This window comes from Papio anubis, chromosome 1 (genome assembly GCF_008728515.1).
Source record: "Papio anubis isolate 15944 chromosome 1, Panubis1.0, whole genome shotgun sequence".
NCBI lineage: Eukaryota > Metazoa > Chordata > Mammalia > Primates > Cercopithecidae > Papio > Papio anubis.
In genome coordinates, this window is record NC_044976.1 from 152,581,753 (window position 1) to 152,653,841 (window position 72,089).

Genomic DNA, 72,089 nt, shown 5'->3' on the forward strand with positions numbered 1-72,089 from the left:
GTTTTATTTTATTTTGTTTTTTAACTTTTATTTTAGGTGTAGGGGTACATGTGCAGATTTGTTCTATAGGTAAACTCATGTCATAGGGGTTTGTTGTACAGATTGTTTCATCACCTAGGTACTAAGCCTAGTACCCAAGTTATTTTTTCTTCTCCTCTCCCCCTTCCCTCCCTCCACCCTCAAGTAGGCCCCAGTGTCTGTTGTTCCCTTCTCTGTGTCCATGAGTTCTCACCATTTAGCTCCCACTTAGAAGTGAGAACACGCAGTATTTGATTTTCCATTCCTGCATTCGTTTGCTAATGATAACGACCTCTAGCTCCATCCATGTTCCCATGAAAGACATGATCGTGTTCTTTTATATGGCTGCATAGTATTCCATGGTGTACATGTACCACATTTTCTTTATCCAATCTGCCATTGACAGGCATTTGGGTTGATTTGCCTTTGCTGTTGTGAATAGTGCTACAATGAACATACTCGTGCATGTGTCAAACATTTTGAATAAAAAATTGCAACTTCTTTCAAACAAAATTCAACATCAATTTGGAGGACTCTTTTACAATAAGGTTCAATACCATTGTAAGATGCTTAGGTTGATCTACAAATTAGTTCTTTAAAAATGAAAACATTTTACATATCTGATGATGAGTGTCTTAGTCTGTTGGGGCTGCCATAACAAAATGCAATAGACTGGGTGGCTTATAAACAATGGAAATTTATTTCTCACAGTTCTGGAGGCTGAGAAGTCCTAAATCAAAGTGCCAGCAGATTTGGCATCTGGTGGAGGACTGTATTCTGGTTCCTAGATGAATGGCCACTTTTTTGCTATGTCCTCACTTGGCAGAAGAGGTGAAGGACCTCTCTCTGGAATCTCTTATAAAGAAATTAATCCAATTTATAAGGGTTCTACTACCATAGCCTAATCACCCTCCAAAGGTCCTGCCTTCTAATATCATCACTTTGGGGTTAGAATTTCAACATATAAATTTTAGTGGGACATAAACATTCAGTCCTTTGTAGTAAAAAGAGAAAACATGCACTGCCATATTGAAACTTAAAAAAAATTAAACATGAATGTTGTCACAAAGATTTATAATTTAGCTGCTTTAAATACTGCTTCTATTTTGACAGGTAGATTATCAAAGCATGTTGTGGCACACTTTATGAATAACAGGTTACTACAACCAATTTTAACTAGAGTTCTGCTCCAGAACTCTAATTTTCTTAATTTTATTAGAACATTGATCCAAATGAAAAGCCATGCTTCTCAGAGTTGATTATGAAACTTCTGCAGCTGTATATACTTGTTAAATTAACATCTTTGGAAATAGTCTTCTTAAAATAATTACTAACTTTTGAATCAAATGCTAGTGCTTCTTCAGAATATGTGTGTCTTTTGGTAGATTTCAGGTAGATGGTAAATGTACACCAATAATTTGTACAATTTGCACTTCAGCATCAACTTTTTTAAGACATGAAAATTCAATATTTAATATTTCATTAAACGTTACACTTTTTGATATTATATCTTTGAAAAAGACAAAATAAAACAAAGCATTACTAAACAGTAAAGTACATACATAATTGTAGATTTAGATCATACATACTGTAAATACCACACCCCTGAAAAAGATTGTTCAAATGACTCTCTCTGTAGTCTATGTTATGACAGTAAGGTCTATATTGCCTGTACATAGCTTACATATTCCAAAAGTGTGGTTTCTGACAATTCCTACTATCCTACTGAGTGGTGGCTTGATGACTTCCTGCAACTCACAGACTGTGGCTTTGGGCATTGTCCTGGTCACAGCACAGCTAGCTGCTGATACACCAAGTGGCCAGGAGGGGCAGCAACAGTGAAACTTCTCCCATTGCCGCCTGAGATCAGGGGAGTTAGTGGTCCCTCGCCACCTATTACAAGCCTCCTTTTTATCAGGGAGTGCATGTTGTCCTTGAAAAGAAGGTGTTGGCACCATGTGTCTTGAAAGGGAAAGGAAAAATAGGTTGAGCTACCACTTATCATCTGTCAGATTAAACCATGTGTTAATCAGAACACTGTCGGCTATGTGCTATTAGACAAGACCCTAGCAGAAGCTAGACGTACAAAGTGGGAATTACCAAACTCATCTTAGCATATTTTCAGGCTTTGCTAAAAAATGAAAATTCTGGATGAATGTTAAACTGTGCTGGATCTGGGGTAATAGATATAAACTAGGAGTATTCCATGTATTTTAGGATGCATGGTCACCCTAAAAATAGAGATTATTTTCAATTATGGAAGTTTAATAATTACTTAGTGTTGGTGATTAAATACAGAGTTAGAAATCTAAAGATGTATTTTATCTACCCAAATATATTAGGAGAAAAGTGCAAATATTAGACTAGCCACGGTTGAATCCAATGGTTGTCAGTTTTTTATTGTGCTCAAGATACAGAGTTGAACACTAAACAAGCAAGCAAAGCAAAGATTGCTAGAGTACAGCAGAGTCTCCCGGTGTCTATTCAGTTGTTATAGTTCCAGCCCTATTCACCTGGTTGTCCTTCAGCACTGGGTTACTTTTGAGCTGAGTTGCTTCTTGTCCTGGCTATACTTGTGTTTTCTTAAATACCCATGCAACAATGTTCTCACACTTTGCGGTAAATATGTGATCTTTCTTTGGTGCCTGTTTGATTATGTGCTATGGCTCTTACCCATTACTCTCCTGCAGTTGATCTTCTGTCTTGCTTCTCTTATGCCAAAACTCCATCCGATGTGCATCTTCATAACATCATGTATACCCGTTGTAGCAATACCTATTTTTATCCATTGATAAAACTTGCTGATATATAGCGACAAGAACCTGTAAGTTAGGCTGAAAAGATTGGATCAACCTCAATTCTCATTCCCCTGTCTCCATAGTCCCATTTGAAGAAAATTTTTGTCATGGGCAGGGAACTTACACATATCCAGAGGGAATTTATCCTTTCTTAGATGTCTACTTAGCCTTCGGAGGTAAGGAAAACAGGAGAGGTGAAGCTGGTATTATAAGAGGTATCCTAATAAAGACTTTCCTTATTCCTGCTAATTCATCTCAGAATGTGAACACTAAGTAGGCATGCTGTATTATTATAGGTGGCAGCAATTTTAGGGGAGTTCTCCACAGCCTTATCTTTTATTAGTGCTTATACCAAAGTCCCATAGAAGTGAATATGTAAATCATTCATTATAACTCTCAACTTTTTTTTCCGAGTCACACTAAAATTGTATACAACTGAGGTCAAGCAATATATTGTCATAATTCTGTCACTTCATTCATTCTGTTTATTCATCATTTGACATTCAAGATATATCAGTTGTCAACCTAGCCCTTGGCATTCATTCATTGTGCCAGTGCAGGAGATATAAATGTAAATAAAACGCAACTCCTGACTTCAGGGAATTTAGATTGGTGATAGATGCAAGGAGGAACCCAACACTTTTACAGCGTGCCCATTGCTAAAACCATAGAAGATATAAGGTACAAATGGAAGAAAATGCCTAGACCTGTGGGAAGATTCCATTAGCTCCTCAAAGAGTGGATGAGTGCCTGAGTTGAGACTTTTGCCACAGTTAGTGGATTGGGAGTGGTAGATGGGAGGGCATTCCAAGCACAGTCAATATTCATGTGTGAAGTTTTTCGTACAGGCAGGTGGGAGCTACTTCTGAAGCTCTAGCATGCTATTTCCTCTATTCAGAACACTCAATCCCACCCCACCCCATGCCTTAATGTGGCTGATTCTATTTTATTTCTCAGGTTACTTCCTCCAGTAGTTCTTCCATGACATACAAAGTCTGGTTTCTGTGCTTTTTTTTTTTTTTAATGTGCTTTCTTAGTGTCCTGAACTTTTAACAGTGTCCAAATAAATTCAAATTTCAAATGCTAATTTTACCCATAAATTCTGAATTCCTTGAGGATGGGACTAGAAGACCATTTTTGTTCACGGTTCTTGCCCTGCTACCTGGCATAGCCTGTGGTAAATAATAAACTTTCAGTATTTATTACAAAAAAATGAATGAATAAATGAACGTATGGAGTCAGTTCATGTAAATTGAAAGATAATTTCCCCCCAAAGCTGACCAAGGTCCTTTTAGAATGCTATCAGCCAGTGCTTTTTATTTTTTATAGCCCTCCTTTCTCATAAAACTTGGTGATATTCTCCAAAGGACATTTACAAGTATTTTTCTAATTTTGCAGAGGCTGGCAAATGGAGACTTTCCCCCTCATTGGGCATTATCAAAATGATAGTTGGAAAGTATACAAAACAATGAATACCTGGTGGCAAATGTATGGGGGTGGGCAGGTTCATCAGCTGAGAGATTACAGCACATTAGGCAGGATGAATGGAAGCACGTTCACAGAGGAAACAGTGGGGGAAGCAGTCCAGGCTTGAGCATTTGCTGGGTGAGGCTGCAGTGCAGGTAGGGTTGGCATGCTGATTAAAACCTGGACTCACTTACAGCTTGGTGTTGGTAAGGAGGGAAGAAGGGGAAAGAGTAATTGCAAACAGGTGGGTTAATCTATGATTCATCTGTGGAAGGCTTTGCTGGTTTCATCCACCTTCTTCTGTCCCGTCCTGTTCACAGAATGACTGGCAAACTCCCTAGGAAAACATCTAGATGTTCTTCTCTAAAGATGAATTTCCTGGAGTAACCAAGGCTTCTTAATTGGGAGTACTGGCCCAGAGTAGTCTTTCTTTTCCTGGTCCCTGTGGACCTTGCAGTCTGCGGTTGCTGACACTCCCATTCTGATTCCACGTAACCTAGAGTGAAACTGCTAGTGGATAAGCCACCCTTGTACAAAGACGCCAGTTCTCCCACCAAGAAAGAGGCCTGCTGGGAGTATTAGGCCTACAAACCCACAGTAGATAAACTCAATTCATCTACTCAGAATAATCAACCTACATCTCAATTCTTTAACATACATAAACAGGGATATCCAGAACTAAAGGAAACAACATCATGGATAAGAGTGGCCAAGATCACTAGGAACAAGTATTCAAAATAAAACTAATTTTTAAAAAGAATGGCCAAGATAACAAAGATCTTAGACAAAAGTGCCACTCCTGTAATCCTAGCACTTTGGGAGGCCGAGGTGGGCAAACTGCTTAAGGCCAGGAGTTTGAGACGCGCCTAGGCAACATGGCCAAACTCTCTAACAAAAATACAAAAATTACCTGGACATGGTGGTGTGTGCCTGTGGTCCCAGCAACTTGGGAGGCTGAGGCATGAGAATCACTTGAACCAGGGAAGCAGAGGTTGCAGTGAACTGAGATGGGTGAGCTGAGATGGCGTCACTGAACTCCTGTGCTCTTGCTTAGGTGATTGAGAGAGACTCTGTCTCAAAAAAGAAAAAGGAAAAGATGCAATCACTTATGAACAAAAGAGATAAGTATACTCTGGGCAAGGAACAATCGGAGAACATGACTGAGCTCACAAAAATAAAAATATATGTAATTACTACAGCAAAGACTGCTAATGGTCATCAATTGAACACAAAATTTGTGTTCCTCCTTCCCAAGTATATAGTTATTATGGGGAAGCAGTTGTTAACCAGGAACTACATTTTACTGCCCCCTACTCCTCCCTATTTCATCCAGTGGGACCAAATGACTATTTTCACCAGAGGAATATGAGCAGAAGAGACATGTGACATTTGCATGTCTAGGCTGTTGAGAATAAGATTTTCATTGTCTTCTGGCAAGGGGATATGAGGCCTTGGAGGACGGCAGAGTCAGGAGGTAGAAAGAGTCCAAATCTCTGATTCTTCTGATGGGGAGGAGCTGCCTGCTAAACAGAGGAACCTGTATTTGCTAGCATGAAGTTAGTGATTATTATGATAAGCCTCTGACATTTGGGGGTTTATTTATTACAGCAGCAGGTAGTATTGCCCTAACTCATGTAACTGTTAATATTTAATTTTTAAAAAAATTAGTAGAATAATAGGAAGATGAGTTGAAAAAATTTTCTAGAATCTAGAACAATTAGGGAGATAAACAGAAAACTAGGGAATGTATAGATGACATAAGGAATTGATCCGGAAGCTCCAGATGCTAAAAAACATTTCAGAAAGAGACAATATAGAAAATCGAGGAGAGAAAACTATCAAAGATGTAGTAGAAAAAATTCTCCAGGGCTAAAGATTCAATTTGCAGATTGAAAGGGATCGATGAGGTCTGAATAGGGTAAAACAATGATAAATCCCAATTTAGAAAGTTAAAACTGCAGAAGATTAAGGTTAAAAAGAAGATCCTAAAAGTCAATGAAAGAAAAAGTAAGTTATATATAAGCAAAAAGAATTAAGCTGGCTTTGAATTTCTCAGCAGTATCACTGGATGCCAACAGGCAATGGAGAAATGACTTCAGTATTTTGAGGAAGAACATTTGTAACCTAGATTTTCAATTTAGACCTAGCCAACTGTTAATCAATGGTGAGAGTAAAACAGGAATATGTGTAGACATTCAAGAACTTAGAAAATTTGCTCGATGTATCCTTCCTAAGTTATCTACTCCAGCAAACTGAAAGAGTAAACTCAAGGAAGGGGCTGATGTGGGATCCAAGAAACAATGTGTGGTGTGAACTAAGAGAATCACAGAGATTCTAAAGATCTGAACCCCGGTCTTCTTACTGGGTGAGTGTATCAATGTGCCTATTGTTGAAATTAATTTAATCAGAACTTTCCATCTTACATTTCTCAAAGTATTCAATTCTATACGGAGGATTTCTCTAAAAATTATAAATCATCGTACTAGGTTAGGTCTGAGCCACTTCCTACTTCCTTCACTCCTACCTCCTGTGCTCTTTCCTACCTCAGAGTGGCTAGTTTTCAGCCATTTGGGCCACTCTCTCTGGGATTTGGGGCCAGATTTTTTTTTAACCTTGTCTTATTTGTAAGCCTTAATTTGGTAGCCCTGTTTCCTGGGCTCAAATATCAGTCCCAAAACCCTTAACATTTCTCCCATGAAGCTTAGGAATCTTCACGCAAAAAGTCTTAGTGGTCTAAGCCATTTTCCGAGCTTCCTGATGTAGGTATACAGGTTAGGCTCCTAAACTGACCCCTGCTCTGTGTTTTCCAGAACTTGCAAAACACTTGTGCCTCATTGCTCCAGCATAAAAATGGGTCTATAGATAATGCTTCCCTCCATTCTCTTCACTTGGAGAGTCATATAATACAGTAGTATATTAAGAGTTCTGAGGACCCTGGCAGAAAACAAACAAACCTAATTAACATTGTTTAACCCAGCATCTCCTAAACATAATTGACCAGAGAATCTCCACTTCCCCTTTTTATTTTTCTATTGTAGGGGAGAAGCAATATATTTATTTACCTTACCCATTTAGGTTCATGACTGAGACCGCTATAATAAAAGACAAATTAACAAGAGAAAAGCATATATATTTAAGTTTTACCTAACATGAGAGCCTTTAGAAATGAAGACCCAAAGAAACAGAAAAGATTGTATTTTTATGCACAGTAGTGGCAGAAGTATGATGGGAGGACAAAGGAATATTACCTAATGGTAATAAATTGGGAGAAACTTAGCAAGGCCTGTTTGTCCAGATTCTTTAAAAAAAAAAAAAATCCAAAAGAGACAGGGCATTGCTTTGTCACCCAGGCTGGTGTGCAGTGGTTCAAACATAGCTAAATGCAGCATTGACCTCCTGGGCTCAAGAGGTCCTTCTGCCTCAGCCTCCCAAATATCTGTAATCACAGGCATGTACCACCATACCTGGTTAGCTTTTTAATATTTTTGTAGGGATGGAGTCTTGCCACGTTGCCTAGGCTGATCTTAAACTCCCGAGCTCATATCATTCTCCCACCCTGGCCTCCCAAAGTACTGAGATGACAGGTTCGAGCCACTGCATGTGGCCTTGTTCATGTTTTTCTCTGTGTCCATGTGTCTTCATTCCTTTTCTCTGGGTACAGGGAGGACTCCTCTGGGATGAAGGTCTTATGCCCTACTTTAGAGAAAAGTCGGAGAATTATTTTATGGCCCACTTCAGGGGAGAATGGCAAAGGTCATAGAGACCTTCCTGCTTCTGCTCTTTTCTTAAGTGCCAAGGTGCCATGTTTTGGAGTAGCATATTCTGAACTGCATGACTATAACATCCTTTAACATTCTAAGAAGTTAGGTTTTCTTAGAGCACATTTTCACAAATGCTATTCTAGCAACAAAGCCCATCTACAGAGTGGCGTGTGTACCCATTGCATGTTTTATCTGTGGCATAATTTTAGATTGCAAGTCCCCACCTATGTTGGTTAATTCTGCTTCACATGAAAGAGACAGCCACGGGGCCAGCCCTGAACCAAGATCCCTGTCACCAAGATCCACTGTTCCTGCTATGGTCAGGCAAAGAGAAGGGTAAGAATCTACTCTGTGAACTCAGAGAGGTCTGAGTCTGGGTGTTTTGAGCACTGTATCTGAAGAGGTATAAAGATGATATAAAATTATGTCAAACCACTGGAAACAAATAGAGTGAAATTACATAATGTGCCAAGGGAGCAAGAACAAATGGGGTGACCAGAACCATATGTATGCAGCAGCTTAATAAATATTTTTGATAGTGACATGATGATGATTAAACATAGAGAAGCTCAGATGCCTAGGATCCCACGAGGATAGAGTGGGACCCTCACACTGAGATCACCGACTGTGAGCTTGCTCTTGTTGTGGAATGAGCTCTTGCTCCCTGCCTTTTGGCAGCTCTTGCATCAGCCGTGCTTCCTCTCCCTGTGGTCGTAGAAGGAGCAGGAGGGCAATGTGCAGAACATCTGCTTAATGGAAGAAATGGGACACTCTGATTTTGCCCATTACTTTGAAGATGAATTTTAAAAGGGAAGTTAAATTAATTGAATGCAATCAGACTTGCTGCTTTCCTTACAGATCAGGTATTTACTTTTGTAAGTCACTGGTCCCTGAATATTTACAGCCTGCCTTTTCTATTCATGTGTACATGAAAGGCAGTGTGCATGGTGGTTCGAAGTGATTGTGGAGTCAGAGAGACTTGTGTTTGAATCCAGCTCTGCCAGTTACTTGCCGTAATTGAACTAGTAATTGACTAGCCAAGTCCCTTTTTTAAGTCTCAGTGTACTTGGTTATAAAATGGAGCTAACATCCTCCTCATAGTACTAATATGAGGAGTACATTAAAATACTGCATATAAAGTACTTAGTACACTTCCAGTCTCACAGTCAGTACTCAATACATAGTAGCTTTCATTAATAGTTCATATGCTATCTCCCTACTAAACTGTCCCTTGAGGGTGTAGGTTCCATGTACTTAATCTTTGTATCCTAAGGCATGGAGCCTTGAACACAGTATACAGCAATTAATTATTAATTGGTAACCTAAGATTATGCCACCATAGCTTAAGGGAAAATATGGGCAGTTATCCATTTAACCTGGAAAATTCGGTCTCCCAAATGAAATTTCACTATGATTTAATTTGGTTATGCCCTAATTAACATCTAAATAATGGCCACATCTATTATTCCTGAAGACTAGTATTGGCATGTTTGCTCCCTATTGCATACAGACAGATCCATTTCTTTGCTTCGGTAATCTAGAATCTGCTTTCCCATCCTTTGCTTACATGTCTTGGGGGGTGCAGATGAGAATCAAGTCTTCCTCAAGTGGGCAGAGGGCTTCAGGTTGACCGCCATATTTACTGAACTGCTGGACCACTTGCTCCTCACCTCTCTGTCAATGCTGTGCTGGCTGGAATGCAGCAATGACGAGCTCAAAAGTTAGTTCATCACCTGGACAGTCGCATGCATTCACAAAACAGACAACACATAGGAAAACACATTTGGATGACAGATCGCATTTTTCACTGCCCAGCTGGACTTCTGCATGTCACATAAAGAGGGGCCTTGGGGACTTGCAAAACGACAATCTATGCTGTTGCCGATCTGCTCAGCCCACAGGGGAGTGGCAGGGGAGGCGAGTGGCAGAAACCAAGCCTTCTTGGGAGCACCATGCGTTCTTCTGCCTGCCAATCACAACGGCGATGTGACAGGAGCCACCCCCACCCAGCAAGGCTTAATGGCCGCATGCTGACTTAAAAACATAGTCCCAGGGAAGGCATTAACATTCTGAGCTCAGCTGTGTCATCTCGGTTGCCATAGCAATGCTGAGAAATATATTTTGTGTCCAATGGTTATTTCTCCACACTAATGAAATGGACATTTTTCTTCAGTGAATTGAATCAAAACTAATTGAGTAGTAATCAGCACAGACCCTGAAGTTCAGGGGAATGTAGTCTGACTAGCACTTTGTGGAAATGCAGAAACCATTAACTATCTTCAAATGAGATTTTTTTTTTAATTAGTGGAATCTTAGTAACCTATTGCAGGCTGGTGTGTGCTATCACACAAAAAACTCGTCATTTGTTTAGTGCTGGGAGGGGAAATTTATTTTCAATTAATTCAAGTGCTGATAACATTCTGTGGCTTGTTGCATCCTCTCCTCCAATAAATATCCCAAACTGATGCGTGCTCCAAGATGGACTTTTAAATATATATATATGTGTGTGTGTGTGTGTGTGTGTGTATACACACTGTATGTAATTCATAATTTGGATTCTCAGATGTTTTCAGAAAACAGCGTGTTTTGCTGAGACCAACTGTTCCTGAAGCTCATTGAGCAATGGAGATGAAAAAGTGATTTTTAAAAACTATATCTTATTGTTTAATCTGTTCAACGTCAAATATCACTGTGATGGGAGAAACTACACAGAGATGGCTGGAAGCCATATGGAGTCATCATTTTTGTCCTCAGTATATCTACAAATTCATCCTTGATTAATCTTCCAGTTCTTTTTGCTTTCATTTGGATCATGAGTATAAACAAAAATACAAGTACAGACTGGTTCCCTAAGTGTTAACACTCCCCTTCTGAGAACATAATATTGAGTATTGTTATAAGTAGATCTTCATCTCCTTTGAATATGAGCCTAATTCACAGCAAAGAGACATTTGGTTACATGCAAATATGAGTGAGTTCCTTTACTACACTGTGATAGACTGGAAAGTTTCCTCTGAATCTTTTAAGACATCTGGCTTGTCAGGTGTGGTTCAATAGCGGGTTGGGGGTGGCTAAATGAGTTCCCAATTTCAGATGTCCTGCTTCTCTTATTTATGGAGTCCGCTGAGATGCGTCTGAGCTCTCTTTGCCCTCTGACTCTGTTGTGTCACCGGGCCTTGGGAAAATAAGAGTGTCCATTCTTCCTCCCCTCTGCCCTCCAGCATGGGGCTGGATCTGCAGGGGGCAGGTTCCTGAGCCTGGCATGAGCAGCCTCAGTAAGGCTGTGTGTGATCTTAGGGACAAGAGCACAACCAGGTTAAGGCAGGTGGGGTTTGAGAAAACCGCACCCCAGTATTTGGCAAACGAATAAACAGATGAATCATTTTCCTGGGACTCAGAGTCTAAAGCTTCCAACCAGAACTAAATTCACATTAAAAATTGATTGTGCCATAATTTTTAAGTACAGCCAGACCTGATGGCACATGTTAGCATTTCCTTGAGGTGAGATAAAACTGTGTGGAGTGAGTCTCTCAGCTGATTGGCAGGACAAGGTGGGGAGGAGGAGGTCAACAGGGAGAGGCAGCAGGCACTCTTCTTCTCCACAGACACCTTCTTTTTTTATAGCCTTTGGGTCTCAATGTGGGAGAAGACACAGTCTTCTGTCACCATGGCAACATAAGTGCATCACAGTGGGATTAGGGGGTTGAAAGGCAAGAAACACTAAGCTTGGAGGAGTTGGGGCAATCGAAAGAGGATGGACTTTTGCTAGAAATAAACACAATAAGGTGGCAGGGCAATAGAAGAGAGTGGATTTATGGTTTATGACATTCCTAAAATATCTTTATTTAATAATGAAAACTTCATTATCCGGGCCCGGGTTGAAGTGTTGCTGTGGGCCCTCTGAGGATCCCAGCAAAGATCTTTCATCTTGACAGAAGTTCTAAATTACAACATTAGTGTTCTAACCGAGAGGCTGTTATTGCCTATTTGGTCTGTCCAGGGAAATGAGACACACATTGCTGGAAAGTGGGTTATTGAAATCTAGTAGCTTGGAATATTAAAAATGGGGGCTGGGTTGGGGGGAGGTCTCTTTCCCCATGAGCTAGGGATAAATTAAGTGATAAACCTGGGATGTTTACTAAAGCTTCATTATTTTACAGGAAAAAAAACTGTAATTCATCTTTATTACGGCCAAAGCCATTATTATGTTTCACACCATTAAGAAACAAACGTAAGGAGATCCTAAAGCTAATTTTCAGACCAACTATATGAACCTATTATGCCTTTATTTTCATCCCAGGTACCTCTGCCTCTTTCTCAGTTATGCAGCCTGACCTCCAAAAAAAAAGTGTTTGGTCTTCAGATGTTTCAAAGACAATTAGGTCTAACTGGCTCCTGGTGTTTGACTAATGATCAGAACAGATAGCTCTCCAGATCACAGTTCAATTTCTACTCCTTCTGGCAGGGCAAGAAAATGGCCTACCTGGGCTGGTGGAATCAGAGGAAGACCAAGTGAGCAGAGGGCTTTGCAATCTTTTCTTCCCTTTGCTCTCTCAATTCTTCCTCCTTATCTTCTCACCTCCCATTAATGCAAACACATCCACTTTCATTTTCTGTTGGCTGTCTCTAAGGCCAATCTCACAAAAGGGAAGGCAGTTGCCTAAGTGGTTTAATAACAACAATTAAAAAGTAGTTTTAATATGTGCTAGACACTTTGTTAAATGCTTTCATTGAATTATCTCATTTAAGTTTTACACCCATTTTATGAGGTCCGTACTACTATAAACCCCACTTTCAGTTGAGGAAGCTGGAGTCAGAAAGATTAAGCAACTGGACCAAGACTACACAGTTAATGCATTGCGGCACTGGGTATTGAACTCAAGTCTTTTTATTCAAAAGCCCAGACATACTGCTCTTAATCTCTCTACTGTGTTGTCTCCCATACATTGTAGTGCTAAAAGTTTCCTCCTGCCCAATTACCCTGTATCCCCACCCTAATCCCATCAAGGCTACCTTTAAGATGAACTCAATAGCAGCCATTCCTCTGCCTTAAGAAGGAGGTTGGCGACCCCTGGTAAAATGGAAATGTATTCTCTAGGGATAGAGTAGCAAGTTTGCTGCTTAACCTTGGTCAGTGATGACACACCACCTGTTGAGTGTGGCCGGTATTGCACAACAGTTTAGTTCTGCTAGAAATACTAAATGAGATAGTGTTTAAAATGCCATTTTAAGTTATGGTACCACATATCCTTACATGTAAGTTATCATTATAATTATCTGGAATGATTTTGGCCAGTCAATATGTAACTATAGATAACTTTATTAATTAGCAGATAGCAGGGTCCTAAGTGATTACAAAATGGGTCAGTTCAGTGTTCCTGCAGAAAGAGATCATGAAGGGTCCTCAGTCTGGGGCACAGCTTGGGAGAGCAGACCAGAGAGAATGACTTCGGAAGACATCCTGGCAAGCAGAGAAATGGGCACTAGAAGTGTGTGTGTGTGTGCATGCACGCACGTGTGTACTCCTGCACAGGATAGGCATGGACTGTGGACGGGAAGGGGATAGAGGGTAAGGAGAAGAAAGGTGGTGGCCTCTGACAGCAGAAAAAGGCAACACTGAGAGCAAAACTTTCCTTCTTTATTTAGGAGAGGCCCTAGATATCTGATCTAGTGGTTTCCAAAACTGACTAAGGTTCAGAAAGAAGACTTAAGAATCTTGCCATGTGCTACTCAAGACCGATTTAGTAGATCAAAGTTAGGCCATATACTTGCTACTCTATCCCCAGAGAATGCATTTCCATTTTACAACGGGTCTCCAATGCATGGATAGAACCCAGGCATTTACACTTTTAAAACATCTTTCTAGGTGACATCCACTGAGTGCTCAGCCCTTGGACCCATGTAGACGCTTTGACTGCACTACTCTTCTATTTCATACACCTTGCCCTCCTTCTTCCTTATCAAACTGCCCCTGCTTAACTCCTGCACATCCCACAGTTCTCAGAGCAAACATCCCTTTCCAAAGATGCCTTTCTTGACCTTGTCTAGGTCAAGCTCCTTCGTTATGCACTCTAGAGAGACAAGTTCTTTTCCCTTTGATCACTTGTCTCAATTTATAATTACATAGTTAGAGAGTGAAACTCCATGAATATAAAACAGGGATAACGTTTGTTTCCTGAAACTCCAATCTCTTTCCAGCACCTAGAAAAAATCAGAATATGGTTGGTGGTTAACAATGCACATAATTTTTATTCTTTGTCTTAACCTGGGTTTTCTGGACATTAGACTTTAACCATGCCAGTTCTTTGCTCTCTTTTCAAACTATATCAAGTTAAAAAGCCTCTACCCATCAGCCCAAACTCTCCATCATCAGACCTACACTCCCTATTCAACTCGATTTCCAAGAATTTCCTCCTTAATTAGCTGGCTTCTTTGTTGTCCCATGGAGTAAGCTTTTGCTCTCCAAACTCCATGTCATTTTTAAATTTGTTTTTTATTTTTTGAGATGGAGTCTTGCTCTGTTGCCCAGGCTGCAGCAGTGGCGTGATCTCGGTTCACTGCAAACTCCGCCTCCCAGGTTCAAGTGATTCTCCTGCCTCAGCTTTCTGAGTAGCTGGAACTACAGGTGCCTGCCACCATGCCCAAATAATTTTTATATTTTTAGAAGAGATGGAGTTTTGCTACGTTAGCCAGGCTGGTCTTGAATTCCTGACCTCAAGTGATCTGCCTGCTTCGGCCTCCCAGAGTGCTGGGATTACAGGTGTGAGCCACCATGCTCAGCTTCCACATCCTTTTCATGTGCCATTTTCCTTCCTTAGAATGCAAGGAAGACTTTTTCCTTACCAGCTATATAAATCCTTTACATTCTTCAAGATCCAACTCAAGTTCAAAGAGCATCATAAAGCCTTCTGTTTTGGGTTGAATTTTGTCCCCCCAAGAGGTGTTGAAGTCCTGACCCCCAATACCTACGAACATGACTATATTTGGAAATAGGTCTTTGTAGATGATCAAGTTAAGACAAGATCCTTAGGGCAGATAAGCTGAGCTGGCCCAATATTCCCGGTTCCAGACTAGTGCCATTTGTAACAGGCATGCTGGGTTTTAGTCAGCCGAGCGGTACCTGAATTTTAACCCTGAAATTTTCTTGGTTCTAATTCCTGAAAAGATCTTAAGAAAGATTAATAAGCTCCTGGCAGGCTTTCTAAGGCCTGACTTCTTACAGCTGGAGACCTCATAAGTCTACCAAGAGCTTTTGCATCAGGAGACCTGGCCAAGGCATGTGTCTATATCTGGGGATTGTCTCTTTTCTTAATGGTCGTGTCAGTAGAGTCAACCAAGAGAGTTGGGTCGTGTCAGTAGAGTCAACCAAGAAAAACCAATAATATGTCTATCTACATATCTTTAAATTTCTAAATTATTATTTTAATTAACTAATTTTGAGATAAGGTCTCTCTCTGTCACTCAGGCTGTAGTGCAGTGGCACAATCATAGCTCACTGCAGCCTCCAACTCCTGGGCTCAAGAGGTCTTCCTGCCTCAGCCTCCTGAGTAGCTGGGGCTACAGGCATGCACCACCATGCCAGGCTAATTTAAAAAACAAACAAAACAAAACAAAACAAAACAAAAAACATTTTTAGGGATGGGGTCTTGCTATGTTGCCAAGTCTGGTCTTGAACTCCTGGGCTCAAGGCATCCCCCTGCCTCAGCCTCCTGAGTAACTGAGATTACAGATGTGACCCACTGCACCCATCTTCTATAATATATTTTAAGACTGCATTCTGAAAGTAGTCTTAGCTACTCACGTATCAGGGACTAGGCTTGTCATGAGAATATGCAGGTGATTAGTCAGGACTTTGCAGCTACTGTTATTTTGCTAACATCTTCCCAGGCTGGTTCACACAACTGCCTCCTTCTGGTGACAGTGTCTGACCTAGCAGCAGGCCTAAAGAACCAGACCAATTGGACCACTGTCGCTATTTAATAAGGCCTGAGTGAAACATATATTGATATCACTTCTAGACCAGCAGTCTCTGCAAAGCGGGAGATGCCTTGGCTCCTTTCATTTCAGCTCAGGCCCTCCTGTGTACCTCATGTGTGTCTCTCCAATTTTCCACAAGAAAAACTTTTCCTTTTCTTTTTTTCCAATTATATCTCCTGATCTCTAGTTCTCCATCCTGAAGACCATGTCATGTGAGCTACAAGCTGTCTGCAGAGGTGAGCATTTGACCCTGGCCAGCTCAAGACATTCAGCAAGGTGTGATTGTCCAGTCTTGAGGCTGTTTGTTGGGAGAAGCACTACATAGGCTATTGCCAGTGCCAAGGAGAACAATCCTAACGAGACTGACAGCCTGCCCAACTGACATAGCATTGAAAATGACACCTGACTGAATGAAGCTGACACTGAGGTAGGCACTGAGCTTCTTCAGAGAGAAGGGAGGGACCAGCCACAAAGGAGGCATGATCCAAACAGTTGGAGTCTTCAGAAATGTGTGAGTGACTCCTTCTTGCCCCAAATCTCAAAACTATTCTGATGAAATAAAATATACCAGATTCTTTCAATGAAATAGAACCAACAATTTTTTTTTTTTCTGAGAAATCATGAAAAAGAAGAGAGTGGAAGTGATAGGAAGGGTTTTTCAGGGTTTGGAGAATGACTTATGCTTGAGTTATGATTTTCCAACACTTGTTCATATCCTGCCTTTGGCACTGGTCTTTCCCCAGGAAGAGATACAAATGGAAGTGGAGGGGAACAAGGCTATGAGACCTGAGAGGAGGTCTTCTCTGAGGCCGAAATTGGGAGGATAGTCTTGAGCTAACCCCACTCTCTAGGAATTTCAGGTTTCCCATAGGTCATTTATTTGCCTGATGGGTACCTTACTTTCTTTCTAGGTTAGGAAGTAGAAGGTTGATTGAGGTCTGGAATCTCCACTGTCTCCTGAGCACAGGGACTCTCAATCACTAAGGTTGGGTTCCCTGAGCGTTTATAATGCTGTGCAATGTTGTACATCTTTGCAACCCACCGAGCCCCATGATACCCTGGGCTATATTCTTATTGTTTTCATTTTGAGGATGAGGGAACCATGTCTTATAAAGTGGAGAAACTGGGATGAGTCACTTTGAGTGACAGGAATAGTAGAGAGACATCTGTTGTTTACATGGATCCTAGCATAAATGACATTATACAGCTAAGCATCATCTCCTAAATTCTTTCTGAGTTAAATCTGGGATAACATAAGGGGATACTGAAAAGATGAATTTCTAAGAACAAGTCTGATAACATAGGTTGGCTTTGGAGTTGAATTCTTATCTGTTTTCAAATGGGATACAAATGTGTCAAGCTGTTAATACAGACTGCTGGGATCTGAACACATGGCATGTGTCCCCCCAAAATTTATACATTGAAACCTAACCCCCAAAGTGATTGTATTAAGAAGTGGGGTCTTTAGGAAGTTTTTTAGCGGTATCATAAGGATGAACTCCTCATGAATGGAATTAGTACCCTTATAAAAGAGGCTTAGGAAGTTTCTTCAGTTCTTCTGACATGCAAGGACAGAGTTAGAAAGTGCCATCAATGAGGAGTGGGCCCTCACCAGACGCTGAATCTGTTGGAGCCTTGGTTTTGGACTTCTCAGGCCACAGAAATGTTAGCAATAAGTGTCTGTTGTTTACAAATTACTCAATCTAAGGTATTTTGTTATAGCAACCTGAATGGACTAAGACACTCACCTATCAAGTTTTCCCTGATGGTTAAATAAAATGAGTATATGACAATCAGGGTTGATGTATTTGCACAACCCTGCGAGTGAGAACCTCCTTAAATTTTACACTCTAGACAGCCCTCCTGCCCAGTCTTGTTGAAAATACCCAGCATGAGGTCTGGTGCATAGTTGATAATGAGTAATTAGATTCCTACCATCTTTCTTCAATCTCGATTGATTAAATTGATGAGGCTTACTCACACCTTCTCTGTTCAGTACCTTCCCAGACTCTTCAACAATCCCATTCTACTTCTCTAGATCTCAAAGTCTAATGCACAAACAGGGTCCTAGATAGCACGAGTTCACATAAGGATGGACAAAGTGAGACTTTTGGTCTTTTGGAAGAGCCCAAGGAATTGCAATGTTTAAGATGAGCTCTAAAATGCCATCCACCTTGTTTTTCTGGCAGGATGAGTAGCCAGGTGGCAGATTTTAGTTGTGGTCTAAGGGGCAAATGCAGTTTTAAGGAAAATTTTAAGAGTACAATTACGTGCTTAAGATCCTTAAATTGAGAGTACAATTAGAGGTTCTTCAGATGAATACAAAATACAATTTAGGTTCTTAAGAAGCCTTGGGTTAAGGGAGATAGTCATTTTAAGTGTTTCTTATGGGGTTCCATTTAAAATGAGCTCCCACCCTAACGTCTCTCAGGAGTACCAGACTGCTAGAGTTTAAATTTGAGCTTGCCACTCACCATGTGACCTTGAACATGTTGCATGACCTTTCTGTGCCTCAGTTTTCTCATCTATAAGATGGGGATAATGTGGTATCTGTTTCACAGAGAATGTAAATAATACACATAAAATACTAGCAGAGTATCCATAGTAAGCTCTCAGTAAATGTTATTAAGCGACAATATCATTATTTCACCCACCACAGAGAAGAAGTTCTATAAGTCAGTTCTAGAAAGTCTTTCGTACAACAATCTATTGCTTTATGCACACTTGTTATGGGTAACAAGGTGATTTTTGTTTCAGAAGAGAATGCAACACACCAGAACTTTAAACAGCATACTCTCCACTACATTTAAAATATGACTCATTTCTCTAATTTAATTTACACCCTTTATTTAGAAACACAACTGCTGTGTAGAGCAGCACACACCTGTAATATATACTAACAGCATCCACTGCAGAAACTCAAGTTGAGAGGTAGGAAGAAGCTGAAAGAAGCTAACATTGATAAAGTTCCAACCGTGTGCTAAGGACTCTACTTACATTATGTTGTTAAATCTTTTAAACAGCCATTTAAAAGTCTATTCTTGTGTCCATTTTATAGATGAAGACATCAAAACTAAAAATGCTCAAATTTTCCAAGGTCAAAGAGCTGGTAGGTGGTAGAGCTGTGATTTGAATCAACTTCTGTCCATGCTCATTTTATTAGACCACAAAGCTCTTGGGCAGAAAAAACTTTAATTTCTTTGCCTAATCCTTTCTTGTCTTCCCCTTGTGACTGCACTCACTAACCAATTCTAGTCTCCATGAACCTTCATCCAATGACCTTCCATGCTTCTCAAAGTAGAAGAATGAGCTTTGTCAGCTCAGGAACTCATTCTTTTGGGGAGTGGGAGAACAGCATGATGAACAATAGAAAGCAGGGACACAGGGCTGTGGTGCTGTTTAATTAAATTAGCTTGAGATAATGGTATATCCTGAAATGGGAACACATCCATTAATGCTGTTATTATTATCAAAGACATGAATGGCCCACTGAGGATTGATGAGAGAATAAACTGTCCATATGCTACGAACCATAAGGAAACAATTGATAGGGAAAACCTCAGCGAGAAACTTTGGATGGGACTGATAATGCATCCTCCACCATAAAACACATACACACACAGTAAAGGGGATGTATGCTTGGCATCTGGTAAATCAATGAACTGTGAAGGGACTGAGGCAATAAAGTGAGCAGGTTTCACATTAATATTATAATATGATATGTTTATAGGATGGGGACATTCAAAAGTGATTCCAGCAGCAATGTATAGGAACTGTTTTAATTGAGTTCATGTTCTGCAACAGAAGTGCAGACTTCATCAATCACGCAAAGAAAGGAGTCATGAGAAGGGAAGGTTTTGGACTTGTTTTCCCCTATAAGTGGCCTTTGGATTTTATTGAATGTAACCTATATAATGCATTGTTTATCCATATACTATTTAGCCAGGGAGGTTGTTTAGGAAGACACAAGCCTTGGATACCCTATACACAAAGGATGTTAAAATAAAATATGCATATCTTAATGCCTTCCTGAAGCCATAAGCTTGTTCTAGTTCACTAGGGATCCATCTCTGCCTGTATGATCTATGGTGTTATGGACAGAGGGGAGCGGAATGCAGCCAATTATAACCATGGAGCAAATCCTGGGAAGAAGAGATGTAATACAGGCTCAAGGAATGATTTGCTGCTGAGAGGGGTTCCATTAGCTCCGGAAAGGGTTAGAGGGAAAAGGTTCACAGCAGAAGGGTGTAGATATGTGCCTGAGAATGTCAGGAAGGGCTGCCAAGGGTGAAACAAAGGAGAACTTCCCACCTGGAAAAATGTTCCTCCTGACAGCAATCTGTTCCAAGTGAAATCAAATGGTTTGCAAAAATGTGTTGAGAATCACAAATGTTTTGTGTGCTTGGGATGTGAAATTATTCAATGATCAGGCCTTATGCATAGCCTTTGGATACCTTGTAGGTATTGATCTTCGGATCTTCATAAGGCCCACAGGGTTTGTTCTCAGGCCCACACATCAAAACTGAGATATTCTCTCTGAGCCTGTTCAAGTAAATGAAGCAGGAGCCTCCCCGCAATAGCTATTACCCTCTGCTGTCAAGCTCTGACATATCTTGGAAAGTAACTCAGCACCAGACTTCTCTGTTAGTCTCCGGCAGTGGCCTTACCTAGGTTGAGGGCTGGGGAACTGCCTTGGGTTAGGGGTGGGGACAAGAAGATTGTCATCTTCTTGCTGCAGGACATCATGTCCAGGCCACTGCGGCAGCCTCCTAACTATCTCTCTGGATTTACTCTGTTCCGTCTAATTCCCTTTAGCCTTGCAGCCAGAGATATCTCTCCAAAACATAATCCTGGTTACATTGGTCTAATATTTAAATTTATCCAATAGTTCTCCTTGTTTTTAGGTAATATCCCTGTTTGCTGTCTAGACCATGCCTACCACTAACTGGGTTGTGTGTTCAGATCCCAGCCAGTTTTGGGGTACCTACTCTGTGCCAGGTCCCATACTGAGTTCTGGGAATATTATGATGGCCTAGATAGAATCAATCTTCTGCTCACAAAGCGTATTTGTAGTTAGTGGTAGAGATGGTTAAACCAGTAATTATAGTAAAGTGTGGTAAGTTCTAAGATTGAAGAAGTACAAGTTACCATGGGAGCAGATCGCAGAGCCTCTTCACCTGGAGTGCAAAAGTAGAGAAGGCTTCTCCAGCAACCCTGTTTAAGCTAGAAAAAAAAAAATTATTTTACAAAATTGCCTATCATCCTTGCAAAGGTCAATGCTTCCTTTTGCTCTCTTTTCACACACCCCCTGTCTGTTACTTTCTGCCTTCCAGCGGTGAGGAAAGCTTAGAGGTTCCTGAAAAGACCACGCACATCTTTAGTCCTTCTCAAATTTAGCTGGTATCCATCCTTTAAAGCTCTTTCATCGGGTAGTTTACAAAGGGCAGTGAGCTTGCAGTACAGCAAACCAGGATTCAGTTCAATGGTGCCCCTGAGTTGTGCATCCTTGGGAAAGTTATTTAACTTTACGGAGCCTCCTTTTTTAATTTGTAAAATAGGGATAATAGTGGTACTTCCCATTGGGATTCGAAGGGACCCAATAAATGGCGGCCCTCTTTCATATTCAAGTTTTGAGCAAATTGAAAAACACAACAAAATAATAGAACAGATGAGAGACTGAACATCCCTTTTATTAGTGATTAAGCTGGTACTAAAGAGTATGGCTACTGTATTTTATTGATACTAAAATGTACTTTCCCTTCACATTTAACATCTTTTCACTGAGGGTGCATTTCACAATCAATGGCATGTTACAGTTGCTGCTGGCCAAGTGGCAGTCATGACATAGTTGTTAGTGCCTGCACACACATGAACTTGGGCTATTCTTGGTGGCAAGACTAGGCCACTGCATCTCTTGATGTTTCCATCAACAAACTACTAAGGACCATTTAGGGAAGAATAAATAAAAAAGTCCTGATTGTTATCTAAAACCTCTCTTTGCTGTCTTCTAAAAGACAGAATGCTAACAGAATGGATGTCTTCAGCTTGGAAGACAATTCCAGAATAATATGAAACCAAAGCTGTATCTTGATAGCAAGGAGGAAATTATTTTTTTTTTAAAATCACATAGCTACATCACTCTGAGTCAAAATGTGATTCAAAACAGATTCTAAATGTGAATTTTAAAGATATGTATTAGCCAACTTATTTTCCTTTTTATGTATACAAAAGAGTGACATGTCATAAACACGTAGGTTTGAAAGAAACAATCTTATTCAAAAAGCATTAAGAAATTCAAAGTGATAGAATGGAATGTATTGCTTAATGGTCAGTGTTTTTCTTTCTTTGTGGTACATGAAATCATGATGCCACTTTCACTGATGGTGCCTTCCATGGATGAAATATCATGTATCAGCAGGCAAGCAGTCTTCAAATGCAGAGCCATAGGACTGAGCAGACATCTCCATGACGGGTGAGAGCTGGTTGCTTTGCAGCCTGTAGAGGCAGAGCACAATTATGCTTCCTGTGGGAAGCTTGTTCCTAACAAAAGGAGAAAGGAAGGAGTTGGATTTCCCCATATGCAGTTCATGTGTAATCCAACTCACAAATTGGATTCAGTCACTCCTCCCTGAGAAGAAATGGAGAGAGTTCAGGAACGTTGCCCATGTGGAGTTCCCTCGACATGGAAGGACACATTAACAGAGTAACTATTTCTCAGGTTTGGGGTGACAGCAAAATTAAGTGGGTAATGTAAAATGTCACTCAGTTGTCTTTTAGCATTCAGTGTTGCTGATGAGACGTTTGACATTTGACATAATCTGATTCTTTTTTTTTTTTTAAGACAGAGTCTCGCTTAGTCGCCCAGGCATAATCTGATTCTTGTTTGATCAATGGCCTATTTTATTTTGCTTCCCCACCCTTGTGGGAAGACTTTATCATTGCTTCAGTCTTGGTATTCTGAAATTTAAAAAAGATCTGTCTAGGGGTAGGTCTTTCTTTTTCTTTTATTTTAAGTTGAGGGGTACATGTGCAGGTTGGTTACATAGGTAAACTTGTATCCTCCCAATCTCCACCCTCCAAAAGGTCCCAGTGTGTGTTGTTCCCTTGTATGCGTCCATGTGTTCTCATCATTTAGCTACCATTTTTAAGTGAGAACATGTGATATTTGGTTTTCTGTTCCTGTGTTAGTTAAGGATAATGGCCTCCAGCTCCATCCATGCCCTGCAAAGTACATGATCTCTTTCTTTTTATGGCTGCGTAGTATTTCATGGTGTATATGTACCACATTTTCTTTATCCAGTCCATCATTGATAGGCATTTACGTTGATTCCATGTCTTTGCTGTTGTGAATAGTGCTGCAGTGAACATACCTGTGCATGTGTCTTTCATTTATACTAATTAGAATTTTGTTGGCACTTAACATTTTGAATCTAATGTCCACGTTCAATTCTGGGAAATGGTCTCCTGTTATTTATTTGATAGTTCCCTCTTCTCTGTTTCTCTGCTCTAAATTTCTGGAACTGCTCTTAGTCAATGCTGGATCTCCTGTATTGAATGGCTATTTTTTCTAACTCTTCTTATTTTTTATTTATACATATTTCGAGACTGTCCAACCCTTTAATTTCTAATTTCTCAATCCTTTTTGTATAGCATCTTGTCTTTGTTTTGTAGATGCAATATTTTCCTGAATCTCTCTAGAGACTGCTGGGCAGGCCAGAGAAAGTCAAAATGTGAAGCAGAATGGGTTTGGTGCTGATGCGGTGGACAACAAATTCTATTGAAGTGGTCTTGAATGCTTCCCCTAGTGATGTGATGGTTTCTAGTATCATTGCCTGCTGGGGCAACATATCTTGTGATGGCAACTTAAAAAGTTTACTGCTTTCTGATGCTTCTCCTCTTCAGAGAAATCTAGGTTAAGAAGTCCCACAGGCCGGGTGTGGTGACTCATGCCTGTAATCCCATCACTTTGGAATGCCAAGGTGTGAGGATCACTTGAGGCCAGGAGTTCGAGATTGGCCTGGAAACCATAGTGAGACCCCATTTCTATAAAAAATTTAAAAAGTAGTGTAGTGATACATGCCTGTAGTCCTAGCTACTTGGGAAGCCGAGGTGAGAAGATCTATTTAGCCCAGGAGTTTGAGGCAGCAGTGAGCTATGATTATGCCACTAAACTCCAACCTGGGTGACAGAGCAATATCCTGTGTCAAAAAAAAAAAAAAAGAAAAAGAAAAGAAAGAAAAGAAGTTCCATAGACTTCTTGGCACTCTGCACTTCACAGTATAGACTTATTTACTGATTAGCTACACTGTGCTTGAGTCTCTACTTTCTCCCTTGCTTTGATCTAGCAACTGGATCATAGCATGCATTCAGTAAATGCTTGTTGAATGAATGATTTCACTTAAATACATTTCAATAATTACTCGTTAAGTACCTCCCAATATATGTCCAGCAGAATACAAAGCATTGTGTGTTGTTAAAAACAAAAACAACAATATCAACAACAAAATAGTGCAAGTCACAACCAATGCCATTGTGGAATTTAGAGTTTAGTAGAGTAATTAAATTAACAAATAAAACTCCAAAGCGATACAAGACAGTATTTAGGTATTCAGGTAAGTGTTAGAATGCAGTTTCCAGGCTGGGCACGATGGCTCACGCCTGTAATCTCAGCACTTTGGGAGGCCGAGGAGGGCGTATTGCCTGAGGTCAGGAGTTTGAGACCAGTCTGGCCAACATGGTGAAATGCCATCTCTACTAAAAATACAAAAAAATTAGCCAAGCGTGGTGGTGGGTGCCTATAATCCCAGGGCTCGGGAGGCTGAGGCAGGGGAATTGCTTGAGCCAGGAAGGTGGAGGTTGCAGTGAGCCGAGATTGCGCCACTGCACTCCAGCCTGGGTGACAGAGTGATGCAGTTGCCAGACTCTGTGTGCTATAATTGCTGAGAAAAAGGGGGATGTCACAGTACTGGGGGACAGGTGACAGAGAAGAAGACATCTTTGAAGGGACCATTCACATCAGGGGCCCCAGTGGCAAGGCTCCACAGGCATGGCAACATGCAGATCCAACCTTCACCCCCTTGTCATTTACATTATTCATGCCGCGTGGCGTTATCTACATCACCTCTTTTCCTTCTAGCCTTCAGAGAAGAGGAGGCAAGTTCCAGGACATTAAGTATGCTTTGCCACTTCCTGCTCAGATCCAATTCTAAAATGAGTGGTTATCATCTGCCCAGCAGTCTTTTGACCTGTGGCAACAGTAGCTTTGTGGGAATCTGGCCATTCTTTTTTTTTTTCTCTCCTGCTCTGTTCATTTCCCAGGCTGCACACAAGCCCATTGATTGCTGTCCTTTGACTTGTATTCCTATGATGCCTTGTTATTTTTCCTTCCTTGTTTTCTTTTTCTGCATAATGGCTGGTGGCAGTCACTTGGACAGGGCTCAAACCATTGCTAGTTCTCCTTGTGCATAGATTTCTTATATTATTCCTACCAAAGCTATTAAATGTTGCTGTTGACATTTTCTTTTTGGCCACATGACAGTAACAATATTCAGATCTCTAGCCAAACACCTGCTCAGGAAATATGTTACTGAGGAACTTGAAGCCTTCATTCTTATCCCACACCCCTGGGCAATATTGTCTTCTTCCACAGCATGGCTTTATAGTTTACACCTCTTTGCCTGGCACTCACAGCCTTCCACGGTCTGATCCATGCCTGCTTTGCCATGGTGTTTCTTCCCTATAAGTCTTCTCACATGTGAACAGTGGTGTCTGCAATTGCAGACTAGGAAGAGGCTGGGTCAGCATCAGAACCCAGCTCTCTGATTTCTAGAATGAAAGTTCCTGCTTACCAAACAGCCTACCTTTAGTCTTCCTCTCCAGCCAATAGGGCTATTTCTTCCTGGAGACATCCTATAGCATTGACAATGCCTCTCAAGTGACATTTACTCAAGTAGTCCTCTGTATTCTTGCTTAACTTCGTTTAGGGTTGATATTCAGCTGGTATCGTCCTATGTGGTTGTATAGGTTGTTAAAATATCAAAAGAATTCTTTGGTGATTAGTAAATAACTGTTACTCTAAATTCCTGATTAAACTGCCCAACCATCATCCAGGCTGTCCTGGCACCTTCTTTGGGACCTCTCTAGATCTCCTTGTGATCTAACTATTAAGGGTTAACACCTGGTGCCGTAAGGCATCTCAATTACCCTACTCTAGTCCTATGGCTGGTGTTTCTTCTTACCAGCTGATGCCTATGTCATATGGGTTTCTTAGAAATTTTGAACATCAGTCATGATGCTGTGTCTGTGTCATCTAAATGCTTGCAGGGCTCATCAGTCTGTTTGGTAAATGAGATGGCACTAATATGGATACCCAGCTTATGGGCCTGTACCTGCAATGTTACTGAATGCCAGGAATCCCTGCTCAGAGGTCTCTTGTGCCAGTAGAAATTGGAGCCACTTCCCATGCCACTGCCCTCACTTTCTGCCTAGCCATAGCTCCATAAGTCTCTGCCACAGCTGCCATGATTGGAGCATTTCCCACTTGCCATCTTCCTCCTTTCTCCAATCAGCTCGGTGCTAACTACCTGTGCTGTTGTATCAAGCCACAGTTGCGTCATTCTTCTTGGGATGCAGCCTATAAAGCTGATGCATTCTACTCTTTGACCACTAATGTTTCCTCTGGGAGCTGCATGCTTTGTTGTTCTACTTGGATTGATACCATTCACTCACACTACAGCTCTACCCACTGCTGCTCCTCCTGAGCTACTAACTGATAGTCCTTCTTTTACCAGGTCTCCAGCTGTCACCTCACTTTCTGGAAGGTAAATAACTACCTTTTCTCTGTGTTGTACTCTTTCAGAGGATCTCCAGAGCAGTGTTGCTTGGGCCTCTAAAATTAGAGATTTGTGAATGCTCACAGACAAGCTTTTGTTTCCTTGGAACAAACATGTGCTTACAGGAGGCTTCATTCAGTCGCTGCCTGCTGTAGTCAACCAGTTCTCTTCCCCAGTCCCTGTGCTGTGCTGCCAAGCCTACCTCATCACGTCAGGCAGGTTCTTTCTTCTCTCAGAGTAGACTGCTTTCCAGAGGTGGATCTCACACACCTCCATTGTAGTTTGGCCTTCATCAGGTTCTTTCTCAAACTTATCCCAGTTTTTCAGAAAACCCTATTTGTCTCTGAATTCCCCATACTGAGAATTGAGGTATTTTTCTATAGGGAGGTCCCTATTCCCACAGGAATCAGTCAGTGGAAATGAACTCTGGGGAAAGGGAAGTCATTCAGCCAGCACTCTCTCTTAGCGCTTTCATACCTAACTGAACTTTCTTGAGGGATGAAAAGTGTCTTTTTTTTTTTTCCTTTATATTCTCCCATATCCTGTAGCATAGGTCTAAGCACTTTGTACACATTTAATATACCTTGTGGAGTGAATGCATAAATTGATTCATTTCTCTGCTAGGCATTGTTGCTGGAGCTTACATTGGAGGTTTCTTATTTGGCTGTGTGTCATGAGGTTTCAGGGATCTCACAAGCTTTTTCTTTTTCTTTTTTTTTGACACAGTTTCACTCTGTCCCCCAGGCTGGAGTGCAGTGGCACAATCGCTGCAACTTCTGCCTCTCCGACTCAAGCTATTCTCATGCCTCAGCCTCCCGAGTAGCTGGGATTACAGGTGCACACCACCACACTAATTTTTATATTATTCATAGAGACAGGGTTTCACCATGTTGGCCAGGCTGGTCTTGAACTCCTAACCTCAAGGGATCCACTCATCTCGGCCTTCCAAAGTGCTGAGATTACAGGCATAGGCCACCGCACCTGACCAAGCTTCTTGAAATTATAAATGAAGATTCTGTATATGTGAGATTTTTTGAAAGGGAGAGTCTATAGCTTCCCTCTTCCCTCATCCTTACAGATTTTCAAATGAGTCTATGCCCCTCTACCTTTAAGCATTTCTTAAAGGTGGATCTTGAGGATCTTGAAGGGGTCTTCTTGCTCAGAGGAGGCTTTGTGATACTTAGTGTCTCTGTATCTAAGTGAGTCTGGACTGGTAGAACATGAAAGTGGGTGACTAGGAAGGAATTTTCTAATGGACGTTTATCCTTTAAGAGTTCTCCAGGATTGTTCAATCATAGAATAAAGGACTGAGAATGTTTTGCCTACACACTGATCTGATCTAGCACCCTTCTGTCTTGGCCTAAGCTTTTTGGTGTAGAATCTTCCTGGTGACTGCTACCCTTTGTCCACTCGGCAATCCACTGGCTCCTGTCTGTTTCCTGGTCTATCTGTGTCCTTGTGATCAGTGTCTCCATGTGTTTTTCAAATGGGCTGTTTGTGCTTGCTGTTTGTATAGATTTGTATAGATTTTTAGGTCATCTACTTTCGGCAACCGATGGAAGGCTCCCTAAGTACGTGCCTGAGTCCTTGCCTTCAGAATTATGTCCAGAGGGGCACTGAGCAAATAAGGTGAGCCATGTTAATGACACATTGGGTTGAAGACACATTTGAGATTACTCTTTTGCTGTCTTGAAATCCTAAAATCAGGCTACCCTGAATCCATGATGCTTTTCCTAAACTGGAACATTGTAGAAGTTAAATATTCTAAGTGGAATTGGGGATGGAGTCTTCCATTGTGAAGCATTTTATCAAACTGATGTGATTATAGTGCTTTTTACATGAGAACTATCTTCTCCAACAAGTGAAATATCATGACCTGGCATTACCCTACCCTTTCAAAATAGCAGACGACAGTTTAGAGCAACTAAAAACAGTGTAAGTGCCCCAAACACTTCAGGAGCTGAAATAATCACAACTTTCCTCTTGCAACAATGCCTACTGGTTAGACATTCACAAGACTTTTCACTGTCTTTGTACTTCACTGTTTGTGGGAGGGGTAGATAAAAAGAAAAAAAGAAAGGAGAGAGGCAGGAATGTAGCCCAAGATCTCAGCAGGAGGGAGCCCTTAGCTGGAGCCTCCCTCTTTTTCTTCCAAGAGGATGATATCAGGATAGTAAACTGCTAACCCTGGGGAATCAGTTTGTCCCTTTAAAGCTATTAAAGGGACCAAGATGAGCTGGATTCCTAAATGAGCTTTGAGGATTACTCTGCCAGGTGGAAGGTGACTGCCCATGGGGGGAAAGAGAAATTGGCTCCCAGTATATCATTTTTGAGCTGTCCAACGGTAATCTCCACACTGATTTAAGGAGGAGGCATTTGAGATAGTAATGGACAATTGCCTCTTGCTTTTTTCTGATAACAGCAGGTGCTCTCAGCAGCAGCAGCTTATCCTAGGTATGGAGAATGTGAAAGGTGGGAGCCTTGGACAGGGCATGAGGATAGAGGAGATATGTGGATGGGCACCTGGAGGGACGTGGGACAGATTCGGAAATGGCAGGTATCATCTCAGTCCCCAAAGGGAGCTGCCCCTCAGACTGAGTTTTGGGAAGAAAGATCAGGACTGCTCTTGTTCGGCAGAGGGACTATAGCTTCAGGGGAAGATGTCATTCTTCAAAGGCAGGAGCTAATTTTCTCTCTGGATTAAGGAAAAGATTCATGAGGTCAATGGTGTGGGCTGTGCAACCCACTCAGTGGCTGTCCTGGAAGCATCAATCAAGTCTAGGCGTCCAATCTTGACCACTGGCAAATATCTATTTTAGGTTGACCCCATCCTCACTTGCTGGAGGGAGGAGATGTTATTCAATGTGTCAGGGAACTTATTAAACTATTAGATGGCAATATTTTAAAGGTAACTTTTAAAAAATTGTCCTTGGCATATGAGCTCTGAGAGTACATTGGGATTGTTTCTTGACCAGTGAAAAGTCCTAACACAGGCCTTTGGGTAGGTAGATGAGTTAAAGGCTTTGTGAGCTCTCACCTGGACAATTGTAATGTCCATAATGGTGGTCTCATCCTCTGAAGTCTCCCCACATCAGTCTGCCACCCTTTTACACACTGTTTTCAGTGTGTAATTTCTAAAACAGCATTAAAACAAAACAAAACAAAACAAAACAAAAAAACCCTTAGTTAAAAACCTCCAGAGACCCCTGGTTTCTATCGTTGATACAGTCTTGGTTCCCCAGCATGCCTATTATGCTATTGATCATCTGATTTCAACATGCTTTTCCAGCCTCATCTCCCATCACTTTTTGTCCCGAATGTCTGCTCCAGCCCCTAGAAACCACATCTTTCCCTGTGGGTGTACTCTTCTCTTTTCTACCTGAGCTTGCTGCTGGTCCCTCTCACTGAAATCTGTCTCCTCCACCATGCTCTGGCAGGTGGATGCCCAAGAACCACTTCCAATGTCACCTCACTTAAAAGCCTCCTCTGGTAGCTGCCTCTCTGCACACTTCTCAATTAAGGCAGATTTTGAGGTTTTCTCTGCTGTTCTTGCAAATAATTTTTAGTAAATTTCTGCTAGAACACTTGTCCGTGCTATACAAATTATATTGTAATTTTTTGTTAGTATGCCTACCTTCTCCAGTGGAACTGGGAGACTATTCTCATTCACTTTTTTCAAGAGTTTCAGCATCTATTACAATTCCTAGGAGAGGTGCTCAGTACATACTGGAAGAGAAGATGAATGAAGGCTTGAATGAATGTAGAAAAGAATAGAGAACAGAAACAGAGATCTCCAATGTATAGTTAGGCAAGGCCTATAGAAGGTTATGTGCTCCTCCACTCCCAGCCGCTCTCCCCCTTCCAACTTCCTGCAGGCAATTTGCACCTAAACTGTCCTTTATTTTTCTGTTCCATCATGTCTTGTTGCCCTCAATTGCTGTAGTCTGATGTTGACCCTGCATGACAAGCAGATCAACTCCTAATCTGCCAGAGCCCCAGTTTTCCTGGGACATTTGCAAGCTCCTGACAGAACCCGAGGAGAGGAAAACTGTCAGCCCTCACTTGTCAGTTCTCGGAGCAGCCAGACCTAGGCTTAATTTGCACCTTGAAATCCCCTGGGGCCATCATGGCTCTGATTGTTGGTTTAGGCTCCTTAAATAGTTTATCTTAGGGGATAAGTAGGATAGAAGGATGGAGGATGAGGACTATCACCACTTTATTGTTGCATCTCCAAAAAGCCGGGATGGAGCTGGGGTGTGGGGAAAGGGGTGTAGACAGGGAAATAGAAAATGAGGAATGAATAGACTGGTTTTAAGTTTCACACCAAATTAGAGTAATAATGGGGAAATTGAGTTGGGAAACATTAAAAAAAACCCACAAAGATGACTCAGTGTAAACAGCGCTGTCTAAAAAGCAGCAGAAGATCCACACAGGGAGAAGTTGCACTTGAGTGATAATAAAGGAGGCAGCTAAAGCAAAGAGATCTCCCCGTCTGCCGGGTTTCTATCGCTTAATCAAAACTGACTCCAACCACTGCAGCTGCAAAAAAATGTTCCCAACCTTCCATTAATTTCCATACAATAACCCTCTAATGGGGGAGCTGTTCGGGGGAGGAGCGCAATCAATCTGGCCTAATGACACACGGGAGACCTGGGGAAAATGCAAACTTGGAGCAATTTCATGGCAGGTGCAACCTTGGAAAGCATTACCATTTTTCTAAGTTAATTTGTTCCCTTGATATGTTTGAAATCCATATTTGTACTTTAAAGGTCTAAAATGCAAGATGATTAAAAAATATAACCGGATTTTTGTAAACCTTTCAGCAATAGCGGGTGATATATTGGCTGCCTCCCTCCTTCCTCTCTTCTGTGAGCAGGGATCACTTTGCCTTCTTTTATCCTTTGCTGTCATCTGAGGTGGCTGTAGATTCTCTGTTTTGTTTACTATTTTTAGGTTTTCCCTTGGCTCCTGCCTTCTGGAACCCTTTTGCACTCTGGGCAGAACCAATCTGGGAAATGGCAGCCAGACCTCTGGGTGGGATTTAGACCCCAGAGGAGGAGGAGCAAAGAAATCCCATTCCAGATTGGTTGTGGAGAGACTGCAATGTCTTCTCCTTGTCTCTGGCTCTTCCTCCCTGCCCACCTTTTCTTCCCAGATAGGTGAAGAAAGGTCCAGGGAAACAAAAACAAAATCTGGCACTTGGCCCTCATTCAGTCCCTTGATTTCTCAGTTTCACTGGCCCTCCCCTGGCCTTGCAGCCTGAAGTTGGCCTCCGGAGGTCATCTAGGCAGAAGCCTAGATGTTCTTGGCAATTCCCTTTCCTCTTAGAACTTGTCCTAGGAAGCATAAGGAAAAGTACTCTCTGCCCCACTGAAATACACATACATTCTCTCTCTCTCTCTCTCTCTCTCTCCCCTTCAAACATCTACTTGGAATAAAATGATAATGTGCAGATTTCTGCTCCCTGGTTTGCCATCTTGCCAAAGGTCTTACAGACTAACACTGTTTATGGAACGTGCAGTTAACCTCCCTCCTTCTCCTCTACTTTAATCTAGGGAACTTTACGTTGAAAGAACCCTTCGTAGACTCTTGCGGATTATTCTTCCCATGCTTTAAGTGGCTTTTCCCATTCCGTGAGCAGGGCACGTTGAGAGCCCTGGGTGTATCTCTGATTGGTAGGGCATTCAAACAACCAGAACCTCATAAGTTCTTCCAGCCTTTGAAATAAGGTATATTTCATTCCATTTAGCCTTAAGGTTTATAAATTAATCCAAAAACTCTCTGAGAAATGCATTTGCCATCCTAATTGAGAATTTGATGATAACTTACTCAAGAATCCAGCTCTAAGGCTCATTGATGATGCTTAGAGTTCAAGGGTTTCATGCTGCTTAACTCTGTTAAGTGCTCTGGGATGAATTACCACTGGAGAGAAACACAGATCTTTGAGGGCCAGAAGTTAGCAGTCTTTTTTTTCTAAACTATCATTAATTAGCTCTTTGGGAGCTTTAATTCCTTGCTCAGAAAGAGGGAATTAACATTCGTCCCATACTTAGGAAAAATTCTCTTTACTGTCTTGCCCTGATGCTATCCCAGAACCTTGATATAGTAGCTGCCAGAATGCCCCATGCAAACCTCTAATGCCGGAGGGCATAGTTAACCCAGAGTCCTGGCTGCTGGGCTCTGAGCTACATTACTGTGTTTATGCTGAGGCCACACCTCCCAGAGGTGGCTCCCAGCCAGTGACTGAGGTTGGCAGGGATACTAAGGCAAACCAAACCCTAGGAAATACCAGATTCTTTAGATTTCATCTTGATAATTGCCCCCATGATCCTGCTGTACTGTCCTGAGTCTTCATGGTGATCTAGGACAATTTTACCCAACCTTTCTTCCTGTCTTTTTTCTTTGGAACTCTCAGACTTGCATGGTAGTCTAATGATTCTTGGAGTCTCCCCAGCTCCCTTCTTATTTTCTCTTACAGGTATATTCTCTATAAAAGTATTTCACCATGTTTAATCTCAGCTTGGTGTCTGTTTATCAGAGAACTTGGACTAACACGCATAGTCACAGCCACCGGAGAGACTACGTCTCCTGGAAAATGAGAATTCAATTGGTTATATTCCACTAGGCTTCAGGAGTTCAGATAGCATTATTTATTTTGCATTTAAAGGTAAGCACTGCAGTACAAAATAATGTCCCAAAAACCTGTTGAACTTTTAACATTTTTCTCTTGGTTTTGGAACCTTCCATCTGTGTGCAGAATTCATTTTATTCTAGAAATGTGTTACCTTTCTCCTCCTCACCATGTGATCTGTGTACAGCACTCTAGGTAACAGGAGCTGACATTTATTGTTAAACCTGCCTCTTGAATCACTCTGAGGGAGACCATAAATGTCTCTGATGTGATTCCATATAGAGGCTTAAAATGGCAATGTTATCTATATGTGCAATTATGATTCATCTATTTCTCTCAAAAGATTACAAGTGCTGGAAAGAGGCTGCAACCTTTTTCTTTGGTGAAGTGGGGTGAATAGTGGATTTATACAAGCATTGTAGGGTCATGAAAACATTATCTTGGATCAGCTTCTGGGACTAACTTTATTTATCAGGAACTCTTCCCTAGATCAAGAGTTGAAATAACCTGGACAGATTACAGTAGCTGTAGTAGGTCTTCCATCTGGGGCAGTTGGGTATACATAAGCTTTAATGCCATCATTTAATCTTCTTGCAAACCACACCTAGCACAATTTTGATTCACATCCTGCTGGAGACACTCAGTAATTACTTCTAGCTCCTCAGTCTCTTTTAATATAATGTCATTTTATTACCACTTGCGTGAAACAGGAGACGCGTAGATATAGCTGTGGGTTCCAATTTTTGTGTTTTTCTTTTCTCCCTTTCCCTGAAAAAAAAAAATAAAGCCAGGTTTTGTTGGAATGGGTAGTATTTTATTTTATAGCAGAAGCCAGTATTTGATCAGAATATTTAGTGAGAGAAGTTTTATCCATTTATGACATCTTCCATCTTCTGGACAAAATGCTTCTGACATAGCTTACTTTTTTATGAGATGGACAAATTTAAAAACAATTTTTCTTTTTTATTATAGAAGTCTTCCATGTTTGATTTCTGTGTTCTAAAGTATTAACCGAAAACAACATTTCATTGGCTCATTCCAAGTGAAAAACATGCAAAGTGCTGTCCCTAAGTTTACTTATCTAGAGGGCAGGTCTGATCCCATGCACTCGTTTGTCCTTTCTTTCACGAATATTTGTGTAAATTTTATTCAGCAAATGTTTATTGAGTTCCTGTCATAAGCTAAGTGCTAGGGATACTTGATTAACAAAATGGACAAAATTTCTAGCCTCACTAAGCTTATCCCTAGTGGAAGACTCAACAATGAGCAAACAAGTATTTTATGGGGTGAAACCAACAATATTTCTGATGAACTAACTATTGGGATGTTAGACAAAAAGAAGAGCCAAGGATGAATGCAGGGAACTTAGCTTGAGCTAACTCTACAAAACAGGAGACCATGGAGGAGAAGCAGGTTTGGTGGCAGGCAGACTAGGACTGAGTCAAGAACTCTGTTTTGGACATGTTAAGTGTGAGATGCCTATGAGATATCCTGGTGGAGATATCCTGCTGGATGTATAAGTTAAGTTTATGGTGTAGACTGAAATTGAGAAAATGTGTTTGGGATAGTACTTACAGCTTTAGGGCTAGATGAGAATTTCAGGAGTATGTTGTTAGGGAAGAGAAGCATTACAGAAACTAGACTTAGGGGTTCTCTAAATTCAAGAATCAGGCAGAGGAAATAGATTTATGATAGGGGGCATGTACCATGTGCCGGGCATTAAGCTAAGCGCTGAAGATACAAAGAAGAGAAGGCATTAACTAAACTCATTGAGGACAGGGGATGTGTTTTATTCTCTTCAGATTCCCAGACCCTAGCACATCACTAGCCACATAAGACTTTATTTAACAACAACAAAAACATTGAAAGGAGGGACTACACAGAGTCTAGTGATAAACCAGAAATTATAATTAATCCAATTCTGTGCATATGAGATCCTATTAGAAAAAAATAAAGTTCATATTCCAGTGATAGAGGCAAAGAAGGCATTACAACATAGCATGAGTGTTTATCAAATATAATTTTGTACAAAAAGTTTTGAGAGTGTAAGGTAGGGACATCTATGTCTGCCCTGGGTTATCACCAGAGGAAGTGATGCTTCAGAGGAGGGAATTCTCACCAGGCACACAGAGCTGAGGGAGGGCATTTGTCAGATTATTGAAGTCCAACAATTTTGCTGCACAATTTGATGTCACTGGTTCCTGGGTGGAGTGAACTTCTCCACTATCAGCTCTCTGTATTTTCCAACTTTGACTTTATAATTAGTCCATTTTTCACAACAAATATATTTGTCTCTTTAAGAAACTGATTTAAACAAATAAACATTTATTTAATGCCTACCTTACATATTATATGCCTATCTGCCTTCAAGAAGCTTTCAAATAATGGAATGAGAAACAGATGTTAGTAGTCAACTACAAGGCAAACCAAGATAACGTCCTAAACAGAAGTGCGAAGAGGTGTTGTAGGCATACATTGGAATGAAGAAATGCTTTTGACCAAGGATCAAGGAAGGCTGCAGAGAGGAATTTACAATGAGCTTATTCATGGGACTATATAAGATAAGGGAGTGGAGTGTATTTCAGGTTGAGGAAACAGCATAAGCAGGCATAAATATAATACAATGTTTGGTGTGGGAGAAGCAGTGAAATGTGATGTCAATGTTTGGGGGGATGTTCCAGGAGACTGGCTAAAATGTTGTTGGCAGAAAAATCAGGAAGGGCTTAGGATACCATGCCGAGGAATTTGGACTTTACTTTGTAGGCAACAAGGATGCTTTTCTGCAAAGGGGAGAGAACTTTTGGGCAATTCCTCAAATATCAAATCAATGGGAGACAACCCTGAGTAAGGTTGAAACATTTCTCATGACTAAAAAGTAGAGTGAGAATATTATACCCTACTTCTACTGGGAAGGGTTTGTATAAACTATAATCACATCTCTTAAAGTCCCATTAAGCCTTGCTTCTAGTCCATTAGTTTGGGAATGTTAGGCTGACATTTTTATTCATGTAACCCCATAGTATTCTCAGATATTCCTATATCCAAGAGATATAAGTAAACCCTTAGCCTGACCATAGAACTTCTGAATATATATGGTTAGTTGAAGACACATTTCTCTCTCCACTTACGCAAGCTCCATGAAACAATCATAAAGGAACAAAAGAACAAAGTCATTGGGAGAATATAACAACAATGAACACATGTAAGTTACATGTTTGTTCACCTGTTTCCTTAGAATCTGGCAGATAGCAGGTAAACAACTTTTGAATGATTACACACTGAATTAAAAGAATCAGATAGACTCTTTTGCAAGATGAAGAGCTGTTAAAGGAGTGATAATAGAACATGGCAGATAGGAATTGGTTACAACTTATGAACTCGAAGAGGAGGTATTATTGATACTAGGAAAGATTAAACTTTTTCTTTCTGTCTTGTTGCCTCCCTAGGGCTGGAGTGTGTAATCCTGTTGCTGTCGTTAATCCTGTTGCAGTTCACTCTTATCCAATTCTGTATGCTTCTTAGATCCAGAAACAGGCATGTTATGTCCTTGTGCCTCTGCTCTGCCCAGTTAGCTGTAGTCATCCCTGCCTAAGAAGAATGCATTAGATCCAGTAAAAGCTTCATGTTCAGTCTCAGTTGCAAACAGTGGAGCATTTCAAAGTAGGGGTCCTGAAGCCTGCTCCACGGGCTTTACTGATTGTCTGCAGGAAACGGCTCTCATCTTAACTTCTGTGCCCTTGAATCAAAAGACATTTTTGCTGGTCACCCAGGACAACGTTTTCTCTAATATTCCTCATAATTTCCCTACCAATTCTTAAAAGTATGATTCTCCTCTGAGAGTTAAAGTAGCAAAACCTGTATATGACGCACACGCTTCTTCATTGTTTAGAAGAAACCAGAAGACATTTTGTAAATGGGCAGCTGAGTGATATGGGGCTAGTAATGCAAGGGAGGCTTCGGAAGGACTGGCCTTGAATGTGATTAACTTAACAGTAAAACCCAATGAAATCAATCAGTTCCTTCCTGAAGAGACCACAGCATGGTGCTGAAGAGTGTGATCTCAGGAATACAGATCTGGATTTAAATCCCTGCCTCGGGTGACTTTGTAAACCACGTGTCCTCTATGGAAATCAGTTTCTTCATCACTGAAATGGAGATAACTGGTATGTCATTGGGGTTGTGTGCTGATTAATGAGGTAATGTCTGCAGTGGTTAGTATAGTATGTGGCACATTTAACAAGTGGGTCTTCATGAAGCTGAGAAAAGGACACCAAAGAACCAAAATTTGTCATTGTTCCTCTAACACACCCAGAGGACACAGAGTCTGAGTGTGAAGGAGATCAGCATTTAGGTCCCTGGGGAGTTGAACTCATGTGGAACAGGTGCAGTACATCAGGATTTCCTGTGGCCTCCAGAAGCCACCCTTCAAGGCCACCCACTTCCCACTATACTCATCAAAGCAACGCTGTGGTGAGGAATTTAGCTTCCAAGTTTTCTGCTGCCTGGGAGAGCTCTAAATATTGTATTCCAGTATTCTGTTCACTTAGCAAAGGGTATTCCCATTCCAAATACATGAATTGCAGTTTGATCTACATTTTAGATTCTTGTTTGTTTTGTTACATGAGTCACTGTCTAATCTTGATCCTGACTAGGATGAACTCAATAAGTGATACCTGCTGTGTGGAGTCATGAGTTTTTCCACACTGTCTCCATTTCATGCCTATCCTTTCCCTTTCCAGGGGTGACCTCCTGTGTCCAAATGACACTGGTTTATCTCTGTAGATTCTCCCATCACCAGTGACCTTGCTCCACTCCACTCGGACCTTCTCTGGTGCCTGAGACTCTGCTCCGTACCATGCCTACCATCAATTCCGGGGAAGCAGCTGTTTTCAGGGCTTCATTGGTTATGCAAGAAATAGTGGTTCAGAGACACACTGAGCCCAAATATGTCTGCTGCCTGATTTTACCAGAGTACACACATATTTGGCTGATGCTTCCATATCTTCTTGCCTCAAGGGGTTAATTTCTTCTGGAATTGAGGTAGTTTTCCTCATTCAGGGGAGGGGATATAGTTCCTCCCTCTGGCCCTTTAAAGGGTCTCTCTCTTAGAGTCAGAGCCTTCTTCTTAGCTCTAGAAAATTTTCCCCCAAATTTCCATTTTATTTTCTTATGTGAACAAATATGATTCTGTCAGAGGGTCTGATATTAACTGTAGGAAACAAGAAATCCCACAGCTTGTTGGGATCCCACAGGGTGTTGGCTATTATCCCCTATCTCCAACCAGTTCATTCTTTTAGACCTATTACAACTAACTGTGACTACTAGAATTTTCTTTTTTTAACATGTTTATCTCAAAGTAAGTCAGCTTCTTCCATTATCATTCCCCACCTCTCACCTCACCCAGTCTTCTGTTACAAGAACCCAAAATCTTTATTCTTACTGAGTTACTGTCTGGCTAGTCATCGGAGTAGATAAATATTTGATTTACTTCTGGATTCTTCCACTCTTCTCCTGTTTTTGAGGCATTACTTACATGCAATAAGATTTATTTATTTTAAGGACACATTTTGGTGCAGTTTTGTAACCATATACAATTGTATAAACCACCACTACAATCAAGACAAGGCAAGTTTTTCACTCTAAAATGTTTCCTTCCTTCACTGCTTTTTAGAGATGACTAAATCCTTGAAGCACCATTTACCTCAGACTTAAAGATTCTTTATAGTGAAACACTTTAGGGGAAATTTTATTTAAAAGTTGTAATCTGGGTGATATGTTCAAAGTTTTCACTTTGGGGGACTTCCAGGTCTGATGTTCCAGTTGTATCTGAGCTTTTTCTCTCAGCTAAAGGCCACATTTGCCATCTACATCTGCTATTGATGTAGAATATGTTCACAGATGGCAGGAATCTTGGGCAAAGACTAATACACTGGCCTCATACCCTCTCAGACTTGCCAGCTGCCATTTTAACAATTCTTGGTTAGTCTCACAACTCATCTAGCAGTGGCCATCCTTTCCCCAGCTAATGAACTGAATGAAGTGTCACAATCAGATCTTAGCAGCTTTAGAAAACTGTGTTATCCAAAAGGCGTTGCATTCTTTTCTGTTCTTTATAGAATATCTTCCATTCCATTCAGCATTCCAGGTCTTCATCTAGTAAACAGAGTGCTCTTTGTTTTTTCCATGCTTCTTTTATTGCATATCTTTATCTGCCCACTATGATCATGTGTGACCTTAGTAATTATGGCTCACAGAATCTCCATTTCTATCTATCCATCCATCCATCCATCCACCCACCCACCCAACCACCCACCCATTAGTCAACAAGCATCCAATATGTAGGAATATGTGATTTACATATGCCAGGCATGAGATAGCATTGCACTTCACAATATTATCTAACTGGATCCTTACCAATACACTGATTTTGTATTTGAAAGAACCAGGTGGCTTACCTAAGGAAACTGATGACAATAAATGATAACTCAAAATCTGATTCTGTCTGATTGCCAAGAGTATTTTTTGTCCTGAGTTCTGAGTTGGTTGTGTTGTGTTGTTGGATTGTGTTGTTGTGTTGTGTTGTGTGTGTGTGTGTGTGTATGTGTGTGTGATACCTCAGTGCAGAGACTGAGTACAGATTTGGCTCTATGAGTCTGAAGTTCATTTGAAAGATCTGGAACAAAGATAGAAATTCAAGAATTATTGACACATGGATGGTTTTGGAAGCCATGCACATAAACGGGATTGCCAGTCGAGAGTGGAGAGACAAGATCAGAAGAGATGATCTAACTAGAATCACAGCCCAGACTCTGGTTATAACATTCTGCACTACCTTAGTCTCCACATGTTTGCTTGTCTCTGTCAGCTGTTCTTCATGTTATTACAGAACAGCATATTCACAGCATTGTCTCTTGGTATCCTTCTGTTGCTCTAAGAGACACATGTTAAAAGTGGAAACTCTGCTTCCACTCACTAAAGTAAAGGAAGAAGATGCTTCTTGAGTACCCATCCTCTATATACCCTGGCCATGTCTAGGTCTCAGGTCTGACTTACCAACCCCATAGCTACTCACTCAGTCACTGGGAGTCTGTTGTATGCATTGTCCCTCTCCCAATCACCCATCTCCATTGTGCAAGGATACTTTTCCTAACCTAAGAAAGCCTTCTTCTCCTCCCTGACTTAACCTAGACAAAATTGAAATTTATCATGGAGTTCAGCTATTATGAGAAGGTATACACTAAAAGGTATGCCCGAATGAAACGCATTCATATCTCCAGTTTACAACTGGAACATCAGACCTGGAAGTCTCCCAAAGATTTTTAGATTCTAGTTTTATTTATAATCTAGCCGGAAACTTGCCTATCTGTTCTTTCTTACAAAATCCATCCCCAAACCCATGCTTAGTCTTTCTCAACACTGTTTCCTAAATTCACCGCAATTCTATTTCAGGAATTTTGGGATTATTCTATGACCCTCCAGTGGGAGGCCTAGATTTATTCTTTATTGATTTGGGGTTAATGAGAAGTTTCTAGTTAAAGACCATTTTCACTTTTGTGGATCACACTTCATACTCCTGAGGCCCACTAAGTAGGCTGTTCATCCCACCCACAAAAACCACATATATCACATATATCAGAGATGGCTGAATGTTTTTCTACCATAATGAGGACCAAGGCCGGGTAGATGCCCAGTCCTAGGAACTATGCTATATACATAATGTTCATCCCAGGAGAGAACTCAGTAAAATAGAGAAGAGGATGTAGGTTTGTATGTCTGTAGAAAGTCTTGGGTTAGGCCAGGCGCAGTGTCTCACACCTGTAATCTCAGCACTTTGGGAGGCTGAGGTGGGTGGATCACAAGGTCAGGAGTTCAAGACCAGCCTGGCCAAGATGGTGAAATCCTGTATCTACTAAAAATAAAAAAGTTAGCTGTGGCTGAGGCAGAGAATTGCTTGAACCCAGGAGGTGGAGGTTGCAGTGAACTGAGATCGGGCCACTGCACTCCAGCCTGGGTGACAGTGAGGCTCCATCAAAAAAAAAAAAAAGAAAGTCTTGGGTTAGATATTTAGGAGAACTTTTTTTGGCCCTGGGGATGAGTGAAACTTTTTAACACTAGAGGACTGCAGCAGTCCTTGTTGTTATTCTTATTTTTAAAAGAAAACAAATCACTTCCCAAAGATAGTTTAAATGCCATCCTGCCTGGAGGAAGGGCAATGGGCTAAATAACTTCTCAAGGTCTTCCTTAACCCAAGGACTTTTATAGCCAGTCATTCAGAAAATGTGCTCCCTGAGTAAAAATCAGCCTAACTGCACTTTTCCAAATGAAAATTCAAATACCCGTTTTCTGATAGGTGTCCAAGTTTCAATGATATATTGCTATCCTGCATTATGAACCACAACACCTTTTCTCAGATGTCAAAATCTTCTCTTACCAATACAAGCAAATATCTATTTCCCTCAGACATCTGGCTGATTCCCAGGCAAATCTGAGTCAAGAGCTCAGTACTCATTATCTGCCTGGTTTGTGCTGTCTCATGAGCACCTGGGGGACATAACTGAGACTTTGTTCATCCTGGCTCAGGAGGGAGCAATAGGTATTGGTGATTTAAGGGCTCTATATTTGGGATTGAGAGACTTGAATTTTTGGGTTGGCTCAGCCCCCAACTAACTGTGGCACAAATTTCTGTGCCTCTTTGGATCTCAAGGCATAGAGGTTAGGAGTGCAGATGCTGGACCAACGTGGGTCTACAACTTATTAATGGAATGACCTTGCACAAGCTACTTAAACCCTTTAAACTCTGTTTACAGTTTAGCCTTCTGTAAAATTCTGATAATGACACCTACTTTATAGAAGAAGCGTGGTAAAGATTGAATGGGAGAATTTATGTATCTTGTGTATTTGATCACTTGGTACAATCGTAGATACTCACTACCTGTTAGAGGTTATCATTTGCTTAGATTTTATTTGTAGAATCAGGAGATTGGCTAAAGATGAAAGATTCCTTTCCACTATGAGAGTCCGTGAGTCAAACACTACTTTTTCTGTAGTGATATCTACTTCCTCTCCTTCCTTGATCTCCATTTGCATGGGATCCCCACAATTTCCTACAACCACAAAGCTAATTGGTATGTTGCCTGCTATGCTGAATTTCCTCTTTCCCACAGCACGGGGCTCCTCCCTTGCTGCTCACTCCTCCACATGGTGGTCCCGTGTTTGATGAAGGATCCTGTCAGGTCGACAAGTGTACATCCTCTTCCTCCCTGGCCATTAATTCTGTCAAGCACTGAGCAATGTTGTTGCCAAGCCTTCCTCTCCTGTGAGCAATCTGCGAGACTGCCTGACATTTATAAGTTCCGGAGCTGTTTTTCCCCCGAAACAAAGTCATCTCCCAACTTTTACATTATAGATCATCCTGGAGCTTTATTTTCACCATCACTGAGCTGGAAAGGGGACGAAGATATCCCATATTTTTCTCCTCCTCAAAAGCAAGCATCTTGAATAAAAACCCTTTTGATTCTCATCTTTTTCATTTGCTCTCCTAATGCTCAAATGAAAATGAGACTTTGCCTTTTGATTTTTCACTCCTTTGTCAATTTTCCAGTGGCTGCTAACCCAACAGCAGCATGGACAGGCTTCAGCAGCTCCTCATGGATGAGAATGTAAGGGTGGCAGCTCCATCACCAGGCACCTGGGGCTGCCTGGGTGTTCTCTCAGTGCCAGTTTTGCTAATGCCCCAGAACTAGTTTGACTGAATAGCTTTTAGAATAGTAAAATCTGTGTGGCAGCCTGGGAACAAAACTCTTCTTAATAGCATGTGTGTGTGTGGGGGGGTTGCGGACACACATGTGGGAGGCAAGAACTTCAGAAGCTCGGTTTAAATTTCTAACTCATCTCAGGCTTCCCTGGGCTTTCAGGATAATTTAGCCCTCCAATCACAGTAAGAATGTAAATGTCCTAATTTATGGAATGGTGCTGATAACTTATTGTGTTGACCTTATCAAGGGCATTTGCCATTTGAATGAAGACCACATGAAAAGTGTATTTAACCTCCAATGTTCTGCTCTCATAATGGAATTTCAGGCAGCCTCTTAGCCGATTGAGGGACATGTATTTGCTCTGGAGCGTCTCCCTGGTATTTCTTAAACCTCAAATCACATATGTAAGGTAGCCATGTAACTCTAATTATATTTCAGGTTGATTTTACATACATACATATGTCTTCGGTGGGGTTCCTTTCCTTGCCTGCTGCTGCTCGATGTGTCTGGACTGACACCACAGTTACCCAGACCGACAAGAGCTTGTTGTTCTATTACTGAATTGTTATTAAGTTTTGTTTTTCCATCTCTTTGAATTTTCAATATATTGGTTTTTATTCTACTCTTCTCTTCACTAAAGGGAAGGAGAAATTTATTTGGCAGGTGCAGTTCATAGTTTTAAAATTAAATTGACTTGATCCTTTTGTCTTCCTCCTTCTGAACCCTCTATTTACATATTTTCACTGTCTCTATATCTTACTTTACTTTATCTCTTTCACTTTCCCTCTGCTTTCTTCCCTTTCTCTCCTCTTTTTCTCTCTGTCACACACACATGCATGCTCACACACACAGATACTTCCTTAGTTGTAGCTCTCTGGTTTTCACACACATAATTCCTTTTTCCCTGCTTTACAAGCTCTGATTCTCGGTGATGTCACTAGGTGAGCTATTTGATGACCATTACTCAGTGGAGGCTAGAAAGGGCATTCCTGGATCCTGATATTCTTCCGGTTTTCTTTCCTTTGCTTAGGCATACAAGCTCCCTTGTGCTTGGCAGTTTCGGTTAAGGGTTTATTGACTCCTACCTTGACACATACTCTGATAGAGAGTAATACTTGTATGCTTGATGTAGAAAACACTGGCTAACCTTATTAAATTCCCTAGCTTGGCAATGCTAAAAGGTAGAGGTGTTACAGATTTTGTGGGGCCTGAAGGTAATACAAGACAAATAATATAAAATTACAAATAAAAATAATATTGAGAGCCTTAAAAGGGAGCTGTGCACGTGAAAGGCCCTGAAGCTTTAGGTTCACTAATTTCATGATAAATGTAATTCTTTTAGAGTGGGGTCCTCATTGCAAGACCCTGAAATGTTTTGCCTTTCCTATTGTTTGTTTTGTGATAGTTTTTAAAGATGTCCTCAATCATTCCTGTCACGTATTCATTTACACTTAAAACTAAGATACAACTGCCATTTGGCTTCTGAGCCTGTTGTTCAAGCCACCCTCTAGTTGCCAACCCTACCTTCCTATCAAATTTGCTCCTGATGTGTGATTTTGGTTCTAGCCTCTGGCCCCTCAGTTCTTGACCTTCCCTTCTATTTATCCTGAAGTCCTGTCAGTTTCAATTCTTCCCTTTCTAGACTGATTAAACCTCCCTACATTTCCTGTAGATTCAGGGAGAGATTACTCATTGTATTCTCAGCCTCAAGGAACCCAAATTCCATCCAAATTCCATTGCCTGGGGGCAGTGTTTAGAAAATGACAAAAATATCTTTTAGAATAGTAAAGTCTGTGAGGCAGGTTGGACCCCATTGTCGGGTTAGAAATTCAAGAAGAGGCTTTGGACAGTTACACAGATTTATTTGCACCCATAGTGAGTCCAGGTCAATCCCTCAACCGGGCTCGTCTGTCTCTTCAGTCATGTATCAGCTCCTTCCATCCTAATAGAGAACAATATTATTTGTATCTTTTACCAAACTTTGCAATCTTACATCACACAAGGGAAAAGCATCTCCTGTTATACTATTGCAATATCAGCATTATACCCAGGGGGGTCTGGAAGCACAGATGCAGGGAACTCAGCCCACCCTAAGGATACACGATGGTTTCTATGAGGAGGTTACGGAAGACCATGAATGTCAAGTCAACCAATTTGAACTTTATCTTCAGGAAAATGGAATTCACTGAAGGATGTGAAGCTCCAATGAAGGGTAGAGCCTTCACCAGGTTTTCCTTCCAAACATCTCCTGCTAACAGTTTACAGAATATGGCTTGGAGGAAACCCTACTGCAGCCAGGGAAGATAGTTGGTCAACCACTACAATCCAATTGAGAGACCAGGACAGGGCTGGCAGGGACAGAGAAGGGGCAAAGGAGACAGAGAAGAGGTGAAAGCTTCAAAAAATACTTAGAAGATAAAGAAAGTAGAATTGAATAATTTGGAGCTTGAATTCGAATCCCAGCAATTGGCAGGACTGTATTTGGTCCTTACCAAATCTTTTCCGACTGTCTCATGTCTACTTCATTCCTTTCCTAGCTAGGATAGATGTAGAAGATGATGTCTTTCATCTTTTGTAAGGTGAGCTGTGTTCATTTGATAAGTTGTATTACCCAATATAGCCCATGGCAGTGAGCCCTTCACTCACTCGGGGTGAGTAAAGGAATCTCCCTTTAGCGGGATCTCAAATCTTAATTAGCTACAGGCCTGGGTCCAGCTGCCTTCGCTAGTGGGGGCTCTGCAGCTGTCTTCTGTGCCCTGTTGTTGTGTCTGGGCTTGCTTTCTCTCTCAGACTACTGATTGTAGAGGGTGGCCTTGCCTTCCCCTGGTGTTTATGATGGGTGAGACAGGGCTTTTGTGGCTATGACGCACTGTAATTCACAGAGCTCAGGGCTTCCACTAGGTGAAGCTCAGACATATAAAGCATGGCCTGCAATCCAAGGCCTCCCGGATTCTAATCAGACAGGGCTGATTCCTCTCTTTCCAGTGGCTTTTATGACCCATCCTTGCCTGAGATGACGAAGTTCCTCGTTGTCCACCAAAAAGTAAAAATCCGTAAGAGGCAATTCAATTTCACAGGTCATAAAGTTATATGTCCACTTCTTGCACTTCTTCTTCTTGTTTATTATGGTGGAAAACTTCTGAGTTCACCATCTATATTTTGTCAGTGGATAAAAATCGTTTTATTCTACATGTTTCTCCTGCATCCTGCCACCCTCTGTCCTCACCCTGGCCTTGCTTATATTTCATTCTATTGCTTACCTAAGAGATCCTTAAATCAAAACTCACCACTTCTTGGCAGATAATACCAATCTGCCTGTTGCTGAGACTGGAAATGCATTCCCTCTAGGTGACAGAATTTTTGGTGGCAAGAAAGCCAGAGGAGGTGAGCAAAAGAAGGGGCAGAGACTCCTTTTTTGAGCAGCAGACTCCCTTTTCAGAGTAACTGTATAGTTTTTCTTTTCTCCTTGGCCCCCAAGAGTTTACATACACAGATACAGTGTTCTCACCCCGAGGATGGTAGAAATCTAGTTCCTCTGTTCATTTGTTCCCTTATTTCCATTAAACCTGGTATGGAAGTATGTTTCACAGTGTTAGCCTCACACACAGCCTGTTGCAGAAGCAGCCTGTTGTATCATGGAACTTCTTGTCCCCAGAGCCATGGCTGATTGATTGAACCAGGAATCAAACCTGATTTGAACCTGATTAAAAGGTAGCCAGTGAACTCATTACCTAATCTAGGACTCATACGGCCCAGCACAGAGATAACCTGGGCCAATCAGACTCCCCCTCTTGAGAATTTGTTTGTTTCTCCCCATCATTTTGTTATGAAACATTTAGAAAAGTTGAAAGAATTACACATTAAATACTTCTAAAGCCAGCACTGGATTCTATGATTAACATTTCACTATTTGTTTTATTACATATCTATCTCTCTAGCCATTCTTCTAGTGATCCATCAATATATCTTATTTTTTAATGCATGTGAAAGTAAGTTGCACACATCACTATAGTGAGAGACACAGGATGTAGCATCTATTTTTAACTTATAGAGAGTGCTGGAGCTGGAAGGTCATGTAGACTAGGAGAGAGAGAGATGACTGGGTTGAGTCGTATACAGCTGAGAAGTGATAGATTCAGTTTGTAGAGAGACATGAGGCACATGTGCTGAGGAGAGCAGAGGCACGTGGCTGCTGTGGGACACAGAGATGCAGAAAGGGTTTCAGTTCAGATGCTTTTCCAATACTCAGTTAAAATTCCCATGGGACCCAGCTGTATGTGCTTTTTAATTTTTGGTTTTTAGATACAATGAGATTTCTAAGGACCTTTAAATTTCCTCACTGTACTTGAGTTAGTTTGTATAGCTGGCAACTTAAAGATTCCCACTTTCAGCACCATGCTTATTTCAGCATGTAGTCATTGGGCTCCTACCATAGCTAAGAAAGCATGTTAGGCACTCTGAGGACACAGTTTCCTCTGCTTGCCCTTATATCCCTGGCCCGATGACCTGCCAGACAAACTCCTGCTCTTCTTTTGATGACACCCTCTCTATGAAGCCTTCCCTGGCTGGTCAAGGCACAAAGAATCAAGCTCTTATTTGTGCTCCTAAGACCGTTATACATACTTGCACTGCACTAATTTCAACATTGTGCCTTATTTATTTCTTTTTGAGACAAGGTCTCACTCTGTCATCCAGGCTGGAGCTCAGTGGCATAATTATAGCTCACTGCAGCCTTTAATTTCTGGGCTCAAGTGATCTTCCCACCTCACCCTCCCAAGTAGCTGGTACTACAGGCATAAGCAAGAGTGCCCAAGCATTGTGCCATATTTAATATTTTATGTGTTTTAGTTCTCTGCAGGCTTTGAGTGACAAAGCAGATAATGCATTATTCATTTTTGTATCACTGTGAACTAAGTCTATGTGACACATAGTAGGCCTGCAATAAACATAGCGAGATTGGTATATATTTGATTTTGTTGATATAAATGGACGGGAAAGCTCTCTGGGCCTGTTCTGCAGGAGGCTGCTACTATCCTCTAGCAGAACAGGCACTGCTCAGATCATCTTGTAAGAGAGAAGCTTTCACGATGAACGCCATGAGCCAACAGTCTCCAGCTGCAGCATGTTGGCCAAAGAATTCTTTGGTGGCTTAAAAAGGGCAAATTGTCCCTGCATGGTACACTCCTCCATTGGCTCCAGCCAATAACTGAGCATAAGGGTATATATGTACGTAGGGGAATAAGACTTTGTCATTTCTGCCCAACATGCATATGGCCAAAACTTTTTTAGAGCAGCATGGCAGTCTTCTGAGGCTCTTCCCACCATATCCTCCTTCCTTCCCTCTATCTTCCAGGGATGATGGATTTGCATTGCAATCTGAAGGTCACCCCTGCTGACTCCTGCTCCTTTGCTCCTATATTTTTCATAGGTATTATCCCCAGTGATTTGCTTGCCTTTCTCACACTGTCTTGATATCTGTATCTTTGAGAATCCAAACCAACACAGTTGTTACCAGAGCTGGACCAAGAAGGCAAGTGGCAAGATGGGGTTTGGGAACTGACTCTGACCACCATCTGGTTCTGGTATGTGGTTCATAGACAGTTCTTAGCATAAGGTGGCAGCCCAATTGGTAAAACTTTCACCAGCTGTGGACCTGGAAAATGTCCCAGTGGAAGGAATGCCCTTCCTAATGTGAAGACTCAGGCATTGGAAAGGTACATGGGACAATGCACATGGGACAGTGGGATTTCCTCATTGTTACTAAGTTGCCTTGACCCTCTACAGTGTGACAAAGAGAAACAGGGTAGTTAACAAACAGCTAAAAATTAAGCATGTTGGCCGGAGAGCTTTTTAGGTAGCTTAAAAACAGGTCATTATCACCTGCAGTGGATGATTAGATACAACTGAGAAGCAAACACAGGATCCAAAAGTGAGGGTCACTTATGCGGAATTAAGAGGATGGTTGATTATACCTGAGATCTGAAGGGCGAGATAGATGGAGAGCCAAGAAAGATGTTTCTGAATATATATGATTAAAACAGGGCAAGAGTGGAAAAGCAAAAGCCTGATGCTAGTTGCACTAATAAAATATCATGACCCGTTGCTCAATTTCTAGGCCTAACCCATCTTTCACATCAGAACCCATTAAAATAAGAGTTGGAGTAAGAATCATACAAGGTCACAGCAAGCATATACTGCAAAGATTCCTCCAGGAATCTTTTCCAAAGGGACATTTGACCACTTACTTGGATGACTATACACTGGGGGAGAAAAGGGAATACTCATTTTGATGACTATTGGGCACAGAGTCTGCGTTGACATGGATACCCAATGATCCAGAGTATTATCCTGGCCCCCATGTTAGAATGGAGCATACAGGAACCAGGAAATAAATGGACACTGATTAATCAAGCCTGATTAAATCAGGCTTGCAGTGGGTCCATTTCCTGAGTCTCTAAGAGTATAACTGGGATTAAAATATGTGGCAGTGGAGTAACCGGCACCCTGATTCGTGGCTTGTGTGGTGAGAACTGTTGTTGTGCAGAATGTGAAGTGGAACTTTCTGAAACTGCCACTCCGTCTACCCATGGGCAAGAACACTATCACATTCTAGAGGGCAATGGCAGAGATTAGCATCACTCCTAAAGAGCTAAAGGATGTAGGACTGGTGGTACCTATCCTAGCTCCATTTAATTTGTCCATGAACCCTGGAGAAATCAGATAAATCCTTGAAATGACTGTAGACTACACTCAACCAAGTAACATTCCTGAATGCATCTGCCATGCTGGGTATTGTATTGTAGCCACTAATTGGGCATCATTTATGGATCAGAAGAGAGGGCCAAAAATTGTTTGCATTCACATAGAATGAACAAAAACATTTCTTTACAGTTTTACCTCAGTGCTGTGTTAACTCTGCCATGTTTTTGATAATAAAATTCAAAGAGATATGGACCATCTGGACATACCGCAGGATATCATATTGATCCAGTACATCTGTGATATCATGCTAATTGGACAAGGTAAGCTAAAGTGACTACTCTGCTGGGGGCCTTAATACAGTGATTGCTTCAGAGGATAGATGATGAACACTACAAAGATAAAGTAATCATCTGCCACTTCATAAAAGTTTTCAGGAGTTCCTTGCCAGGAATCCCCTCCAAGGCAAAAAATAAAAAAAAGAATATAAATTCTGTATCTTACAACCTTGCATCCAACTACAAATAAGAAAGCACAAATAAACAGGTTTTTTTTTTTTTTTTTGGAGAAAGGGTCTCACTCTGTCACCCAGGCTGGAGTGCAGTGGCATGATCACAGCTCTCTGCAGCCTCAACTTCCCAGGCTCAAAGCCTCCTGAGTAACTGTAACTACAAGCATGTGCCACCAAGCCCAGCTAATTTTTGCGTTTTTTGTAGAGATGGGGTTTGGCCATGTTGCCCAGGCTGGTCTCGAACTTGTGGGCTCAAGCAATCCACCTGCCTCGGCCTCTCAAAGTGCTAGGATTACAGGAGTGAGCAACTGCGCCTGGCCCTGTAGGTCTTTTTAGTTTCTGGAAGTAACATATTCCATATCTATACATTCCTCTCCATGCCACATCCGAGGTCATAGGACAAGGTGCCAACTCTAAGTGGGGGCTGGAGCAGGAAGGGGCTCTGCAGTAGGTCCAAGTTGTCATGTGAACAGTGCCTCCTTTTGAACTCTGTCATCTAGTAGATCTTTTGGTGTTAGAGGTGTCAATGGTAGGAGAAGATGCAGTGTGGAGTTCGTGGCAAGCCCCAGGGGAACTTGGCCATTCTGGAGCTAGGCCATGACATCTACAGCAGAGCATCATGCACCTTTTGAAAAATAGTTCCTAGTATGCTATTGGGCCCTGGTAGCTGTGGAACACGGGACCATGGGATACTAAATGACCACACATTCAGAACTGCCCCTCATTAGCTGAGTTCAACCAGACTCCCCAAGTGATAAAGTTGGGCGGACCTTATAACAATCATTATAAGTTGGGTAGGCCTAGCAGCAATTATTATAAGAAGCAAGTGGTATAGCCAAGATTGAGCCCAAGAAGAACTAAAGGAGAAATAAACTGCGTGAGCAGGTAGCTAACCCACTACGGTTGCACCAACATGCCTTTTTCAGCTCTAATCCACTTATTTCTCATTTATCTGGGGTGATTGTGCTATCTGTGGCTTGTTCTTATGGTGGTGGACGAAGAGCAGATGTCAAGTCCTAATGTCCTGGCACATATTAACCCTTGATGAAGAGGGAGAGGGTAGTGATTCTCTGTTGAGCAATAATCCAAGCTGTTCCAGTCTGATCTCTTGTTCATAAATATTCAGGTCCCTCGCACATATAAAATATACTTATACCTTACCAAGATCCCACAATGTCTCAGCAAATTATGAAACAGTCTCAAAGTCCTTAAAATTTTTATCAGATCTTATATCTGATCTTACAATTTATATCAGACCGGGATTGCTCCTCTTAATCTAAAAATCTAGGTGCAAAAAAACTGACAAGTTAATTGCCCATGACACACCCAACATTAAACGGTTGAACAAGGACAGCACAACTACAATACACATCTCTGTTTAAAAAGGGGAAGAACCAATGATCCTTAATATTCTGAGTTGTTGCTAATTTCCCCTACCTTGAGGGTAAGAAATGTTCTTTAATTAGGCCCTAATTAATTAGGCCCCTGGGAGAGTAGCAGGTCCCATAAGATTGTAATACCATATTCTAGTCCACCATTGTCCCTAGCTCTTGGTTTCTCCATTTCGAAGGTTCTTCTCTATCCATCCAGCTCTTTGGCCATTTCTGAGGATAGTATGGGAGAATATACCCTTTTTGGAAGCTAAATAGCTATTTAAGTCGGTTTCCTGCTTGTAGAAATTTGGAGGTCCAGAGATCTTATTATATCTTTCACAGTCTTAGACTCTCTTAGTCCAGGCTCGTAACACTTTTGCTAATACAACTCTCTCAAAAACACTATGGTCTTTCTCTATATTTGATTTTAATCAAATGTATGTAACAAAAATCATAACAACAATACTTCTTGAGAAACACCTTTCTTCACATCCTTCACTCCTACTTAGCTTTTAGCTCTGTGATCATCAGGCTTCTGTAGAACTGCATCATTAGACCTTCTAGGGACACTTCCGTTCAGATAAAAGTTCTTTTTTATTTTATTTTATTTTATTTTATTTTTTTGTTTGTGACGGAGTCTTGCTCTATTGCCAGGCTGAAGTGTAGTGGCACGATCTCGGCTCAATGCAACTTCCACCTCCCAGGTTCAAGCAATTCTGTGCCTCAGCCTCCTGAGTAGCTGGGATTGCAGGCATGTGCCACCATGCCTGGTTAATTTTTGTATTTTTAGTACAGACGGCATTTCTCCATGTTGGCCAGGCTGGTCTCGAAGTCCTGACCTCGTGATCCACCCACCTTGGCCTCCCAAAGTGTGAATTACAGGCATGAACCACCGCGCCTGGCCCAGATAAAAGTTCTAATAGAGAACATCTTCATCCTTTGAGAGGTGTTTTTTTTTGTTTGTTTGTTTTTTATTATTTATATATTTATTTATTTATTTTTATTTTTTGAGACAGAGTCTCACTCTGTCACCCAGGCTGAAGGGCAGTGGTGTGATCTCGGCTCACTGCAACCTCTGTCTCCCAAGTTCAAACGATTATCCTGCCTCAGCCTCCTGAATAGCTGGGATTACAGTTGTGTGCAACCACGCCCAGCTAATTTTTGTACTTTTAGTAGTGGCAGGGTTTCACTGTGTTGGACAGGCTGATCTTAAACTCTTGACCTCAAGTGATCTGCCCGCCTCGACTTCCCAAAGTGCTGAGATTACAGGTGTGAACCACTGTGCCTGCTCTGTCACCCAAGCTGGAGTGCAGTGGCATGTTCTCAGCTCACTGCAACCTCCACCTCCCAGGCTTAAGTGATTCTTGTGTCTCTCAGCCTCCTGAGTAGCTGGGATTACAGGTTTGTGCCACCAAGCCCAGCTAATTTTTGTATTTTAACAGAGATGGAGGTTTCACAATATTGGCCAGGCTGGTCTCGAACTCCTGGCCTCCAGTAATCCACCCACCTTGGCCTCCCAAAGTGCTGGGGTTACAGGTGTGAGCCATAACACCCAGCTGAGAGGTGTTTTTAAAAATATATAGATAGGGTCTTGCTCTGTTGGCCAGACTGAAGGGCAGTTGCCAATCAAAGCATCATAGCTCACTATAAACTCAAACTCCTGGCTTAAATGGTCTTCTTGCCTCAGTCTCCTGAGCAGCTGGGATTACAGGCCTGTGTCACCAGGCCCAGCAAATATTTTTATTTTTACTTTTTGTAGAGATGGAGACTCACTGTGCCTAGGCTGGTCTCAAGCTCCTGGCCTCAAGCAATCCTCCCACCTTGACCTCCCAAAGTGCTGAGATTACAGACCTGAGCCACCATGCCTGGCCCCTTTAAGGCGTTTTAATAAAGAGTGTTACAGGTTTAAAATCTTACTGACAGTAGCCTAGGTTGGATTTTTCCCTGAAATTGTGTCATATGGATCACATTTTGATTTGGTAAGAAAGAGTTTCGTTTTCCAACTCTTCTAGTTCTGAAATTTTTAGGCTTTTTATTTTTCCTCTTAATTCTGTTTGTACCCAAGCCAATTCTTTCATGAACTTATTACTCTCTTGTATCTTATTACGCACAGTCAACAGAAGCCAGCTCATATTTCTACACTTCGCCTCAGAATTCAACTGTACCATTTCATTTGGTACCCTTTCTGCCTTACAGATTATCATGAGAGATATTTTACCAACAATTTCACCATCACCTAGCACAGGTCACCATTTTTCAGCTTCGTTTAAGTTTCCTCGAGCCATATATTTTAAGTTTTTGTTAACATAAGCACCTGCTTCTAGATACAAGTTCCTGTATCAATCAGCTATCACTGCATAGTAAACCATCCCCAGATTTAGTGGTATGTAATAATAAACGTTTATTATCTTGCTCACAAATCTGCAGATCAGCCTGGGTGCCCTGCTTCAGATTGTGCAGCTTTGGCTGTGATGGCTCGTCTTCTTCCTTGTGCCTGTGGGTCAGCAAGAGTGCCTCTGCCCCACCTGCTACTTTCATTTTGTAGCCAGCTAGCTACCCAACGCATGGGTAGTTCTTCCTATGACAATGGCAAAAGCCCAAGCAAACAAGCCCCATTGCACAGACACATTTTAAGTCTTTGCCCATGTCCCATTTGCTAACATTCCATTGGACAAATCAAATCACATAGCTAAGCCCAGCCAACAAGAATAGGGTGGGAAAGTATGTCTCCTCACAATAGAAAAGAGTGGAGTGAGTATTTTCTGAATGATAATCTGGACTATCATGGGTATGGTAATTTGGGGAAGTTTTACTAGCAATATACATGGAGTATTTGAATGTAGAGGTTGAGTATCCCCTATGTAAAATATTTGGGACCAGCGGTGTTTCAGATTTTAGATTTTTTTCAGATATTAAAATATTTGCATATACAGTCAGGCACCATATAACCATTATTTGGTCAATGGTAGACCACATACACAATAGTGGTCCCATAAGATTATAATAACATATTATAATACTCATATTATAATGATCTGTTGTAATTGCCTACAGTATTCAGTACACTAACATGTTGTACAGGTTTGTAGCCTAGGAGCAATAGGTTATATCATGTAGCTTATGTGTGTAGTAGGCTATGCCATCTAGGTATGTATAAGCTCTATAATGCTTGCACAACAAAGAAATTGCCTAAGAATGCATTTCTTGGAATGTATTTCCATTGTTAAGTGATGCATGACTGTACATAATGAGGTATCTTGGAAATGAGACCCAAGTCTAAATACAAAATTCATTTATGTTTTATATATACCTTATACACATAGGCCGAAGGTAGTTTTATATAACACTTTGAATAATATTGTGCATGAAACAAAGTTTGTGTACAGTGAAGCCTCAGAAAGCAAAGGTGTCACTATCTCAGCACCTATGTGGACAATCTGTGGTTGTTTGGCATTACTGTCATTCCTGACTCTGAATTTATTTGCTACTGATAAGCAATTATTTTCTTGCACTTATTCTCACAGAAGTACTTAACAGTAAAAAACGTAACATACCATTAACACAGAGGAAAAAGTAAATGTATTCAGGGTAACCAAGCAGCACAGTAGAATCACCAGAATACCTGCATCAGCTGCTAAACAACAGCAGGAACAAATAATGGCAGGCTTTCACTCAGCACCTACAATGCTGTGCTTTAATTAAAAGATTATTGTACACAGTATTTTATTTTTTTAGGTAAGAAGAAACATCAGAAGCAGTTGAGGAACCAGGAAGTGAGTCCCCTAGGAATGAGGAAGCATTCTGCTAGACAGCTTTTTAAAATGTTTCCTCTATATGTGAAAAATAAAACCTTTCTTCTGAATGACTTTTGGGTAAACAATGAAATTAAAGCATAGATTAAAAAATTCAATGAAATAAAGGAAAATAGAGGCATAACATACAAAAACCTCTGGGATATGACCAAACAGTGTTAAGAGGAAAGTTTGTGGCACCAAATGCCTAAATCAAGAAATTAGATCTCAATTAACAACCTAACATTGTACCTAAAGGAACTAGAAAAACAAGAACAAATTAAACCCAAAACTAGAAGAAAAGAAATCACTAAAATCAGAGCTGAAATTGAGACCAAAAAATCCATACAAAGGATCAAAAAAAGGAAAAGTGGTTTTTTGATAGATAAGCAAGATTGATAGACCACCAACTAGGAAAAGAAAAGAAGATCCAAATAATCACAATCAAGAATGACAAAGGCAACATCACAAATAATCTCACAGAAATACGAAAGACCCATGGAGACTACTATGAACATCTCTGTGCATGTAAACTAGAAAATCTACAGGAAATGAATAAATTCCTGGAAACACACAACCTCCAAAGATTGAGACAGGGAGAAATTGAAACCCTGAACAAACCAATAATAAGTGACAAAACTGAATCAGGAATAAAAACTTACTAACAAAAAAGCCTTGGGCCAAATAGCTTCATAGCTGAATTCTACCAGACATACAAAGAAAAGCTAGTACCAATCCTAATGAAACTATTCCAAAAAGTTGAGGAGGAGGCATTCCTCCCTAACTCATTCTTTGAAAGCAGCATCATCCTGTAACCAAAATCTGGCAAGGACACAACAAAAAAAGAAAACTATAGGCCAATATTCCTGATGAACATAGACACAGAAATCCTCAACAACATACTAGCAAACTGAATCCAATAACACACCAAAAAAATAATTCATCATGCCAAATGCACTTTATTTCTAGGATGCAAGGATGGTTCAATATATGCAAATCAATAAATGTGATTCACCACATAAACAGAATTAAAAATGAAAACTGTATGACCATCTCAGTAGACATAGAAAAAGCACTGATAAAATTCAACATTGCCTGATGATAAAAACCCTCCAAAAAATAGGCATCAAAGGAACTTACCTCAAAATAATAAGAGTCATCTATGACAAACCTACAGCTAATATCATACTGAATGGGTAAAGGTTGGAAGCATTCTCCCTAAGAAGTGGAACAAGACAAGAATACCCACTTTCACCACTCCTATTCAACATCGTACTGGAAGTCCTAATCAAAGCAATCAGGCAAGAGAAAGCAATAAATATCTAAATAGGAAAAGAGGAAGTCAAATTATCTCTGTTTGCTAATGATATAATTGTATACCTACAAAACTCTAAAGACCCCTCCAAAAGACTCCTATACCTGAGAAATGACTTCAGTAAACTTTCAGAATACAAAATCAATGTACACAAATCAGTAGCATTCCTATATACCAATAATGTTCAAAGCTGAAGCTGAGAACCAAATCAAGAACACAATCCCATTTACAATAGCCGCACACACACAAAAGATATCTAGGAGTACCTTTAACCAAGGAGGTAAAAGATCTCTACAAGGAGAACTAGAAAACACTGATGAAAAAAATCATAGAAGACATAAACAAAAAGAAAAACATTCCATGCTCATGGAATAGAATAATCAATATTGTTAAAATGTCCACACTGCCCAAAGCAATCTACAGACATAACACAATTTTTATCAAACTGCCAATGTCATTTTTTACAGAATCAGAAAAAAAATTCTAAAATTTATATGGAACAAGAGAAGAACCTGAACATCCAAAGCAATACTAAGCAAAAAGAATAAAGCCAGAGGCACCACATCACCCAACTTCAAACTATACTGTAAGATCACAGTAACCAAAACAGCATGGTATTCGTAAAAAAAAATAGACACATAGACCAATGGAACAAATTAGACAACCCAGAAACAAAGCTGTATATCTACAACCAACTAGTCTTTGACAGAGCCAACAAAAATAAACTATGGGGAAAGGACAACCTATTTAATAAATGATGCTGGAAAAACTAACTAGCCATATGCAGAAGAATGAAACTGGACTCCTTCCTCTCACCATGTAAAAAATTAGCTCAAGATTACATTTGTAATGTAATCTTTCAATGTAAGTTTTACATTTAAAGATGTAAATGTAAGACTTCAATCTGTAAAAAATATTAGAACAAAACCTAGGAAATTCTCTTCTGGCCTAGGCAAAAACTTATGACTAAGACCTCAAAAGCGAATGCAACAAAAACAAAAATGGACAACTGGGACCTAATTAAAGTAAAGAGCTTCTGCAGGGCAAAATAAATTATCAACAGAGTAAATGGACAACCTACAGAATGGAAGACAATATTTGCAAACTATGCATTCCACAAAGCAATAATATTCAGAATCTATAAGGAACTTAAATCAACAAGAAAAAAATCAAATAACTCCATTAAAAAGTGGGCAAAGGACACTAACAGACACTTCTCAAAAGAAGACATACAAATGGCCAAGAAGCATATGAAAAAATGCTCAACATCACTAATCATCAGAGAAATGCAAATTAAAACCACGATGAGTTAGCATCTCACACCAGTCAAAATGGCTCTTATTAAAAAGTAAAAAATAACAGATGTTGACAAGAATGGGGAGAAAGGGAATGCTTACATACTGTTGGTGGGAATGTAATTTAGTTCAGCCCCTGTGAAAAGCAGTTTAGAAATTCCTCAAAGAACTAAACAAAAAACTACCATTTCACCAGCAATCCTATTATTGGGTATCTACCAAAAGGAAAAGAAATCATTTGTACCAAAAAGGCACCTGCACTCATATGTTTATCACAGCACGATTCACAAAGGCAAGGACATGGAATCAACTTAGGTGCCCATCAATGGTGGACTGGATAAAGCAAATGTGGTATATATACAACATGGAATACTATGTAACCATAAAAACAATGAAATCATGTTCTTTGCAGCAACACGGATGGAGCTGGGGGCCATTATCCTAAGTGAATTAATGCAGAAACAAAAAATCAAATACCACATATTCTCACTTATACGTAGGAGCTAAACAATGGGTACATACAGACGTAAAGATGTAAACAGATTCTGGGGACTCCAAAAGGGAGGAGGGTGAGAGGAGGGAAAAACAATTAAAACATAACTTATTTGGTATTATGTTCACTCTTTGGGTGATGGGATCAATAGAAGCCCAAATCCCAGCATTATATACTATATCCGTGTAATGATACTGCACATGTCATTTCTGAATCTAAAATAAAAAGAATGCTTCCTCTAGAGTTATAAGACTCTCCAATGGTTTCTGTCTTAGAAGTCTAAATGCTGATACCAATAGTTGAACAACAGTACAAGAAGAAATGGTTATTATAGGTCAATATCTCTTACGGCCATGGATGCAAAAGTTCTAAACAAAATATTAGCAAATAACATCCTGTAATGGATTAAAAAGATGATATGTGATGACCAGATCTTGAGTTAGATCTCTTTAATACAAGATTAGTTTAATATTAGACCATCAAGGCCGGGCATGGTGGTTCACACCTGTAATCCCAGCACTTTGGGAGGCTGAGGCAAGTGGATCACGAGGTCAGGAGTTTGAGACCAGCCTGGCCAACATGGTGAAACCCCATCTCTACTAAAAATACAAAAAATTAGCTGGGCATGGGGGCAGGCGCCTGTAATCCCAGCTATTCGGGAGGCTGAGGCAGGAGAACCACTTGAGCCTGGGAGGTGGAGGTTGCAGTGAGCAGACCACACCACTGCACTCTAGCCTGGGCAACAGAATGAGACTCTGTCTCAAAAAAAAAAAAAAAAAAAAAAATTAGACTATTAATTACTATAATTCAATGTATTCATACATTAAGAAAAAATTAAAATCATATAGTTATTTGAATGATGTAGATGAGTGTTTTATGAATTCTATATATTTATGTGATTTTTTTAAAAACCAGAAAATTAGAAAAAGAACAATTTATATAACAATTAAGTGAAAGTCACAAGAAACCTGTAGTTAACTGTTAATTAATGGCAAAAAAAAAAAATGACACCACAAGAGTGTTTATTTTTACCACTTGTATTCAACATTGCACTGAAAGTCCTAGCCAGTACAAAAAGGCAAGAAAACATAATAAAAAATAGAAGAATCTGAAAAGAGGAAACAAAAGTGTGATTTTTCACAATTATATTATTGTATATGTAGAAAACCTGCAATGATCTAATGTGTTTAAATAAAGAAGAGAGTTAAGCAAGGATATTGTATATAAAATCAACATACAAACATTGATTGCATTTGCATACCCAGCAATAAAAAACACTGAGAAAATGTAATTTTAAAAATACATCAATTGTTCTGGCTTCTAGTAACAGTAGAATAGCTTGGCTGCATTAATCTTTCATTAGGTAACAACTTAAAATATGGGAAAATATTTTTAGAATTATCTAAGTTTTTGGAGAAACAGTATTACCAAACACAGAAAGAAACTAATGAGGAATCAATGGTATAAAAATTAACTGTGAAGGATGTATTTCAGTTTGTGGCACTCTCCAATGCAACAAATCCAAATGCACAAAAACCCATAGTCTTATTGGCTTAATGTGTTAAGGAACAGAAATTGAGACTAGTAAAAAAGGTAAAAAGGGGGTCGGGTGCAGTGGCTCATGCCTGTAATCCCAGCACTTTGGGAGGCCTAGGCGGGTGGATCATGAGGTCAGGAGATAGAGACCATCCTGCTAATATGGTGAAACCCCATCTCTACTAAAAATATAAAAAATTAGCCAGGTGTGATGATGGGTGCCTGTAGTCCCAGCTACTTGGGAGGCTGAGGCAGGAGAATGGTGTGAACCTGGGAGGCGGAGCTTGCAGTGAGCCGAGATCATGCCACTGCATTCCAGCCTGGGTGACAGAGTGAGACTCCATCTCAAAAAAAAAAGAAGAAAAAAAAAAAGAAAGTTAGGTGAGAAATCCTAGAAGATAGAGATCCACAGAGGAATGAACCCTAAAATCTGCACATAAAATCCACCTAAACTTTTTGGCTGATCATTAACCATTTCTCTTTGCATAGGGAAAACCCCAGAAGGAAGCGTGACAAATAGGAAAAAAGAAAACAACACGCATACATTGAAGAAAACAGTGGAAGCTGGAAGAATTAAGGAGAGATTTAAGCTTCTGTCACCTGCAGGAGAGACAAAATTTGGAGTTTCAAGTTCAGCATATTTAACAAAAATAATTCTTCAGGGAAAAATAACAAAATTCAGACTCTATACAATTTTTATAATGTCCAGTATCAGTCAATTATCAATACACACGTGCAAGAAATAGAAAAATGTGACAAATAACCAAGATTAAAATAACTCAAAAGACCCTAACTCCAAGATGATGCAGATGTTGCAATTAGAAGACAGAGAATTTAAAGCAGCTATTTTGAATATGTTTAAGAACTTAGAAGATATTTTCATAATGAGCAGATGGGGAATAGAGTTAGGGAAATAAAACCTATAAAAGAGAACAAAATGAAAATTTTAAAGCAGAAAAATACTATAAGTAAAATGAAAAATTCATTAAATGGGTTTAATAGCAGATTGAAGGTGGTAGAGGAAAGTCAATAAACATAAAACTAGAACATTAGAAATTACACAAGCTGAGAAATGGAGAGGAAAATATTAAACAAAAAGAAACAAAGCTTTAGAAACCCATGTAACAATATTAAGCAGTCTAATATATGTGTAACTGGAGACCCAGAAGAACAGACAGAGAATGGGGCAGAAAAAAAAATGTTTGAAGACATATTGGTTGAAAACTACCGAAACAGAATAGATAATTCAAAATAAACCCACAATGATACAGTCAACTGATTTTTCCTAAAGACACTGAAGTAATTCAATAGAAAAAAGTTTTTTGGACCAGAGTGGTGGCTCATGCCTATAATCCCAGCACTTTGGGAGGTCAAGGCGGGTGGATCACTTGAGGTCAGGAGTTTGAGACCAGCCTGGCCAACATGGTGAAACCCCATTTCTACTACAAATACAAAAATTAGCTGGGCATGGTTGTGCATGCCTCGACATGCCTGTAATCCCAGCTACCCAGGAGGCTGAGGCAGAAGAATTGCTTGAACCCAGGAGGCAGAGGTTGCAGTGAGCCTAGATCATGCCACTACACTCCAGCCTGGGTGGCAAAGAGAGACTCCATCTTAAAAAAAAAAAAAAAAAAAAAGTATTTTCAACTATTGTGCTCAGTCAACTGAATATCTACGTGGGGGAAAAATGAACTCCAAACCCTTACCTCACCATACAAAACAAATAACAAGTAAATGTAAAATTAAATGCTAAAATGTAAAGATTTTTGAAAAAAATGGGAAGATATTTTCTGAAGTTAAAAAATTTCTAGTCAGGCACGGTGGCTCATGCTTGTAATCCCAGCACTTTGGGAGGCTGAGGCAGGCAGATCACGAGGTCGGGAGTTTGAGACCAGCCTGGCCACACAGTGAAACCCTGTCTCTACTAAAAATACAAAAATCAGCTGGGTGTGGTTTTGCACACCTGTAATCCCAGCTACTCAGGAGGCTGAGGCATGAGAATGGCATTAACCTGGGAGGCGGAGGTTGCAGTGAGCCGAGATTGTGCCACTGCACTCCAGCCTGGGCAACAGAGCTAGATTGCATCTCAAAAAAAAAAAAGAAAAAAATTCTTAAATATTGAAAACAACAATTACAAAAGGAGGTAACTAATAAATGAGATATCAAAATTAAAAACATTTGCTCATCGAATTAACTGTTACATAAATAAAAAGGCAAGAGACAGACTGGGGAGATATATTATCTCATGCATAGAAAAACCACCCAGTGAAACCAGATTAAAATTAAGAAGTTTGATTTTTCAAAGGGAAATAAAAAATTGTTAAAGATTCAAGATACAAATTGAGTGAAGATTCTGTTACACATATAATTATCAAATAATTAGTATACAGAATCTATTAAAAGATGTATCAAGAACTACCCAAACATCCATACAAATGAATAAACTACAAGAAGATAAAGATAAAGAACAAGAAATGAAGAAAATCATAAAACAAAACATTCAACCTCATTAGTGGGTAAATGCTAATTGAAACCATAAGGTAATATTTCATATTCAATAGATTGGCAAAAATTTTAAAGTTTGACTACTTCAAGTTTCGCAAGGAAGTGACTTCAATCAGAACTCTTATACACAGTATGTAAAAATGAAAATTGGTGCCAATTCTTTTAACTTACAATTATCCAGTTTACTTAAGAATACATAAAGCTTTTGACCTAGCAACTCTATTCCTTGATATACACCTAGAGAAATTCTGGTCTATACCACCAGGAGACATGCGTAGGTCCTAATACTCTCTGTAATTAAAAAAATACTAGAAACAATCCAAATGTCCATCAACAATAGAATGGATAATATATTGCTGAATAAATGGGATATTATATACCAGTAGAAATAAATGAACTATAGCAATACACAGATGAATCTCAGGAATATGAAATTGAACAAACAAACAAAAAAGCAAGGCAAAGAAATACACAGTGTAATTCCGCTTACATAAAGTTAAAAAACATGCAAGACTAAATAATATATTGTTTAGAAATAAGAATGTATGTCATAAGACAATAAAGAAAAACAGAAGACTGATAAACAGAAAAAAGAGGTTCTAAGAGAATAGGGAAGTAGATGAGAGTGGTGATGAGCACACAGAGAAGTTCCATGATGGGTGATGGGAATATTCTATCTTTCAGACTGGTATATGAGTAGGTGGATGTACAAAAGTATACCGAAGTATATGTATATAGTCATTTATATTCATTCAGTAGCAAATAAATATGAAAATACATCTCTCTCTAGGTAATGTTCATTGACCTCATGATGTTCACCACACTTCCGGAAGTCGGAAATATGCCATCTGAATCCCAGCTCATAGACCAGTTTATGCTTCACCCTTGTTCTCATCTTTTAGTCCTATTTCCTTTTCACAGCCTCCACTCTCCCCTATCAACATAAAAACACATCCCATGACCAGTATTTGGGCATTATCAGGAAAAATGATAGGAAAGTACTTAAAAATTAACTTAACCTTTTCTCTCCATGTGTTTGTTTTGCAATATGTTTAGTTTTGAGGCTCTCATTAGTGGTTTAGTTGGGTCCTTTATAGAAACTGGCCAGCTAGCACTTGACAACTCATACTAGGTGAAGGCTTTTGACTTAGTGGCCCCAGAGGGTACTCCTTAGCACCATAAGGGTCTTCTTTAGCATACAGCCTCAATAGATAAGGTCTACATAGTAAATAGGGGAGTGAGAAAGAATAATTTATATTAGGAATGTCCTAAGGAAATGTAGGTTATCCTACAAAGGAAATGTAGGTTTTCACTGAAGATCCCTGTTTCATAGATAAAGAAATACAGGGGTTAGAAGATATAAAGGTGTTGTCCTGGATAATGAGTGGGCGGGGAATGTATGTCAAGATGTACTGATAGCAGATATCTGCCTCTTAAAGAGGGTCAGTATGTACCATCCAATTTCATGTCTTCTTAATCATTCCCTCTCCCTGACCCTCCACTGTATGTTTAAACAGGAGAGTCCTCTCTGTCTTCTCTGCACTGGGAGCAGCTCTCCTGCCACAGCCCCTCACCCCCTGAAAATGTATGCCTGCTCCAAGTTCATCTCCACTCTCTCTTTGGTCAAGAGCACTTCACTGCTGCTGAGCCATCCATTATCTGCAGTGGTGTTGAAACGACCAGAGACAATGACAGATGAGAGTCTCAGCAGCTTGGCAGTCTCACATCCCCTTACCTCACTTGTCCCTAGCCACAGCTTCCAAACCAGCGCCATTTCAAGGGACATCAACAGAGCACCCAAGTTCATTGGGGCTGGGACTACCATAGTTGGGGTGGCTGGCACTGGGGCTGGGATTGGGACTGTGTGTGGGAGCCTCCTCATTGGTTATGCCAGGAACCCTTCTCTGAAGCAACAGCTCTTCTTCTATGCCATTCTGGGCTTTGCCCTCTGGGAGGCCTTGGGGCTCTTTTGCCTGATGGTGGCCTTTCTCGTCCTCTTCCCCGTGTGAAGGAGCTGGTCTCCACCTCCCATAGCTCTTTCTCCCATGCCTGGTAGGCCCTGTGTGTTCCTTTTCCTATACCTCCTCAGGCAGCCTGGGGAACATGGTTGGCTCAGGGTTTGACAGAGAAAAGATAAATAAATACTGTATTAATAAGAAAAAAAAAGTAAACAGGAGAACGAGACCAGCAGGCACCCCTGCTTGGGTACTCAATGATATACTGGTACAGATAGTGGTAAAAAGAAAACAGCAGTGGTGCCAGCGGAGTGGTAGAAAGTGTTAGAAATTATTACTAAGAGTGAGAAGGGGATTGTTCACCCACTACTTTTCTCTGGACTTCTATATCTAGGAGTATGATATTCAAATGAAGAGGAATATAGCAAATATAGCCAAGGAAGAATTAAATCCCAAGAAAGGTATGGGGCATATCAGAGAGAACCTTGATGCCCAAAAGAGTCAGGGTCCTCAGATTCAGTCAGTCACTGGAGTTCTGAAAGGACTTGTGTTGCTGCTTACAAAGCTATTTTCCTACATCTAGGACCAAAAATATCAACTGCCCACGCCCAATAAGTGGGAGAACTGCTTTAGTAGAAGTTCGCTAGAAAATATTAGGTGTTTTTAGTTGACTGCAAGCTGAAAATAAATCAGGCATAATAAGAAGCACTGGAATGACTCATAATCTTATACTGCTGATGTAAGTGTGATGCTGAGACAAAGAAAGTTGAGTCCCACTCTGTTTATTTTTGGCTTTTTAAGAGAAACATTAATAAGCTCTCGTGTGCTAAAGGAGATAAAGTAGATTGCTGGGAGTACTGAAGACAATGCCACAAGAAGAATAAAAGTGCTGGCTGTGTTTATAACCATGGAAAAAGATAAGCCTTAGCCACAAGGAAGGAGCCCATTAGCTGTCTTCCAGTGTTTCAAGCATTGCAAAGTACAAGAGTGATGAGACTTATTCTGCATAGCTTCAGAGGGCAGAACCAAGAACAATGCTTAGAAGTTAAAGGGGAGAAAATTCCATTCAATATCAGAAATCTGACAATCTTAGATTTATATAATGTTGTATAATCCACAAATACGTTCATGTGCATCATCTCACTTTAGGAAGAACTCCTGAACAATTGATGATAGAGTGAGCTGCCAGGCATCTTTAAGCATAGACTAATGAATCCACTAGACTAGATGAACTTGAAGATTGTTTCCAACTCAGGCTGTGAATCAACCTAGAGGTGCTTCTAAGTCAGCTTCTAAACCGAGAGGAAACAGGGAACAAACGCAATAACACCTGCATCAATTCATCCTTGTGTGTCTCAGTTTGTTCTTTTGAAAAAGGCAAAGAAGTGAAAAGATAAGTTTGTCTTTACCCCATGGGGAACTGATTGATTTAGACACCTCATCCTTTAAGATATTCAAGGGAATATTGGCTACCTCTCTTCCTGGGGAATTATGCACTGGGTAAGAAGATGGACCACATGCCCCAGGGTTCCTTCTAACACCAAGATTCTGGGAAAGCTATATTTTATACTTGGCTCTACTACTTTCTACACTGGCTTTGAGAAAGCCTTTTTCACTCTCTGGACCTCAATTATCTTTCCTATTACGGGAAGGTATTGGACTCTGTGACCTTTAAGGTTTTTAGAGAGCTCACGTTCTAAAATTAGAAGATTTTATAAAGAATATGTGGAAACTTCATCCTGAGTTCTGGTCCTAATGAGATTATGGTGGCAGTGTAGTTTCTCAATCTTTTCAAAACTCCTCCAGAAAACCAAACAGAAAATTAGAAATAGTGTAAAAATATGCATAGATCATATATTTTTAAATATTAGGTGATAGGAAACACCTCTAAATCCTAGAGTACTGCTGTGGTCAAAACCACATATAGCAGTGGCACCTAAAGGCAGTCCGCTATGGAGTGGTGAAAGCAATTGAGCAGGGTAGAAACACTGGGGTTCAGATGGTGTGAGGTTGCGGGAAACAGGAAAAGAGAGTGGTGGGCTCAATGCAAACCTTTGACAAGCCCTATAAGCTATAGAACCCAAGATCGCCCATGAAGACTCACCCTCAAAAGAAAGCCTAATCTGGAACAAAAATCTGTGTGAACAAGCCTGAGAGTAACTGTGCAGCTACTATTCTGATATGCTCAGAGTTGCAAGTGAAAGCAGGAGCCTGCACATGGCATCACAAGAGACCCAACAGTGAGGCAGTAGAGAAAACCCTTGACGACCACCAAAATATCCAACTAATGTCCCTTTCCAGAGGGGAAAACTGCCAGAAGCAGACACATTGAGCCGGGCAGTAACTCTGGTAAGTGGTGTGAGGAGGAGGTTGTGAGCCCGAAGGAACCAGATCCCAGGAAGTCATGTAACAACAAAATAACTTGTCTAAAGGGGAGAGCTCCGGGAAACAGGACTGACGGCAGGAAACCTTCTCAGCTAGGCGTAGACCTGAGAGATGGATGGGATGAAGTATTTTGAGTCCTTCTTAATAACAGGAAAGTTGAAGCTGAGAGAGTGACCCTACTTCATCCCCTGGTCCCCACTGACCAGGAACTGTCCCTTAATAGTCTAGGAAAAGCCGTTTCATTTAAACAGGGGACACACAGAAAAAAATAGTCTAAGTAATTCAAAGTTATTATTAAAAAAAAGGTAATAAGGAAATAAATAACACCAGAAAAAGTGGACACAAAGCAGATGAAAACTGTAACACTCTGTTTCAGAAAAACACCCGAATCAAATTTTTCCTTTGCTTTCACACCACAACAATGAACAAAGAAGAAGCCTTCTGTGGCCAAATTATTCGGGGAGGGGCGGTTTCCCCACTAACAAACAGTGGACACCAACTAATTCAATTCTAATTCACCTCAAATTCACCTCTAGTTCCATTCCCACTCTAGCTACCTGGAGATAGCATCAGATCCCACAGGCGGAGGGCTCAGATCCCAAGAATGCCCCCACCAACACACCCTCATGGCAGACACTCCTTGCTGCAAATCTGAATTTCTGACCTATCAGCTTCAAGTTGGGGTTCCCACGACCCCCTCTGGGTTCGATTAATTTGCTGAAGCAGTTCAGGGAAACACTTAAGTTTACCAGTGTATTATAAAGTATATTACAAGTATATCACTAAAAATCCCTGTGTCATAGATAAGGAAATACAGGGTGTTTTTCCTGTTTCATAGAGAAGGAAATACAGATGAAGAGACACATAGGTCAAGGCACAGGGGAAGGGGCGCGGAGCTTCCACGTCTTCCCCTGACATAGCACCCTCCAGGAACCTCCACATGTCAACTATTTGGAAGCTCTCTCAGCCCTGTCCTTTTCAGTTTTTATGGTGGCTTCATAACATAAGCATGATGGACAACTATGCAGACATGTGATTGGGCAAAAAGTACCTGATCTAAACTCAGAAGGCCTGTCTGCTCAGACTTTTCATTTTTTTTTTTTTTGGACTGTCTGTGCAGCATTCCTTCCTCTAGGGTGTGGGGCAGGACCCGCTCTGAATGAGAGTCTTTTAATCTATAATCAGGTTAGAGTCCTGCCTTGGGCAGGTGAGAGGAGGACAGGAGGTCAAAGAGAGAGACTCTGTTTCTTGAGGCCTGTTTCAGAGGCATGAAGCACCCCACATTATAAATAAACTGTAACCAGAATTATGGAGTCATGATCCAGGAATGGTGGATGAAAACCTATATACGTGTGTTTATATATAAAGTATATAAAATCATAATATCACAAATACAATAGCAAAGTGAGAGAAAATAAAGAATCAATAGACACTTTGAAAGAATAGTATAAACCAGAAATAGAAGAAATAGTTAAATAGCCAATGGCTATGAATTGAGAACTTACATAACTCAGGAAAGTTATTTTTAAAAATACACTAATAAATAAAGACTAATAAGTTGCAACACATGGGGAAAAGATACTATGGAAAAATACAGTGAGAAAAATCAAAAGATAAAAAAGCAAAAATGAAGAAAATCAAATAGAAATAAAGGAAAAGATAAAAATGATTTGAGAGAAAATGAAAGAAGATAAGACAAGTAAATATAAAGAAACAATGAAAAGAAGGAGGATCTAACAAAACAGTCCCTAAGGAAGGAAAACAAGAATTAAAATTATAAATCAGGAACAGTTTGCTGAAATATAAGTTTTAAGATTTACACATTTATTTTAACTGGAAAAATCAACACATAACAGTTATCACCAAGGAAATCCTAATAAAATAACTGAATGTTAAAAGTTAGAAAAAACAAAAACAAATTTTTTTTTTTTTTCCTATTTGGGAATTCAGACAAAGAGACCAAGTCATTTTAAGAGATAGAAAATCAGATTTGAATTAGACCTCTCAGGTCATGGCTGTAATCCCAGTGCTTTGGGAGGCTGAAGTGGGAGGACCACTTGAGCCCAGGAGTTGGAGGCTGTAGAGAGCTATGATTGTGCCACTCCTCCATCCTGGGTGACACAGTGAGACTCTGTCTCAAAAACAAACACACACAAAAATCAGAATTATCAACAACAACATTTTCTGTTAAAAAAATAAGAGAAGGGCTGGGTGTGGTGGCTCATGCCTGGAATCCCAGCACTTTGGGAGGCTGAGGCAAGCGGATCACGAGGTCAGGAGATTGAGACCATCCTGGCTAACATGGTGAAATCCTGTCTCTACTAAAAATACAAAAAAAAAAAAAAAATAGCCGGGTGTGGTGGTGGGCACCTGTAGTCCCAGCTACTCGGGAGGCTGAGGCAGGAGAATGGCATGAACCCAGGAGGTGGTCATGCGACTGCACTCCAGCCTGGGAGACAGAGCAAGACTGTCTCGAAAAACAAAAACAAAAAAAAATAAAAATAAGAGAAATATTTTAAATTATTTCATGAAAAGAAGATGGGAATCAAAGGTTGTATGAGTTAACAGGAAAAAGTCCAGCATTGTGAACTGCAAGAGCTCATGGAATGTTACTCTCATGACCTGTTCCTGAGAAATTGACTGGAGAATGAGCTTCAGACAAGCAATAAATAATTCTAGAAAATTCAGTACAAGTTTTCAGAGATAAGTGTGAATGTATTTAAATGTAAAACAACAACTTGAAATTGGAGATAAGAATTTAAAAAGTGTACTGCTGATGTCTGCTTTGACAATGTCATATAATACAAACTAACAAAAATAGGACAAGAAAGGGTTGAGTAAATGGAAAGAAGAATAATCTTACAGATTGCCTGATATGTGCTAGGTGGGAGCAAGAGGATATTGCTTGAGGCTGACAATGGAAGTAGTTGAAGCTTGACCTGTCTTAAAATTTCTCATTAAGTTAATACTAGAGACAATGTGGATAGTGGGAAGAGAGAAGAGGGGAGAAAAAATGATTATTGGTTGAGATTTTATAGAAGGAATTAGAGTATTAAATAATGATAACCACTAGAATATAAAAAAAGCTTTCTAAATTTCAAAAGAAAGAATAATTATAAAGTAAATCACAAAGTAAAGCACTTTGCATATATATTGTATATGTCTGTGAACATAAAAAGTCATAGACATATGTAAATATGTAAATATTTATGGATACAATGGGCATTTTGGTAGGTCATAAACAATAGGCTGTTAGCAATTTCACATGATTCAACAAAAAAATAACATGTAAAACAATATGTCAGAACTGAGAAAAAAATTGATTATATCAATAAATGTAAATGGACTGTACTTACCTATGAAAGAAAAAAAATTTTGATCTTAACAAAGCAAAATCTAACTCCATGGTGTTACATAAAACATATCAAGGAAAAAAAGTGAATCAGAAAGGCTAAGAGTAAAAATATAGATCAAGACATATCAGTCAAGTAAAATAAAAAGAAGGCAGAGAACATGATCTGAATATCAGAAAAATATAGATTTCATGCCAACAAACATTGAAAGACATGAAGGCCATTTAATGAACCCAAAGAATACAATACACAGTAAAGATGTAATAGTCACTAATATCTTTACAACTTTTACAAACAGAAAATGTAGAATATGAAAGACAGAATGGACAGATACAATTAACAAAAGATTTTTATAACATTTTTTCAAGACAGTGAGATTAAAAAATATTAAGAATATAGAAGGCCTAAAAAAAAAGGTAGTTCAGATAGCTATATATTGAACTCTGAGTCCCAATAGTAAAGAATACCTTTTTTTCCCTAGTGCTTTTGGTCATTTGTAGACATTTACCATACGTTAAAACACAAAGAAAAACCTCAGTTAATTTTGGAAAATAGACATAATAATCCAGCTCTTTCCCCTCCAAAATTACAGTTAAACCAGAGATAATTGACAAGTTATCAAAACTCTTTCTTAAAGACTCAAGTTAAATGGAAAATACGAAGTAAAATTGTAGAATTTCTAGAAATGTATGTAATAATGAAGATATTATATATTTGAAAAAACTGAGAACTAGTGAAAAAGACTACTATAAACAATGAGAGCAATCCATGCCAAGATGGCCAAATAGGAAGAGCTCCAGCCTCCAGCCCCCAGCGTGAGCGACACAGAAGACAGGTGATTTCTGCATTTCCAACTGAGGTACCAGGTTCATCTCACCAGGGCGTGTGGGTGCAGCCCAACAAGTGAGAGCCAAAGCAGGGCAAAGCATTGCCTCACCCAGGAAGTGCAAAGGGGAAGGGAATTCCCTTTCCTAGCCAAGGGAAACCATGACACACAACACCCGGAAAATCAGGTAACTCCCACCCTAATACTGTGCTTTACCAAGGGTCTTAGCAAATGGCACACCAGGAGATTATATTCCACACCTGCCCAGAGGGTCCCACGCCCACGGAGCCTCCCTCATTGCTAGCACAGCAGTCTGAGATCTAACTGCAAGGCAGTAGCAAGGCTGGGGGAGGGGTGCCCGCCATTGCTGAGACTAAGTAGGTAAATAAAGCCACCGGGAAGGAGGCTGGTACCAGCCACTGCAAAAACATGCCAAAATGTAAAGACCATCAAAGCTAGGAAGAAACTGCATCAACTAATGAGCAAAATAACCAGCTAACATCATAGTGACAGGATCAAGTTCATACATAACAATATTAACCTTAAATGTAAATGGGCTAAATGCTCCAATTAAAAGACACAGACTGGCACATTGGATAAAGAGTTAAGACCCATCAATTTGCTGTATCCAGGAGACCCATCTCATGTGCAGAGACACACATAGGCTCAGAATAAAGGGATGGAGGAAGATCTACCAAGCAAATGGAAAATAAAAAAAGGCAGGGGTTGCAATCCTAGTCTCTGATAAAACAGATTTTAAACCAACAAAGATCAAAAGAGACAAAGAAGGCGTTACATGATGGTAAAGGGAAC

General features: G+C 40.3%; 1 long non-coding RNA gene and 1 pseudogene across 4 annotated transcripts; one reads left to right on the forward strand and one right to left on the reverse strand.

Moving 5' to 3' along the window:
• Positions 1 to 2,396: 2,396 nt before the first annotated feature.
• Positions 2,397 to 41,365, reverse strand: LOC108582382. 3 transcript variants are annotated; one of them, XR_002517569.2, is made up of 6 exons: positions 27,960 to 41,365; positions 21,170 to 21,244; positions 12,528 to 14,245; positions 9,612 to 9,736; positions 5,194 to 5,353; positions 2,397 to 2,852 (listed from the first exon to the last, which is right to left on the reverse strand). It is a non-coding gene; the product is annotated as an uncharacterized LOC108582382 (long non-coding RNA). The 3 variants fall into 3 exon arrangements; XR_002517564.2 differs by having other exon boundaries at positions 2,397 to 4,779; XR_001895794.3 differs by lacking the exon at positions 12,528 to 14,245 and having other exon boundaries at positions 2,397 to 4,779; positions 9,612 to 9,777.
• A 21,243-nt stretch (positions 41,366 to 62,608) lies between these two features.
• On the forward strand, positions 62,609 to 69,187 carry LOC110741411 (annotated as a pseudogene). Its single transcript, XR_002517570.2, has one exon. The product of XR_002517570.2 is annotated as an ATP synthase F(0) complex subunit C2, mitochondrial pseudogene (transcript).
• Positions 69,188 to 72,089: the final 2,902 nt, after the last annotated feature.